This window comes from Elaeis guineensis, chromosome 14 (assembly GCF_000442705.2).
Source record: "Elaeis guineensis isolate ETL-2024a chromosome 14, EG11, whole genome shotgun sequence".
Taxonomy (NCBI): Eukaryota; Viridiplantae; Streptophyta; class Magnoliopsida; order Arecales; family Arecaceae; genus Elaeis; species Elaeis guineensis.
Genome location: NC_026006.2, coordinates 55252640 through 55324728, shown reverse-complemented (window position 1 = coordinate 55324728; position 72089 = coordinate 55252640). Strand labels below are relative to the sequence as shown.

Here is a 72089-nt window from a genome sequence, read left to right as displayed (position 1 = left end):
CGTCTGCATGAACCAAAAACCAATAAAATATCCGCTAAAGTTCTCCTAAATCGAAATTATTTTAAAATATATCCTAATACAAAAATCTACGTGCAATTTGCAAAAAAATGATATGATGATACTGTGAATTGATATCTAAGAAACAAAGGATTATTGCATACCCTTTCATGATGAAGCAGAAATGGTTTAAGGCCCTCAACTTCTCAAGGAACATCTTTGAAGGATCTCAACTCACATAGTGCAGAAAGAACCTGATCTTATAGCAATCCACAGTGCCATTTTAGAGCTCAACTCCAGAACTTGATCATTGAAGGAAGAGAAAAAGCTATTGGCTGACCTCCTCTAACTTTTCTTCCGGTTAGTTCACTTCACAAAGTGGAGAGGGTGGGGAAAGGACTGCCTGGAAAAAGGCCAGAATGCTTGCTTTGAGATGCATGTTGTGGCCATGGTGCAACTATTCAAATGACAGGTATCTCACACAACTTTTTATCCTCAACAACAAACCAAGTTGCTTTCACATAACAGCTGTTCAGAAGGCAGAGGAGGACAATGATTCAACTGGAAAATTACCCATGCACCCCTCTTCATATTTGCTAATGCTAACTGTGAGTTAAGGGGGAGATTCTTGTATGATCTCTTGTTTTATAGAAAGGTTGTCTCCAGTCTATGCGTCGATCTGAGGATGGAGTCTCTTTAAAACATATGCAGAAGGAATTAATTGAAGAGTTTATTGACCTTTTTTGAGGGTACCTATCATTTAGTCAGTAAAGTTTTGTGGTTAATGTTTAGCTAGTAAAGTTACTGGAGGTTGGGTACTAGAATTTTGCAATAAATTTCAATGAGTCTTGCCTACAGTTTTTGATGTCACTGAATTTTAATGGATCTTACCTGTCTTCTTCAGAGAGAGAGAGAGAGAGATCATTGATCTACGACAACGATGAAGAAGGGTTCTTCCTTACATTAGTGAGAAAATTTAGTTCCAAGGGGTTCAATTTGTCAAATTTGAAATTGATTTAAAGCAAAATGATACATGTATGATGAATCATGGATCATTGGAAAGTTAGATCCATTTAATGTTGTGGTTTCAATTTTCCATGAAAAATAAATATTGCCCTGCTTGGTCCGATAGAAATTAGAAACATGAATCACTCTTAGCTCAACAGTAGAGAAGATCAAAAAACCAATTAAGGGCCTAAAAGCCCCATTTCGAGGGTAATTAAGGGGACTAAGGTGACCTAAAAACCTAAGCTAATGTAGACCCAAGAAAATTACAACCAAAATTATCTAAGGGCATTTTTTTCCATCATTTACACTTAATCAAATCAGATAGGATCTGGCTGATGCAATCAATCCCTGCCTTTTTGTACCCTAACTTAAAAAACGAGCTAAATCCACATGCAGTTGTACCTAAAGTGAGGCAAGCAAACCCATATTAGGTGGGCATTGCTATGATTCACAAAGCCCCAGTAATTTTCACCCACACAGGGACTAGTGCTTCAAAGGAAGGTCTTCAAAAAATATACATGGACACAACTTTCTGGCCTGCTGCATCAAAATTTTTTTCAGATTTTTTACAAATTTTATTTTTGATTCAGTCAGATGAATTTTCACTAGATTGGTTTAATAAGTCCAATTTTACCCCCAAAAAAAAAAAAAGACATGTACACAATAACGCTCAACTTCAAATAAAATTGCAAGAATGTGTTTTGGAAGAAAAGAAATGTAGCAACTTGTGTAACTCAGTGGGGCCTCCCCCAAACTGTCTCTGAGGTGTTTACAGCCATGACTCCACATTTAAACTCACTTTATTCCATTCTGCTCTCATGCCCACATTCCCAAATCTCCAACCACTACTCATATTCCCTCCATAATTCCACTGCACCACTTGTCAACATTTATTCCACCATAGAAGAACATCAGAGCCTGTCCCTTTAAGTTCCACTCTTTGTTATTTTCACCTTGGGAAACCCAAGAACACATGCTTAATTTGATGGTCCCAAAGACATGGAGCTCATGTGAAAACATAAAAACTTTCAACCAAGAAACTATGACATGATAATGATATTGGCAAGTAAAATATAGACATATGACATGTTAGCCTAAGTATAACAGACATCGAGTATGATAACAACTCTCTCTGTAAGAATTTTGAGTATGATAACAACTCTTTTAATATTACAAGTTGGTTATATTAACATGACATATAGAGATTAACGATATTCTACTATACAATTAATTTGCATTATTTTCCCTCCTTTACTTTAAGTTAACAACTGCAAGTGTTTTCCTAACAACCTTGCCATGCTCAAACCGATCCACCATCCTTATCTAAGACTCGAGCATAAATCGATGTTTGGCCATTTGGATAATTATCGCTCCTCGCGGCCAATCTCCAATAACCACCATAGCTAGTATGGCAAGCAAAGCACAACCAAAGCTTCTTATGTGGACAGCACCAATCTAACACATGGTGGTAGCCAAAGGAGATATCTGCCTGCAAAAATGTACAGGGATAACACAAGGGTAAAGTTACTTTTTGATAGATCTACCTAAAGCACATGGATGTCCTCTTTTTCTTTGATGTAACACATGGATATCCAATTGTCACCAATAACTGCCATTTATAATGCATAAATCCATATCTGACAAAGTTGCATCCCTCGGTGATAGAGATCCAAGTGATAGAGGATGCAAACTCTTTGGAACATAAAGTAAACATTAAAGTTTTTGAAGTAAACATTAAAGTTCTTGTACCACTAACTTAATTATCCTTTACTCTAACCATTAATCTTAAATAACAAAGGCAGTTGATGATGTGTGTGTGTGTGAGAGAGAGAGAGAGAGAGAGAGATTTAATAACAAAATGAAAGCTCGTAGATGAAATTATTTGCTCGAAAAGGAATTACTGAATGTTGTGTGGTGGATCAAAGGCTAGTAATCTTTAGTGTCTGCGGCCAATGCATATAACAATGTTTATCCATGTTATCCAAGATTTTTAAGAATTAATTAGTGCTTCATAGTTAGTTGTCGATTCCACAAAGGAGAGTTGATACATTTTGGAAAAAGAGATGGAGAGATATTGACATGTCACTTTCAATTATGCTCACTAAAGATTTTTGGAGTAGACTCCAAAGGCTGGTGCACATGGACTGGATCCCAGCAAGGCCATTCACTGCCTTTACATAATTGAGGTAGATTCTTTAGACCAGGCACCATATCCATCAGTTGGTTTGGGCCATGCTTAGGTTGGACTCATCTACTAATTTTGACCTGTCAAAGAGGTTTGTGACAGAACATACACCCCAATTGTTTTGTGCTTATCCAGACCATGCCTTGTTGTTCTGATTGCAACTCAAAAAGCTACCAGGCTCATAGTGGCCAGGTGCTTTCCTACTTCTAGAAAGGTAGTTCAAAAAAGGATTGTACCTTTTAATAAAGTCAAAAAATCAAGTATTTTTTATGTCTAGTAATTTTGGTCGCATTATACTTGATACCGATGGAAAATGAAAGAGGAGGAGATACACGGATGGAGAAGAGGGAGAGATGTACGTACATTAAGACCAAAGGCGGATGGTATGTACAATATTTTTTTCTGAAGGGCCATATATTTACAGAAAAGCTAATAATGTAGCAGATTATTATTGGATCTAGAAAAATATTTTATTATATTTGTGTGCTTGGGGATGTAGTGCCGTTAGGCTGGGTATCACCCGAGTATCCATACGATTTTACTTGGGGATCACTTTCTATACTTTGCCACTTATTGAAGGTTTCTCTGAGAACTCTTCCAATTGTGGCTTTTGCTGTACGGAAAATGAAGTGGGGAAAAATGATTAGAGAACCTGGAACACGTACGGGTGCAAGGGGGAAGGGACGCATCCCTTTAGAAAGTTGCTTCGTGAGACAAAGTATAAGAGGTATAACTTTTTCCGAATTATAATTGTTGGGTAACACATATATTCCCGAACTGTAACTGTTGGGTAACTCTACGAGGGCATTTGATGCATTACATAAAGAATATTATTATGATAATAAAATTATAAAAAAAATATAATTATCTGATAAAATAATAAAAAAATTTATATTGCAGTATTTGATACATACAATATTGTTGTTGTAAAACAACAAAAAATTCTACATCACAATGTTTAACATATAATTTAAATTACATGAAATATAAATTAATTTTTTTCAAAATATCTTTATTTTTATTTATTAATTATTATCTATTTTCTACAAAAATAATTTAATTTCAAGATCCAACCATTTTTGATGACATCATCAGTCGGAGTCATCCATTATATTTTTTTTTATTTTCATCAACTAAAACTATCAATAATTTATTTAATATATATTTTAATTTATTTTAATAGAAAAATTTTAATTTTGAAGTTATTTTATTGTAAGATTGCAGGATTATAAAATTACGTATAATCACATAACCATCTTCTTTTAAATAATTAAATTATTTTTTAAATAAATAAATAATATAATTTGATAATTTATTTTAAAATTATATATAATTCTACCAAAATTATATGCTACCAAACGTTTCCTCGTAGCCTGTGATGTGTTTTCTCTTCCGCGGAGGAAAGCCGCGCACCCTTTTATTTGTTTCAAATGTATTGCCACGTGTCCCTTTCTTATGAATTCCCACTTCTCCATTTGCACATAATCGGTGAATAATATGGCCCAATGGCTTGGCTTGGATTTCAATTTATTTACCAAATTGCCATCAACTTTATGGAGAATGTGGATTTCATTTTTTTTTTTTCCACTTATTTATCATTTTGCCATTTTGGACAAAATTTGTTTATATACCAACGTCTCCCACTTGGACTAACAAATTTTGTCCATATATATTTGTCTCCCACTCGGACAAAATTATTCCAATGTTTTACCCATATAGCTGTAAAAAAAATTATCACCAATAAATTTACAATTATAATAATATTTCACCACAACTAATAATCATTAAAGTGATGATTCCGTATCCTTTAATTAATTCTAGTTTCATAGCATACGTCACTTAAATTGACCAATTATCGATTTTTATCAAGTGACGTACAAACTAAATTTTCTTAGGCGCCCATAAGACTTATTGTTAGACTTTTAATAGTTGTTTATTTCAAGCATCCCTGAAATATATTCAACTAGACTTATTTATTTTGCATGTGGGTTACACCTAGGTAATCAATTAAGCCCATCTTCTCCTCATGCTCTCTGAACCTATCCAGAGTCAATCCTTTGGTCATAGGATCAGCTACCATCTCCTCCAAAGAGATGTAATCAACCTTTACCTCCCCTCGCTCCACTATATCTTACATATAATGATAATATACATCAATATGTTTGCCTTTAAAACTATTTATTCTATTTTTTATTAGAGAGATAGTAGACTTATTATCGCAAAATACATTGATGGGCTTATTTGGTGTATCAAGCTTTAAATCTTCTATAAAGCAATGAAACCAAACCATGTATAATATTGCCATACTACACCTAATATATTCAGCCTCCACCGGCAACACATGTTTATTTTTTACTTAACCACGAAACTGCGACACTACCAAACAAAAAAACATGATCGCTAATTGATTTATGATCATCAGTATCTCCAGCCAAGTCTGCACCAGAATATCCTAGAACTTCAAAGTCACCTCACTCGAAACATAATTTTAATATTTTAGTTCCTTGAATGTATCTAAATATTCTTTTGACAGCACGCAAATGTTCCTCACCTGGGTCGGATTGGAACTGACTAACCAATCCTACTGCATAACAAATATTTGACCTAGTTGAAGTCATAGCATATATTAAACTTCCAACTGTCTAAGCATAAAGAATATTCTTCATTTTTAATCTTTCTATGTCAACTTTGGGGCACATTAACTTATCTAAGTGCTGCCCTTTGCTGACAGGTGTGGATAATGCCTTGCAATTATCCATCTTAAAGCTTTTAAGTACTTTTTTGAGATACCTAGACTGATCTAGATATAATAACCTTGCATTTCTGTTTCTAGTGATCTTGATTCCTAAGACATAAAATGCTTCTCCCATACTTTTCATCTCAAATCTTGAATTTAGATATGACTTTGTTTTATTAATTATATCCATATCATTTCTGACCAATGGTATATCATCCATATACAAGGATAATATAGCTATTTTACTCCCACTTTTCCATGTGTATACACAATGGTCAAATCTATTCATTTTGTAACCAATCTCTTGGATTGCTTTATAAAAAATGAGATACTATTGGTGCGATGATTGTTTGAGACCATACAATGATCTCTTAAGTCGATAGACTTTATCTTTTTGGTCCTCTTTTATAAAATCTTCAGGTTGCTCCATGTAAATTATTTTGGCTATCCATTTGTAACAACTCTAGATCCATTTTTGCCACTATAACCATTAAAATTCTTATGGATGTAAACTTTGATACAGCGAATATATTTCTATAAAATCAATTCTAGATTTTTGAGTATAACCTTTGGCTACAAGTCTTGCTTTATACTTATCTAAAGTACTATCTGATTTGTATTTTTTTTCTTAAAATCCATTTACATCCTATAGCCTTTCTTCTTTGTGAAAGATCAGTGAGTTCCTAGACACAATTTTTATTTATGGAGTCTATTTCTTCTTCCATCGCTTTAAGTCATTCAAATGAATCCTTTGCTTTTATAGCTTCTTATAATTCAATGGATCATCTGACTCATTTATTATGTCCCGCACAGAATAGACATAATAATCCTTAAGCTTGGAAGATGGTTTTCGAGCTCTTTTCCTCCCACTAATTCTAGGATGCATTTGAGTTTCATCTTCCTCATTTTGTTCTAGAGGCATTTGTAATTTTGGAGGTATCACATCCTTATCTATATCCATTGGAGTTGGATCTTCACTAGATTTTTCATCTTCATCTAGTAATAATATTTTCTTCAATGAATTTATTTGTTTTACCTCTTCTATAAACTTGGCATCGTGGCTTTCTATTAAGCCTTTTCTTTATGATAAAATCTATACCCGGAGCCATTCTCAATATAGCCTATGAATTTACATTCATAAGTATGATTTCCTAATATATCTCTTGAGCATTTTGAAATCAAGACATAAGCCTTGCAACTCCAAATCTTAAGATGAGAAAGGTCTGGTCTCTGACTACTCCAACACTCATAAGGGGTTAATTATCTACTTTCGGCGGTGACTCTATTAAGAATATACATAGTTGTGCACAGTGCTTTACCTCAAAACTGTTGAGGTAAGTCTGTGTGAGACAACATAGACCTAGTCATTTCCAACGGTGTCCTATTTCTACATTCAATTATACCATTCTATTGGGGTGTATATAACAAAATATTCAAATGTCTAATTCCATATTCTATACAAACATCTCTAAACTCATTAAGGTTGTATTCACCACCTCTATTATAATTTAAGGCTTTAATAAGCCTTCCTAATTATGTTTCTACCTCCTTTTTGAAGATTTTAAATTTTTCTAATGCCTCTGATTTATGCTTCATATTGGAGGAAATTCTGTATGGGCCGATTATATGAAAAGGCCCAAGACTCAAGATGTCCGCATTTAATGGGCCCGTCAATTGAAGTATTCACTGGCTCGAGGTCGACTATAACTTTCATCGAGCTAGTCCTCTGTGACTACTTGATCGGTGCTTTATTTTCTGAGCAAACGAGAGCCCGTCAACAGCTACTTGACGATCCCTGCACATTATCACTGATAATTCCTCATCGACTGACCAATTATACGTCATTAAACAAATCCTGACGATGGCACGGGTCAACCGATTGCTAGTCATCGCCGATCAACCCTCATTTCGATAACCTTTAATTGATAATTTTATTCACAATATAACACCCACTAAGCAACAACTGTCGTTGGACTGATAAGGCAACCACAACTGCCACATCCTGAAAATCTCGAACAACAATCTCGTGTCCCATGATTTATATCCTGATCTTACGAGATCACACCAACCACTTGCCAACTGAAGCTCCAACTCTTCGCTATAAAGAAGACTCAAAAAGGACCATCAAAAAAGGTACGATATTTATTCTACCTCTTATGCTCCTTATTTTTTATTGAATGAGAGTTCTGATTTGAATGTCGGAGGATCCTCATCGGAGCCATCTTCGATTAGGACTTTTATGCAAGTCACACCTCTAGGAAGCCCACCTTGCCATCAACTCCAGCATCCCGCTGCCAAACAAATTCTCGCATCAACACTTCATCGGATAAACATAATCATATCTAGAATAATCATCAATAAATATAATAAAATATTCCATTCTCCTATGAGTTTTCACTCTTAAGGGACCCTACACACCTATATGCATAATTTCTAATAATTCAGATGAATGACAATGCTTAGTAAAAGGTTTCCTAGTCATCTTTCCATAAATGCAAGGAGTACATAAATCAAAATCAATATTTTTCATATTAGGAATCAAACCCTTTTTATGCATCTTATGCATTTTATCTTTATTAACATGACCTAATCTAAGATGCCAAACATAAGAATCAAAATCTTCAGAAGCAAAAGCAAACACATAATCGGAACCCACATTATTATTATTATTACTAGAAACAACAATACAATACATATTATCAATCTTATCACCCCTAACATATACATCCTTATTTTTCCCAATTGTAACACCACCAGCCTTAAATTTAGTTTCAAAACCCTTAGAGTCAGCTCAGATACAGAAATCAGATTTCTTCTAACACCAGGAGCATACAAAACATTACTAATTATAATTTTGGCTTTGTCACTAAAAATTTTGTAGCTATCCACGCCAAATACATCACTATAAGTGTTGTTTCCCACGTAGATCCGGTGTGTTTGTGGTGCTATCTCATAAAAAGAAAGAAAGCCATCTTTTTCCTTTGCAACATGTCTTATAGCCCCAGAGCCAACCCATCAATCTTGGAATCAGTGTCCATCCTTATTGCCTCAGATACAGTGAGAGTAAGCTACTTGATACCTTTTTCGATCTTTGCGACTTTATTTGGACAATCTCTTTGGAAATGCCCGGCTTGATGACATGCAAAGCACTTCTTTCCATCCATCTTTTTCTTTCCTTTGTTCTTGTTCTTTCCTTTCCCATTAAACTTTTGCTTCTTTTGGGAAGGCTGAGAACTATCTCATGCCACCATCAAATGAGATCACTTTTTACGGTTCTTCCTTTCTTGCTCAAGTGCCAACATAGATGGTAAAGTATCCATTGTTATAGTTAATGTTTGATCAGAACAATTTAAAGATGTGATCACTGTGTCTTATAATGGAGGTATAAGCCATTGAGGATCATAAAAATCTACATCTTATCAGTCATTGGATGCCCTAAAATAAATAACTTTTTAGCCAAAAGTGCCATATAATTCACATGAGAAACTATATCGGCACCTTCTTCCATGTACGTACCATTATATTTTTCTAAAAATAGTAGTATATAGGTTTCAGAAGTAACATGATATTTAGATTTTAAAGCATCCAATAATTCCTTAGCAGTCTTATGATCCTCAAACAAAGAAACAAGATCACCTTGTACATGACTAAGAATTAATGCTCTCGCAAAATCATTGCTTTCATCCAACTGTTTAACTCGGTTTGCAAAATCTTTTGCAGACCACCACATTCTGCTTCTAGTGGCTTTTCAAAATTCAGAACAAAATGCACTTTGTTTTGAATAAGCACATATGATATTCTGCGATGCTATATATCATAATTTGTACCATTCAACTTCTCAAAATTATAAATTTTAGAGGATTTGGAAGCCATTGTTGCGGACCTGATAATTGGCAAGATTTGGATATAACACCTCAAATGCTTCATAATATTGTGCTCTATGTAGTAACCGTTGAAGTTCCCTTAACAATTTCCTCCTCTTGTTCCTTCATGGTTGTGATATCTCAGCCCAATTTGAAATCCAGCCCAATTAAAATAACGGCCCAATAGCTGAAGCACAACTCTTAAAGCATTAAAAAAAAAAAAAAAAAGGAAACAGAGATTTAACGGGAGGAAGAAGACATCTCCCAACAAGGAGATCAAATCCGAGCCAAATCTCCAACTCTCTTCTATAAAACGGAAACCCCCTCCCTTCCTCGGCCTTCCATCATGGGAAAATCCCTCTTCCACTCCCTCTTTCTCCCGATTTTTCTTCGTTTCCTTGCTCTCGGATTGAAGGCACTGCACCGGCGAAATTGTGGCCCAAAACACCACCAAGAGTAAGGTGATCCATCGAGAAACCCTCTCTTTGATTTCTTCTTAGAATTTAGTCGAGATTTTTGGGTTTTTATCTGCTGATATTTTGGAGTAAAAGATCGGATTCCGGAACCTCTATTTCTACCGTCCGCATTTATGGGTGTTCCGGCGCCGTCCGATGCCATTCATCGCCGGCGAGCTCCGACCAGGAAGCCACGGCTACGCCGCCCTGGGTTGAACCCCCCACTCGCCGTTCCAGGCGAGACTTCCATGGAATCGGGGAGGAGAAGAAGGGGGGCACGGTCCCCTGTTCTGTTCAACTGAGAAGAGAAGAAAAGAGGAAGAAAGAGAAAAAAAAAAAGAAAAAAATAAATAAAATAAATAGAGAAGGGTTTTTCTTTAATAGCTTATATTAGTTAATCAGAAATCTCAGATGCTATCGTCTCATCGACCCTTATGGAAATATTAAATTTTAGAAATTTTATTTTGAAAATAATTATGGTAGAATTTTAATTTAAATATGATCTTTTTATATTAGGCTTATTGAAGGATTTTCATGATTAATTAGATTCTATAATTGGATTAACTTTTGAGGTAAGTAGTGTTTTATCTTTACTGAATTTATCTGATAAATTATAATTTGATAAATTAATAAATTTTGAATTGTCTAAACTCATGATATGCATATGATGAAGGTATTTTGAATATTGAAAATATTTTATTTTTATTAAAATAATTATGATGATGTATGATTATGATAAATGAATTGATATGATTATTATTTATTTGGTTACTCTTGAATAAGATATAAAACTTGATGATAATATGAATTGACAATCTGACTATGTAAAAACCCAGTCAATGGAAGCAAATATGTTGGCAATTGATTTATCTTGAAGACTTATGTCGCCAGCAGACCAGCGATATGTTGCCAACAGACCAATGATTCTGAAGGACTTTACTGTCAGATGATTCGCAGATCACCGCAAGAAGATATGCGGTGTTATGATCCTATCACAGAGAAAATATAGTCATAATTCATGGTTGATAAAAAGAACTTAAGAAATTTGATAAATTTGAGATGACGAACATAAGTTGTATTTATGATGAATTAAAAATTGATATATAAATATTTGATAGTGCGATGAATTAAAATATAAATACTTGAACTTATATGTTTATTATGTTATTATCAGTAAACTGATACATGCTACATTATTGCCTGATTTATTTAATTAAAAGAATACATTGCTTATTGGGCTATTTAGCTCATGATGAGTTTTATATTTTTTTCATAATGAGATGTCTTGCATGCTTATGGAAAGAGTTTCTTATGAGTATGCGGCAGTTGCTATGACCCCTAACTCATGATCTCAGATCAGGAGCGTGACAATTAATATAGTATAAGAGTATAAGTAGATAGATAATGACATGTAAAATTTGATATAGAATGAGTGAGTGATGGATAGATATTAGGGATACTGGGACGTTAGTTTATGATGATTGTGACATGACCTACCTTAAATAAGTTTATGACTTCATTAAGGATAAGTTATCATCTCAAATTGACATAGGTCAACATACCTCCATGATGAATGAGGACTATTCAAAGATCTACTGGAGGGACATCAAACCCATAAAGTGACGACACTCTCCAATAGACTAGTGGCACCCCTCAACATGAGAGAATCATTGACCCTGTTGGAAATACTCCAATGGTGCAGCAAGAGCCGAACATGACCCAGTTCATGCAGACCCTAATCGGAATGGTGCAGACACAGCAACAGTTGCTTCAACAGCAATAAATACAATATGCGCAGCCACATCAGCATCCACCACCACCACATGGATATGGAGAATATCCAGTGCAGCGAAACAATATCATGGAGTTTAAGAGGCTGGCTCCTCCAGCTTTCAGAGGGACCACCCAACCTCTAGAAGCTAACAACTGGATCATAGAGATGGAGAAGGCATTTGTCATTCTGGAGTGTCATAATGATGAAAAGATCTACTACACAACCTATTTATTACAAGGTGAGGCATACAACTGGTGGCAGACACTTGAACAAAAATATGCACATAATAGGGTACCACTCATCTGAGAGCAATTTCGAGGTGAATTCTTCAAAAAATATTTTTCTCAAAGTGTGAGAATATAGAAAGAACAAGACTTCATTCAGTTGAAATAAAGGAACAAGTCTGCTACAGAGTATGAAGCTAAGTTCATGGAGTTAGTCAAGTTTGCTCCAAGACTAGTTGAAATTGAACAAGATCGAGTACATAAATTTGAAATGGGGCTGAAGACTAAAATTAAAAAATAGATCATACCCTATGAGTTGACTACTTATGCAGCAGTAGTAAATAAAGCTTTAGTAATTGAAAGAGAGGTTAATGAAGCTCATACTAAGAGGGAAAGGAATCAAAAGAAAAGAAACAAATCTTGATGAACCTCAAGGATGAAATCAGAATAATAAGAGTCCAGCAAAGAAGCCAGTAAATAATAAAGGTCGCGAAAGAATGAGGCTGCTAAATGTTCGAGATGTTGAAATCATGATTCTATAAATTGTCCATGGCATACTGGTTCTTGTTTTAACTATGGATATAAAGGACACAAAATTGCAGATTGTTCTCAGAGGAACGAGAATAGATCCACTCAAATAAAGGATGGAGGTCAAAAGTTGAGAGCTCAATGAAGAGTTTATGCACTTACGCAATAGGATGCTCAAGCCTCCAATGCTATGGTGATAGGTACTATCTCTGTGTCTGATATTTATGCTTATGTTTTGTTTAATTTTGGTGCTACACATTCTTTTATATCCACTATTTTTATTAAACAACGTGATATAGTATGTAAATCTATAAAAATTAAATTATATGTTGAGACACCAGTACATGATATATTGAGTACCGAAATTATGTGCAAGTCATGTAATATTGGAATAGGAGATAGAGAGTTACCGACAGATCTAATGGTTCTAGATATGCATGATTTTGATGTCATTCTAGAAATGGATTAGCTTGCTACTTATCATGCCTCCGTGGATTGTTATGGAAAGAGAGTAAACTTTCAAATATTGGATGAACTAGCATTCAGTTTTGATGGAAATACAGAAATCACCCCTCCACATATCATTTCAGTTGTGCAAGCCAGACATATGCTAAGAAAAGAATGTAGAGGTTATCTGGTTTTGATAAAAAATACAGAACAACATGAGTTGAGGTTACAGGATATTTCTATTGTGAATGAATTTTCAAATGTATTTATTGATGATTTACTCAGACTACCATCGAAAAGAGAAAATGAATTTACCATTGATCCGATACCTGCTGCGGGTCCAATTTTCAAAGCCCCTTATCGAATGGGCCCAATTGAGTTGAAGGAATTAAAAGATCAGTTGCAAGATTTGCTGAATAAGGGTTTTATAAGACTTAGTGTATCATCTTGGAGAGCTTCAATTTTATTTGTGAAAAAGAAAGATGGACTGTATTGATTATAAGGAGTTGAATAAGATTACTATAAGAAACAAGTACCCTTTGCCTCAAATCGATGATTTGTTTGATCAGTTGCAAGGTGCACAAGTGTTCTCTATGATTAATCTTCATTCAGGGTATCATCAGTTAAAACTTAAGACAGAGAATATACAAAAGACTGTATTCAGAACTCGTTATGGACACTATGAATTTTTAGTAATGTTGTTTGGATTAACAGATGTTCCTGTAGCCTTCATGGATTTAATGAACAGAATATTCAAACCCTATCTTGATAAATTTGTTGTGGTGTTATTGATGATATCTTAGTATATTCAAGAAGTAAAATGAAACATGAGGAACATTTGTGGTGTGTGCTACAAATATTAAGAAAAGAGAAGTTTTATACCAAATTAAAGAAGTATGAGTTTTGGTTGGATAAGATAGCATTTTTAGGATGCATCGTGTCTAAAGATGGAATTTCTATGGATCTAATGAAAGTAGAAGCTGTAATATAGTGAAACAGACCTATAAATATTTTTGAGATTCAAAATTTTTTAAGAATGGCAAGCTATTACAGACGATTTATGGAAGGACTCTCTCGTATAGCTGCACCCTTGACTCGTCTTACTCAAAAAGGGATAAAATTTAAGTGGATTGAGGATTGTGAACAAAGTTTTTAAGAGAGCAATGGCTAGTTTCAGCCCCTATCCTTACTATATCCATAGTAAATAAAGGATTCACGATATATAGTGATGCATCTAGAAAAGGACTTAGCTGTGTATTGATGCAACATGATAAGATAATGGTTTACGCCTCAAGATAATTAAAGTCGTATGAATAAAATTATCCGACAAATGATTTGGAGTTAGCGACAATGATTTTTGTCCTAAAAATCAGGAGACATCATCTATACGGTGTGCAATGTGAAGTATTTATGGATCATGAGAGTTTGAAGTATATTTTCACATAAAAAAAATTAAATATGAGATAGAAAAGATGGTTAAATATGTTGAAAGATTATGATTTAACAATTCATTGTCATCCTTGAAAAGCTAATGTTGTTGTTGATACCCTTAGCAGAAAATTCATGAAAAATTTGGCTGTTTTAATCACAAATCAACAACAAATATTGGAGGATATAAGAAAACTAGAATTAGATATTCGAGTATAAGACTCAACAGTACGATTAGCCAACATAAGAGTTTAACTAACACTTATAAAAAGAATTAAAGTAACCCAGAATAGTGATCCATAATTAATGAAGATAAGGAAATCAGTGAAGGCTGGTGTTCACTAAGGTTCGAAAATAGAATTTGCATACCTAATGATTCAGTACTTAAACAAGAAATACTTCAAGAAGCTCATCAGATCGGTTATACATACCATTTGGGTGGTACTAAGATGTATAGAGACTTTAAAAAAATGTACTGATGGAATAATATAAAGAGAGAGATTGCTCAATTTGTAGCTCAATATTTAGTGTGTCAATGGGTTAAAGTTGAATATCAGAGATCTGCAGGGCTACTTCAACCCCTCGATATTTCAATATGGAAGTAAGAACATATCATTATGGATTTTGTAATTGGATTACCCAAGACTCCTAGTGCTACTGATGCAGCCTGAGTGATTGTAGATCGATTGACAAAGTCTGCACATTTTCTACCGATTAGAGTTGGATTCACTTTGAAAAGACTAGTAAAATTATATATAAAAGAAATTATAAGGCTACATGAAATTTCAGTGATCATTGTATCAGATCGAGACATCAGATTTATATCACAATTTTGGAAGAGCTTACACAAAGCATTGGGAACAAAATTGAACTTTAGTATCGCCTTTTATCTGCAAACTAATGGCCAGTTAGAAAGAACTATTCAAATCTTAGAAGATATGCTGAGAACCTATATTTTAGATATGAAAGGTTCATGGGATGAACATCTACCTTTGATTGATTTTGCTTATAATAACAGTTATCAGGTTAGCATTGATATGGCATCTTATGAAGCATTATATGGTAGAAGATGCCGATCACCGATTTACTGAGATGATGTTGGTGAGCGAAGAATATTGAGTCTCGAACTTATTCAACAAGCAATTGAGAAGATTCAATTAATCAAAGAGCGACTTCGGACAACACAAAGTAGGCAAAAAAGTTATCAGACAACAGAAGATGGAAACTAGAATTTCAAATTGGTGACTATGTATTTCTCAAAGTATCTCCTTCAGAAGGGATCTTAAGATTTGGCATTCGTGGCAAATTGAATCCCAGGTATGTGGGTCCATTCGAGATTTTGGAAATAATTGGTGAGGTAGCTTATAGACTTGCCTTACCCCCTTCACTTGCTGTAGTGCACGATGTTTTTCATGTTTCTATGTTAAAAAAATATCTGCCAGACCCAATTCATGTTGTGGAACTTGAACCCTTGCAAGCTAGAAAAGATCTATCATGTGAAAAATAACTTGTATGGATAGTAGACCATAAAGAACAAGTGCTAAGACGTCATATCATTTCCTATGTCAAAATACAGTGAAGTCATCATTCAGAAAAAGAAGCCATTTTTGGAAACTAGAGGAAGAAATGAAACAGAAATATCTCCAACTTTTCGAGACCACAGGTACGAAAATTTTGAGGACGAAATTTTTTTTAGGGGAGAAGAATGTAATATCTCAGCCCAATTTGAAATCCAGCCCAACTAAAATAAAAGCCCAAAAGCTAAAGCACAACTCTTAAAGCACAAAAAAAAAAAGAAAATAGGGTATTTAACGAGAGTCTTCTTCCTATCCCAATAAGGAGATCAAATCTGAACCAAATCTCCAACTCTCCTTTATAAAACGAAAACCCCCTCCCTTCCTCGGCCTTCCATCGTCGGAAAATCCCTCTTCCACTCCCTCTTTCTTCTGATTTTTTTCCGTTTCCTTGCTCTCAAATTGAAGGCATTGCGTTGGTGAAATTGTGGTCCAAAACACCACCAAGAGTAAGGTAATCCATCGAGAAACCCTCTCTTTAATTTCTTCTTAGAATTTAGCCAAGATTTTTGGGTTGTTCGCTGATTTTTTGGAGTAAAAGTCGGATTCCGGAACCTCTGTTTCGGTTGTCCGTATTTTTGGGTGTTCCAACGTCGTCCGACGTCATCCATCACCGGCGAGTTCCGATTGGGAAGCCACGACTGCACCACCCTGAGTTGAAAACCCCCACTCACCGTTTCGAGCGAGACTTCTATGGAATTAGGGAGGAGAAGAAGGGGGGCATGGTCCCCTGTTCTGTTCAACCGAGAACAGAAGAAAAGAGGAAGAAAGAGAAAAAGAAAAAGAAAAATAAATAATTAATTAAAATAAATAGAGAAAGGTTTTTTTTTTTTTTTTTTGGTAAAGGGTCAAAATATATTAAAAGCTAAGATGAAATCAGGTACAAGTGTGAAATACAACCAAAAGATACAGGCAAAGAAGATGTAAACAACCATGAGGTAACACAGAACATGGAAAAGAAAATAAACAACCAAAGAGAATAAAAGACTGTAGACCGAAAGAGTTCCAGTGCAGCTGTTGAAATTTGTTAACCATCCAGATAGAGAAGCAGCCACAATCATGATAAAGAGCTTAGAAAGTGAAAACCCAAATGAAGTTGCATGTAATGAAAATGGCAGCAGCTGCAAGATTTTGTGGAGATCCTGAGCAAAGCAGCAAATTACAAGGAACCCTGCTATATATTTCTGAAATCCCGCTGTATATTTTTGAAACTTGAGAAAACCGAGTAGGCAACCAAGCAAAAATGATGGAACCAGGTGGGAGTGGAAAGCAGATAATAGATAATTACTTCCCCCAATGAAGTCCATGATGATGAAAATATATAAAACCATATAGCCTGGAAATAGTATTAAACTGGATAAAGTAATAGATGAAGCATGAGTGTAGGAACAGATTTAAATAAGATATCATCATTGGCACAGATACATTGTAAAACAAGCATTGGCTCCCTTTGTGAAGCAGCTGATAGATCATGAGTTTCAATAGAAGAAGCATAGGCCCATTAAGATGAATTATAGCCAGTAATGTGCTAGATGTATCAGGTATACACAAATTTCCATCAGTAATATTATTCATTATAATATCATTTGGGAACCAATAGGACCAGCAGTACTGAGTAAGCAAATAAGTTAATCCATGCCAGATATGCCCCATATATAACTCATGCCAATCATTCCCACCAGTGAATTTGATCATTGAGATATCAGTTGGGACCTCATAATACCCACAGCTCAGAGACGTCAAGTAGGAAAACCATGGCAGATATGCAAGCAATGTAGTGTATGCCCACCAACTAGCATCCGACAAAGGGACAAAAATAAGATGGCCCACATATTGAGGGTTACAAAATGTATGAACTAAGGGCCAAATCTCATTATCATCCAACAGTTGGAAGATATCATTTGGGAGGTAGATGAAGCAGCAATGAATATCCTCTAACAGGTAAGGAGAGTTAAATGAAATGTTAGATCCATCAGTAGAAACATCATCTAGGAGAAGGAAACCATATGGATCCTTGACTTCAATAAATGTCAGCATCATTTCCAAGTAAACAAGTTTGAATGTTAAATTAAAACAGAGCTGACAGCAGACACAGCAATAATTGAGCAAATGACAGAAATATTCTGAAATAGAGAGGGAGAATTTGAAGCACAGAGAAGTAATGGCATAAAAATATGCATGTAGGCCAAGTGGAATAGAGGCAACCCTTCTTCTGCAATAAAGATATGAAGTAAATATTGCAAGATAATATCGATGCCCCCAATCATAGCTGTGACGGGTTTCAAAAATGAGCAGTGGAAGCCCTCTCAATAGGTAGATTTTTAAGAAATTTCTCCTATTAATAGGAGTAGCATTTGTCTTTAGCGTGACAAAGCTCTGAGTTTGCCCAGTGTAGGCCTGTTTTCAAGATAAAAAGATGAACAACAGATCAAGCATACAAAATATACCATTGTAAAAATAATTACGAGAGGAGTGACATAACAAGTAGAAAAGCCATTCTCAAGAAACAATTGTGGTGATATAAGATGTCCGAGAAGAAAAAGGAGCATGATGATATAGAACAGTGACAGCAGGTTGTTTAGCCATGTCCGATATAATTAATTTGGAAAGCATCTGCATTCAAGATTTGAGCCAATTGGGGATGAAGAGTATCCCCAGCACAAAACAAAAAATCTCCATGGATAGTGTGGCTAGCAGCCTAATCCGCAGCTTAATTACCTTCTCTACATATGTGAGATACATTAGATATGAATCCAGATTGGATCCATGAATGGAGATCTTTCAACCAAGGGGAAACATGCATTTTATTATTGTGGAATGAGATAGCCAAGAAACAATCACGAAAGAGTCTCCTTGGAGCCAAATCCAAGGATGATTAAAAAAGGATAAGGCAAGTTTAATTCCTAGCCAGGCTCCAATAAATTCCGCAAACGGCACAGAATAAAGAGAGAGACATTTGCCTCCAACCAAGAGAATGGCATCGTGATTTCGGAGGATAAAACCAGAAGCTGCAGAATTATATCTCACAGTTCCATCGAAATTTAACAAGAATACTCTAAAAGGAGGAGGCACCCAAGTCACAATTTTAAAAAGGGAAGGCAGCTGAGAAATCAGCTGAGGGGTGCACCAGACCTTTGACTGAGTAGGATGATTAGAAGCAAAGGATGGAATATGATGAGAGATATCTTGAAGAAAGAGTAAACATTTTCTGAACAGATCTGAGGGTGATTTATGCTCTTGCCAAAAGACTCTAGAGTTACAAGAGTCCCATATTAGAGAGGCCATATAAGCAATTACAACTCTTGCCTCCATCCTTGTCGAGTTGTCTGCAAGAAAATTCAACTGATCTAACAAGGATTGAGGCTTAAAGTGGGAGATCCCTAAAGCCAGTTGGGACCAACACTGATCAATAAAGCCACAAGTTATCACAGTGTGCTGACAGTCCTCAACTTGACCAGGGCAAAGATCGCAATCTAGGGAAATATGATGAAGAATGCCTCGAATGCAAAAAAAAATGTTTACATGGGAGCCTAAGCCAACCATGTTTCCAGTAGAAATATTTGGTTTGCATAGGCAAAGGCATGCGCCAAATCCAGAAAAAGGAAGCAGATGAACCGAATTCAGCAGTATTTTGATATAGATGAAGAATATCCGAAGAAGTAACCGTTTATGAGTGAGAGTGTCCCCACCCAATCTGATCAGCCCATTGCCCCTGTGCAAGAGGCGGGGAGGCAATTAAGGATATCATGTCAGCATTAAAGTGTCTAGATAAGAACTCCCAATTCTAGCTTCTATCAGGGGTAATGAAGCCAGCAACAGTGTATGATGAAAGATCAGTAGAAACATTTATGAAGGAAGGCCAATGGCTTAATGGCGGAGGCATGAGCCAAGGATCTTTCCCAGCATTAATCAATCTACCATTCTCAATAAGCCAGATAAACTGGTTTTGAAGCTTTGTCCCTTGCAAATAGATTTTCTTCCATATTGGTGAGGAGGACTTAGGATCTTTATAATGAAGCCAGCTGTTGGAGAATCGATATTTCGAAGCAACTAATTGGGCCCATATAGATGAGGGTTGCAACACCACCTTAACAGCCATTGTAGCAAGTAAAGTTTGGTACATAAGATGAAGGGAGCGAAAATCCAACCCTCTAGCAGACTTGGGTCTGCAAATAGACTCCCAAGCAATTAAATGAAGTCCCTTTTGAGAGGGAGTGCCCCCATAAAAAGGCTCAAAGCTCCTGCTCAAAGGAGTTAATAACAGATATAGGAATGCATAAATATGACATAGAGTAAATTAGAATAGATGAAAGCACAGAATGTAGAAGGAATCAGAAATCTCAGATGCTATCGCTTCATTGATCCTTGTGAAAATATTAGATTTTAAAAATTTTATTTTAAAAATAATTATGATAGAATGTTGATTTAAGTATGGTCTTTTTATATCAGGCTTATTGAAGGATTTTCAGGATTAATTAGATTCTATAATTGGATTAGCTTTTGAGGTAAGTAGTGTTTTACCTTTACTGAATTTATCTGATAAATTATAACTTAATAAATTGATGAATTTTGAATTGTATCAACTCATGATATGCATATGATGAAGGTATTTTGAATATTGAAAATATTCTATTTTTATTGAAATAATTGTGATGATATTTGATTATAATGAATGATACGAATTAATTGATATGATTATTATTTATTTGCTTACTCTTGAGCAAGATATAAAACTTGATAATGATATGAATTGACAACCTGACTATGTAAAGGATTCCATCAAAGGTGATAAATATATTGACAATTGATTTGTCCTAAGGACTTATGTCGCCAGCAGACCAATGGTTCCAAAAGACTTTGTTATCAGATGATTCGCAGCTCACCATAAGAAGATACACGGTATTATGATCCTGTCATAGAAAAAATATGGTTATAGTTCATGATAGATAAGAAGAACTTAAGAAATTTGATGAATTTGAGATGACGAACATAAATTATATTTATGATGAATTAAAAATTGATATATGAATATTTGATAGTACGATGAATTAAAATATAAATTTTTGAACTCATATGTTTGTTATGTTATTATCAGTAAACTAATATATGTAACATTATTGCCTGATTTATTCCGCTAAAAGTATACATTGCTTATTGGGCTATTTAGCTCATGATGAGTTTTCTATTTTTTTTCATGATGAGATTATGATGAGATGCCTTACATGCTTATAGGAAGAGTTTCTTATGAGTATGCGATGGTTGCCATGATCCCTAGCTCGTGATCTCAAGTTAGGAGTGTGATAATTATTGTTCACGAACCACACTTGAAACTGATTGTTTGACTTTTGTGGGTATGAATATAATTTTTATTTGATGGTTAAACTGAAAACAAAAAATATAGCCTGGCTCTGATGGACCTAGAAAAGTTTTTTATAGTATTTGTGTGCAGATGTAGTGCCGTTAGGCTGGGTATCACCCAAATATCCATATTTTTTTTTTTGAGATCACTTTCTATACTTTATCGCCCATTGAAAGTTTCTCTAAGAATTCTTCTAATTACCACGTAAGTGGTAGCTCAGTTGGAACGGGCCTTTGCCCCCTTACCCTCACATTCGAGGTTCGAGCTACATAGAGAGTCGATTAAATGAGGATTTAATCTGATATCGGGATGCGGGCGGTGACATATCCATTCGATGTGGAGGTGATGGGGAAGGACTGAGCCGGTTTTCGTTGTCGTCCTGTATCGAATATTCTCCAGTGAAGTGGGGGGCCTCATTATCACGACCAAAGCAAATAGCTACGCTCCCCCACCCCCTCCACCTTTTTTGTACCTGAAAAAAAAAAAAAAAAACTTCTGATTGTGGTTTTATTTTCTGATTTCCATGGATGTAACTATGCTGGAATGGTGCAATGTTTTTCCAATTTACCAAAAGGGGAGAGAATTCAGTATGGATAGACACATTTCCAGAGTAGGCATCAAGCAACTTCTGGGTATCATTCTTGGGCCACTGCTGTAGATTTGTTCTCAGATATTCTAAGATTCATTTGCTTCTATGTTTATGGTTCATTTTCCCATTCCCTGCTGAAACTGAAATATGGTATTCAAGAAAAACAAGCAACAGGCTCAGCTAGATGCTGCAGGTTTTTTAGCAACCCTAATCTCAACAGAAGTTTTCATGACATGGATTAAATCCAACGGCCCCTGCACCAGCCCATTTGAATCATTCGGTCTTATATAATTTCCTAGATATCATTGTAGCTATCTTCACTGCTTCCAGATCTTATTTAGGTTGTCATTGCCATTGGTGAATATCTCCATTATTATAATGGATCTTCCAACGGTAGGATAACACCTTTACTTCCAATAAATTCCTCATCTATCCGGACTGTCCATCCAACCAGCTCGGCTAATCAATTGTTAGATCTGAATCCAAAATTATTGTTACTTTTTTTACCCAGTTGCAGGACTAGTTACTCCAAAGTAGATGACCAGATTAACCAGCTCACCAATTTAAAAAATATGTTTAAAAAATTCAGGGTTTCAAGAACTTGTTGATTCTTTCCAGACCTCTGCTACTTTCACTTCTAGATTGGTACGCAGGAGCAATAAGAAAGTAGCAAAGAAGCAATAAAAAAAGAGCTCATCACCCAGAGAAGTTGATGAACCACATCCACAGTAAAACAAGAGATGCTCTTAATGATCTCAAGCATGCCTAAGCTAGGAGATGATTTTTTTTTTATAAATCGATCACATGGACTAATTGGAGAGTCATACATCTCAAAAACTGACAGAATTGGTGCCATTAGGTTTCAAATAATATTACAACTAATATTACAAAAAAAAAAAAAATCAGAGATGCTTCTGCTAAAATTCCTGTATATCAATGACATCAGCAGGTATAATGGATGTAGTTTTAAAAAGCCTCATTTGTACCATCCAGCAAGGAAATGCCTCAACCTGAAACATAGAAGGCATGACAAAGCCTGCATAGAGGACCATTTGGATAATGTTGACATTACCAAAAACAGTGGATAGGGGTAAAACAACAACATAAATAATAAAAATAAAGAACTCAATTAAGGATGTGATTTGCAACTCTGGTACACTACACAAGGAAAACATGTCAGAGCAGCATGACTGAATGAATAAAGATAGAGATGTTGTGCATGCTCGAACATGACAACATAAGATAGGATGAACAGTGCAAATAAAAGATAAATATCTGAGGGAATATATGTCATTCAAGAAGCTGAAATCTAGTAATAATCGAATTTCAATACTTGGTGAGTTGTCGTAGGGCTGAGATGGAGATTGGGGGTTCATAAATTGGAAAACAGAATCACAAGGCTTATTTCAAGATGTAAATCTGGGACCAAGCACCTTCAATGTTGAAAGCCGTATCAGCATATCACTTGTTTTTTTGGGGAAACCAGCATATTGCCTTTTATCACAGAAAATAGAGTATTTGCACTGCTCATAATAAACAGTACCAGATCTCAGTTGTAGATTCTACACTCCACTTTGTTACACATAAAGCACAGTCCTGCATGTAAAGACCGCTAAAAAGAAAATATGATGGTGCACCAGAAACCATCTCCCAAGCCAAAATATCTCATCCATTTTCAAAGGCCGTCTATAGTTTACAGCATGTTTGTCTTGCTAGAACGAGAGGGTTCTGTAAACCAAATGGTGGTTGTTCAATTAAAATTGTTGGGATATGTGATAGCACACTGCAATGCTAAACCATTGCAAGTCACCTCACAATACAAAATATTTCATCTGTTCAGTCAAAAGGCCATTGGTGGTTTACAGGATTTTCTCTCCTTAAAATTAGAGGGTTCTATAACACCAAGTAGTGTTTTTTCTCTTAGTATCAGTATTGCTGGGATATGGGAGGATCAGAAATACTCACAAGGTGAGTTAGATCTATTTGGCTTGGAATACTTGCAATGACAGTTAGGTATCTATGTCACTATCTATGTGTTATAATTAATCAATTTATGCAATTTAAAAATTATCACTTTTTTTGCTTGAAGGGAAAAGGCTATTTCAAAGTTATCATCCATCCAAACAATGACCTTGTTTACTGAATGGTGCTTGCAGATCATTACAGCCAACATAAACAGCTACATGCAAATGGAGGTGCTGGTAGTGCATTTGCAACTTCTTATGAAACAAAACCGTTGTACAGAAAAGAGTTACCTGAAAAGTAAGAAGTCTAATACGAAGTGATTTCTCTGTGCATCGACCAAACAATCTAAGGAATAAGTTTAAATCTACAAGGGTCATATCCTTCATCCCAGTCAAAAGCCACGTTTGAGGATCAAACACGAAGAATCAATGCTTTTTTAACGTCACTGAGAGCATCTCACAGAATGCTTGCTTCTGGAGATTGAATTTAAATGAAAACCTACCTCGGCAGACGATGCCTTGGACAGGGATAGATCTTAAAAACCTGGAGAGAAAGGAGAGTAAAGAAAGAATGACAGGCCTGAGTTGTGAGAGTAGATAAATTTCAATAAGAAAAGAATATTTAGGTTTATAGAAACCTGAGGACATGATTACAGGAAATTCAGAACTGGAGGCAAGAAGAAAAGCAGGAGTGTCTCACTGCAAGTGGACATATAATGCTGGTTAGCATATAACAGACTACACATCACCAGACTATAAACACACGGCCACAACATACACATGATAAACAAAAAAGAATTGTACAAACACGCAAGTAAATTCACTCAGTCTGATAAATAGAAGTTGCAAATCACTTCCATAAAACTCTGGAAGGCTCTTCCCATCAACCATCAGTAGCTCCTATTGTACACAGGAACACTATTTACCATGCATTCAGAGATTGCATATTGTTACAGATAAACCTTTTGTTACTAGAAAGGCAGCAATCTTATTAACCAAATAAGAAAGAAAAAATGTTTTTCTTCCATGTGTTTGCAGTGACATCTAAGAATCCAACACATCATAGACGACATCAATATCATCTAAATATGAGGATTCAGTTGCGGATGCACAGGAACATGTATATACACCACGAATACAGACATGCTATGTCAAAACATGTAGACAATGCATATAGATAGAACTGAGTTAGAATCCTAACAACCTGATAAAAGCATCAATTCTATCAGTGTAAAACATATGGCAGGCCCTAAAGTTGAGGATTTACTCTGTTGATCATGATCTAATATTTTAAAATACCGATAAATAGAAGGTAAAATATTTTAAGGTTTCTTACCAATATGGCTAAACACTAAGAGGAAAAAAGAAAACAGTACCAAATAAACTAAAGATAGATTGATGAAATACTAACTGAGAATAAAAACTACTGACTATTGAACATGATCTAGACATTCTAAAACATAAACCAACAAAATTCAAAACCATATGTGAATTTAAAAAACTGTAGCATTTCATTAAAATTTTCCATGTCATGACCACTTGATGCATATGAAATGTTGGTAACATTTGATTTTCGTGCATGGAGTGAATTTTCAGGTTAGACATTCCATCATTAATTTTGCACAGATAGGATTAAGCCTTCAATCCTGCCTGCGAGGGGGGGAGAGAAGCCAAATTTCTTTCAGAAGATTTTGACCTGAATCCTATTAGTTCAAATGACATCATTGGCCATTCAATAAATTGACATTGCTAACCATGATCTACATAATTTAAAAAACAGAGGGATGCTGGGCAACCACATCTAGCTTTCCAATCCAATGCAACCATACCCTCCCCTCAACTTTTGAAAGATAGGTGTAGGAAGAACACTAACCTTTTCTCCTTTTTAATGAAACTAAAACATCATTGCAGGAATGCCCTCATAAAGTTTCTTTATTGTTCTAATGCAAGCTCCACCGAGCCCTCTTTCTCTCTCTATCATCAGTGGTTTACCTCCCTCCATTTCTCACTATCTGCATGTATGCCCTCTCTCTCATGCACACACACAGAGATACAAGCAAAAACATATGCATGTATTTTGCTCTCGCGTTGCAAATAGTTAGCCACTTTCATTTAGGATTTGAGGTCAACAACAAGTTATCCCTAGTCCTCAATGTAAACATGAGTGCTCTTCTTCTTTACTGTGCTCTTCTAGTGGAACACAACCATGTCACGATATTGATCCCAAGGTGCTTCTGTATCAGTCCATAATGAGATGATTTTATATGCTGATCACATTACTTTCATCTCCTAAACACACACAATGCATAGTGATCCAATTTATTAGTTGATCCTAGGATGGTAATTTTTATACGCCCAACACCACTGTGATATAATCTCTCAGACAGCATCGTTCCCAAGGTGGGTTTGCCATAGGGGAGGAGAATAGTGCCCGCATGGATTGCCATCTAGAGAAAAAAAACAAAAGAAAGAACATAAACGATTGCCGTAGTATGAATTTAGCAACAAAACAACCAAGATGAACCGAAGATCCAAAAGAAAAAGAAAAGAAGAATATAAAGAAGCCTATAGATAGTGTTGCCGCAAGGCTTCGAAGGTAAGGTCGGCAATGAACTGAACTGGAAAGATGAGAGTTGCGTCAACGTAAATCGCGAGCGAAACATGCAAAAGAAGTCCCAAAATCGTGAGGTGCCCTCCTATTTAAGACCCTCTGATGCTTAAGTCAACCGGAGTCTTGAGAACAGATAGTGAAAATGGAGAAGTAAAAAGTAAGAAATGAGAGTTTGAGTGGAGAAAAATGGAGAGAACTCTGATTTTTTTTGAGAAATTTAGTAGAATTTATCTCTATTCACTCAGACTTGACTTACCTTTCGGAGAGTACCTTGTCCCTCTTCTATTAAGGGAGCTCCTTTAGGCCTTAAGTTGCTAGGCCGTTAGAGATCATTAGGTTGTTAGGCTCTTGGGTTGTTATAACAAAATGGCCAGCTGTGCAGAGATCATGAGGTGACTATCCATATGGCAAATAAACTGGAACACAAGTAGAAGACAGTTACGGCTGAACTAGATGACAGCTGTCAGATAATCGTATATAGATATAGTGGTACATCGGTAAAAGATCGATGTAGGATAGCTGATATCAACAATTATCTGAACTGGAGATCATGTCTTTGGTATTGATAATCAGGGTGATCAGAAACCGACGTAAGCTAATTTGGTTGAGCAAAATCGGTAGATAACCGAGGTGAGTATCCTGCTTACTAGCAATTCTGGACAACTGACTTAGCAAATAATACTATAGGGTCAGATCGGCTAGAGATCGATGTAATATGAGAGAACAGGTACTTTAGATAACAATCTGCTGCCACCTGTTCAGAGAATGATGAGGTCGGACTTATGATGAGCTCAACTGTCAGCCTGCTGATGAGGTCGGTCTCCTGATGAGATCAGCCTTCAGCTTTTTGATGAGATCAGCCTCCTAATAAGGTCGGTCTTAAGATGAGCTCGGCCTCCTGATGAGGTCAGCAATCAAGGCTCACATCGATATACTTGTTAACTCGATAATTCCTGAGCATCAGTCCCGAGGATATCAGCTGAGGTCGTATGACACCTACAACACTTTTTCCCCACTTCTGAGTCTGAAGAAGTTACTTTGGATGAAAGAAATAGTCCATGAAAAAAGTTTTTAATTTGTCCGAGGTGGCAAATCCATGCTACTTGGTTCAAATGAACCATTGCATCCTTCCATTTGAGCTCGGAGTGGGTAGGTCGGATCTCCTGCATATCCGATAGGATTTTAATCTTTGGTGCCTCATTTTTTTTCCTTTCAAGGGCATATTGTCTGAAAATTTAAGCCAAAACTTGTCAAGTTGATATTTTATAAGGTTCAACTTTTTTTGATGAGATCCAATCCGGAGATCAGATATCTCGCTTTTTTTATTTGTCCTACCGGGACTTTGGTCCAATCGAGACTTCGAATTTTTGTGAGGTCCAATCCGGAGATTGGATATCTCATTTTTTATCTTGATCCTTTCGAGACTTATTCTCGATCTGAAAATGGATTTTTTTTTTTTTGACTCGGTGGAGCTTAAGCTCGATTCGGAGATCGACTTTTCTTTTTGACTCTTTGGGGCTTAAGCTTAATTCAGAGATCAACTTTTCTTCTTAGCCCCTTGGGGCTTAAGCTCGATCTGGAGATTGAATTTTCATCTTGGCTCTTTGGGGTTTAAGCTTGATCAGGAGATTGATTTTTTTTCTTGGCCCTTTGGGGCTTAAGCTCGATCCGAAAATCGACTTTTTTTCTTGATCCTTTGGGGCTTAAGCTCGATCTGAAGATCGACTTTTCTCTTTGGTCCTTTGGAGCTTAAGCTGGATCTAGAGATCGACTTTTTTTCTTTTGTCTTTTCAAAACTTAAGCTCAATCTGGAGATTGACTTTTCTTCTTAATCTTTTGAGACTTAAGCTCGATTCGGAGATTGACTTTTTTTCTTCTTGACCCTTCAGGACCTAAGTTCGATCCGAAGATTAGCTTTTTTTCTTAACGCTTTTGACGTTTAAGCTCGATTTGGAGATCGACTCTCAATCCAGAGATCAACTTTTATTCTTGATGCTTTTGGCACTTAAGCTTGATCCAAAGATTGACTCTCGATCTGGAGATCAACTTTTCTTCTTGGCACTTTCGGTGTTTAAGCTCGATCCAGAGATCGACTTTTCTTCTTGATCCTTTGGGGCTTAAGCTCGATCCAGAGATCGACTTCTCTTTTTAACCCTTTGGAGCTTAAGCTCGATCTAGAGATCGACTTTTCTTCTTAGTCCTTTGGAGCTTAAGCTCGATCCGAAGATCGATTTTTCTTCTTGATCCTCTGGGGCTTAAGCTCGATCCGGAGATCGACTTTTCTTCTTTGGTCCTTTCGAGACTTAAGCTCAATCCAAAGATCGACTTTTCTTCTTGGCTCTTTGGGGCTTAAGCTTGATTCAGAGATTGGCTTTTCTTCTTTTTGGCCCTTCGAAGCCTAAGTTCGATCCAAAGATTGACTTTTCTTTTTGGTGCTTTCGATGCTTAAGCTCAATTTGGAGATCGGCTCTTGATCTAGAGATTAACATTTTTTTTGACGCTTTCAGCGCTTAAGCTCATCCAGAGATCAACTCTCGATCCGGAGATTGGTATTTTGGTCCTCAAGGGGACTTAGCCCATTGGGACTTTCAATCAATCTGGAGATTGAATTTTTCATCCTATTGGGACTTATCTCGATCCGGAGATCGATATTTTGATCTTCAAGAGGACTTGGCCCATTGGGCCTTTTTCGACCTTATTTGGTCGAGTTTCACTAATCTAATTTGGATGAAGAAGGATTATTCGATGGAAACTTTGATCAAAATTTTATCTTTATCGGGACAAAAATTGAATGCTTTATTGAAAAAATTTTACTAATAGTATATTTTAATATTTTCAGCATTTCATATTCTTAGAATAATCGTACCATCCAGATTTTCAATCTGATAAGCTCCTGAGTGAATTACTTCGGTAATCCGATATAGTCCTTCCCAATTCGAAGCGAGTTTTTCTTATTTTGTTAACTTTGAGACCTCAGCTCGTCAGAGAATTAGATCACTTTTATGAAAAATTTTAAGCTTTTGGTTAGTTCGATCTCGGACATACTTGTCAAGTTGACATCGGTGTATCAGTGCTTCTATTGCATCCCTCAGTTGTTGGCACTCCTCGGTATCATGGCCGTGGTCCCGATGGTAATGACAATACTTTCTTTTATCTCTTTTTTCTGATGGAGCCCTCAAAGGATTAGATCGGCGAAGATATTCTTGACCCTCAATTTCTATTAGTATCTAAGTTTAAGGGGCGGACAGCAGAGTGTAGGAATCAAATTACCAAGGTGGGCTTCTGGATCTCAAATTTTTTTGAGGTCTGTCAGTATTATCTTGTTGCTTCCTGCAGTCTTCTTCCCAAGGCCACTTTTTTTCACTTTCTTCTTTCTTTGCCTGATGGACTATACTTTCTTCTTCTTCATCTTGTGCATACTTTCGTACTTGAACGAACATTTGCTCATAGTTATCCGAGTAATTTTTATTAAGGGAGAAGATCAGACAGCTGCTCCTAAGTCGTTGCTTCAAAGCTGCCATAGCAACGAATTTATTGAAATTTTTGACTTTCATAGTAGCTGCATTAAAGCGTGCAGCGTAGTCCCGCAGAGATTCACTTTTCTGCTGCTTCACAATGAAAATACTGTTAGTATTTTTTAGGTGAGCCATATTATTATCAAAATAAGTGACAAATAATTTAGCTAACTGTTCAAAGAAAAAGATAGATCCTGACTGAAGGCCAAAGAATCAGATTCTTGCAGATTTCTTGAGGGTGATGTGAAAGATGATACATAATAGGGTATCAGACACCCCTTGTAGCCTCATGATGGCTCTGAAACCCTCTAAGTGATCCAAAGGGTTAGTAGAGCCATCAAATAACTCCACAGCAGGCATCTTGAGCCGAATAGGAACCGATTCATCAAGAATTTACTGAAAGAAGGAAGATCGCTAGCTAAAATCTCTCCCATCCTGTGAATTGTCGATCTGAATCTCCATCAGCTTCTTTTCAAGATCTCAGATATTTTGTCCAAGACCTTCTGCCAAATTCATCTCTCTACTTGGAGCAGATGATTTTGCCCCCCAGGATTGATCAATGAGATCCAAAGCATGATTGTGAGAAGGATTCTAAGGGGCTGGCTGCTGGGAGTGGTGAAATTGAACCACTTGAAGAGTTGGTTCTCACTGCTGCTGCTCAATGGTATGCTGAAGCTATTATATTATAGCAATGAAGGCTTGAATTTACTAGACAAGGAGACTAAATTGCTGAGGATCGACACTAACTGGTGATTGGGTGACTTCTTGAGCCTCCCCAGAAGAAGATGAGGCAGGCGGAGGATGAATTGTTGCCTTTTTGTTCACCATTTTTTACTAAAAATTGTCAGAAAGCCCTTCTTCTAGTACCAATATGTTGCTACAAGACTTCAGAGGTGAGGTCAGCAATAAATCAAGCTGGAGAGCTGAGACTTGCACCGATGTGAACCGCAAGCGAAATCTGCAAAAGAAGTCACAAAATCGTATGGTGCCCTTCTATTTATGATCTTTCGATGCTTAAGTTAGCTGGGGCTTTGAGAATAAATAGTGAAAATGGAGAAGTAGAAAATAAGAAGTGAGAGTTTGAGTGGAGAAAAGTAGAGAGAACTCTGATTTTTTTTGAAAAATTTAGTAGAGTTTGTCTCTGTTCACTCAGACTTGACTTACCTTCCGGAGAACACCTTGTCCCCCTTTTATAGAAGGAGCTGGTTTATGCCTTAAGTTGTTAAGATGTTAGAGATCTGTTAGGCCATTATAGCTTTGTTAGGCTGTTAGACTATTGGAGATCTGTTAGACTGTTAGAGAGCTATTAGGCTATTGGATTATTGTAGCAGAATGGTCAGCTGTGCAAAAATCGTAGGGCGGCTGTCCATGAGACAAATAAGCTGGAATACAACTGGAAGACGGTTACGGCTAAACTGAATGACAACTGTCAGATAACCATATGTAGATGTAGTAATACATTGGTAAAAGACCGATGTGGGATAGCTGATATCAGCAATTATCTAAACTGGGCATCATGACTTTGGTGTCGATAATCAGATCAACTAGAAACTGACATAAGTTGATTTGATAGAGAGAGATCGGCAAATAACTGAAGTGAGTATCCTGCTTACTAGTAGTTCTGAGCAGCTGACTTAACAGATAATACTGAAAAGTAAGATCGGCTAGAGATCGATGTAATATGAGAGAACAGATACTTCAGATAACAGTTTGCTGGTACATGTCCAGAAGATGATGAGGTCAAACTTATGATGAGCTCAGCTGTCAGCTTGCTGATGAGGTCGATCTTCAATTTTCTGGTAAGATCGGTCTTCTGATGAAGTCGGCCTCAAGATGAGCTCGATCTCCTACTAAGGTCGACAATCAAGATTCACATTGGTATACTTGTTAACTCGATAGCTCTTGAGCATAAGTCTCAAGGACATCAACTGAGGTGGTATGACACCTACAATAAATAGGATTGGTGGTCAAGAGGAGAAGTAGGTAATAAAAGGAACCTACGAAGTTGCCTTAAGTCGGATTAATAATTTTATTAGTAGAAAAAATTAATTTTAAAATTAATTTTTTAAAATTAATATTAAAAAAAAATGACGAACTATGAAGTCCATTCCATATGATATTTAAAAAGAGTAGGATCCTACCAGCAGCCCATAAGACTTGGCCACTCCGATCTCTGATCACATACCCAGGCAGCCAAAGTCCGGAGAAGACCAGAGAACAGTCGGCGGCTGCGGCGACGAAAACCTCGGGATGCCGCCCGCAACCCCTGCCCCCGCCGCCACCCCCCGGAAGTATTACTTTTTCTACGGCCACCGCAAGCCCTCCCAGAACCGCCCCGTCGTCCGCGGCGGCTTCTTCTCCAACCGCAAAACCCTCCCCCCCTCCTCCGCCCCCGCCCCCGCCCCCGCCCCCGCCCCCGCCCTAGCCCCGGCCCCTGTTCCCGTCGACTTCCGCGACTGGGACCCCGATTACCCCTCCTCCGCCGCGGCCGCGCCACCCCCCTCCCTTGCCGCTACTGACCGCCGCCTATCCCCCCTCGCCCGCTACATCCTCGACTCCCTCCGCCGACACCGCTGCTGGTGCCCTCCAATAATCTCCGATCTCCGCAAGCTTCGCCGCGTCCCCCCCGACCTTGTAGCCGAGGTCCTCCGCGCCCGTCCCCTACTCGACCCCGCCATTTCCACCCGCTTCTTTCACTGGGCCGGCAGCCAGAAGGGCTTCCGCCACACCTTCGCCTCCTACAACGCCCTTGCCTATGCCCTCAACGCCGCCCGCCTCTTCCGCGTCGCCGACCAGATCCCGGAGCTCATGGACTCCCAGGGGAAGGCCCCCTCCGAGAAGCAGCTCGAGATCCTCGTCCGGTTGCACGCCGACGCCGGCCGCGGCCTCCGGGTCTTCCACATCTATCAGAAAATGCGAGGTAAGTTCGGCGTCAAGCCCCGAATTTTCTTGTACAATCGAATTTTGGACGCACTGATCCGCACCGGCCACCTCGACCTCGCCCTCTCTGTCTATGACGACGTCCGGGCTGATGGTCTCAAGGAGGAGGCAATTACCTTCACCATTCTCGCCAAGGGACTGTGCAGGGCCGCGAGAATTGATCAGCTTCTCGAGATTTTGGACCGAATGCGGCAGGAGCTGTGCCGGCCGGATGTTTTTGCATACACGGCGATGGTAAAGGTGCTGGCTTTGGAGGGGAATTTGGATGGATGCTTGAGGGTATGGGAGGAGATGAAAAAGGATAGGGTAGAGGCCGATGTGATGGCGTATAAGACGCTCGTTTCAGGGCTGTGCAAGGCAGGGAAGGTGGAGAAAGCTCGCGAGCTGTTTCGGGAGATGAAGAGGAAGGGGTTCTTGATTGACCAGGCAGTGTACGGGTCGTTGGTCGATGGGTATGTGACAGAGGGGAAGGTTGGGGATGGCTGTCAGCTCTTGAAGGAGATGGTGGTGGATGGGTACCGGGCTGATTTGGGGATATACAATTCGTTGATTGAGGGTTTGTGTGGCATTGGGAGGGTGGATAAGGCTTATAAGCTCTTTAGAATGGCAGTTCAGGAGGGGCTCGTCCCAGGCTTTGAGAGTGTGACTCCATTACTGGCTTCTTATGCTGACGGTAATGAGATGGATCAGTATTTTCAACTGGTTGATCAGTTGGGCAAATTAGGTTTCCCAGTTATGGATCATCTCTCTAACTTTTTCACATTCTTTGTAGAGAAGGGAGGAAGGGAATTCAAAGGTTTGGAGGTGTTTGAAGCTTTGAAAGGAAAAGGGTTTTGCAGTGTTGAAATTTACAATATTCTTATTGCATGCCTTCACAAGATTAAGGAGAGAAAGAGGGCGTTATCATTGTTTGAGGAAATGAAGAATTCAAGAGACTTTAGTCCAGATTCTTGTACATATAGTCATATAATTCCTTGTTTAGTAGAGGAAGGAGATGTTAGAGAGGCATGCTCCTGTTTTAATTCGATGAAGGAGATGTCGTGGATGCCTAGTGTTGCAGCTTATTGCTCACTCGTGGAAGGGCTCTGTAGGATTGGGGAAATCAATGCTGCCCTTACACTTGTTAAGGATTGTCTGGGAAATGTGACAAGTGGGCCTATGGAGTTCAAGTACACTCTGACTGTTCTTAACACGTGCAGATCGAAGAATCCTGAGAAAGTGATAGAAATTTTGGATGAGATGATGGAAGAAGGTTATCCTCTGGAAGATATCGTATATTGTGCTATCATCCATGGTTTCTGCAAGTACGCAAGTTCAGGAGAAGCAAGGAAGGTGTTTGCAGTTATGAGAGATCGCAAGATTCTTTCGGAGGCTAATTTTATTGTTTATGAGGAGTTACTTAATGAGCATTTGAAGAAGATCACTGCTGGCTTGGTGATCTCTGGTTTGAAGTTTTTCGGTCTCGAGTCAAAATTGAAGCTAACAAGCAATGAGGATTGACCATGTTGAAGAAATTGCCAGGTACTTCCTGCACTTCTTTGTAAATTGCAATACATTATCAAATGTAGCTATGTAAATATAATCTTTACCACTTATAGGCATCATCACCCTTTTGCTTCTGTGTGATTTATAAGTGTTACTTCTCCAAACTTTTTATATCCTCTTTGACTTGAAATCTGCACGGACGTGTGCTTTTTTATGAGAAATCACATGTAATCATCATGTGAATGAACCACGTTAAGGCTAACTGTGATACAAATGAGCTGAGCGTGTTGGATCTTCTTACTGCTCTGTCAAGACTTGAGTTTATTTTTTCAGGAGTCACCATATTTTTAAAAAAAGAATAATTTATCTTCTCCCATGATACCTTTATTTATGTCGTCCCTATGTCTAACTGAACTACTGGTGTAAATGTATATGCCAGGTCAAGGTTTTACATAATGCATATTTTACTCAAATTGGTCTTACTCTAAGTACTTATCTTTCCCTATGATCTTTGCTGATTGTCATGATTATCCATATAATATCATTACTTCAAAAGTAATCCAACAACTAATCAAGAAAATGTTTTTTAAAAAATCTGAAAATGCTGGGAACATTATTGTGCTAAGTCTAGTGAGTATATTAATGACATGAAACTACACAATATGTCTCAACGAGTTAGTGTAGTTTGGAGAAGAAACGATTGAAATCATGCAATTCTAACTATCCTCCATTTTATACTCATTAGCTTTATTCTTGGTATATCCTTTTATGTTCTGTTATTTCTTATATCATTTTATTAGGATTTGACGTCTCGAGATTCAGTCCATAATAAGCCTACAGCGAGATCGAGGACGACGAACGGAGTTCAACGAGCCCAAGAACAGCCCAAGCGGGCGCACGTGTGAGCGCGGCCAGGCCCAAGCGGGTGCGCGCAGGCGTGGCCCACGTAGAGTTCTCATGCGGTCCACGCACAGGGATCCTTTCTCCGATCTATTTGGATTTTAGGGCCCTTAAGAGGGTCTGTGGGCGAACAGAACAGAGAACACATGCAGAGAGCAGCAGCAGCAGAGACCCTATGGTGTGAAATAGAGACTGTGACAGTTGGCAGAGAGCTCTAAGAAGTTCTAGAGGGTCCTTGAGTTCTGATGAGAGGTTTGTAAGGATAGCTTCTAGTTGAGAATGATTGTGTATAAGGGTTGAAAGAGTGAGGATCTCTTCTTATACTTGTTCTTTTTCGTAATAAAGCTTTGTATGCCTCGTGGAAGTAAGCCTTGAACTGATCCATGTACTTAATTTTTTTTTCTTATCTTATATTTATTTTTTCTTATTTCTTTCTCTTGCTGATCGGATGCAACGCAAGTGGTATCGAGAAGATTTTATAGTGGTAGTGTCCTGGCCAGACATCCCCAATACATCTGTCTTTAATTACAACATAAAATCTTTTGATGTGCTTGTCGTGTACATGTTAGCTCAACAGCATGATTTTTTAGCCTGTTAAGCTATTGAAAGTAGTTCTTAAACTCAAATGTGGCAAGTTATCTTCCAGACTCAAAGAAAATGTGCTCGAAATTTTTCCAACAGGGACAGCTTAAAATTATAGTTTTATGATCATGCTAATTCTAGTCTTGTACCATTTATGACATATCACCTATAATTGAGTTGAATGTCCCTATCTATTATAAGAATAAATTAAGGGCAACTTAAGGTTTAAGTAGAAGGAAAATGGAAGAAGCAGTTATAGACATTGGCTCGAGTATATCAGCAAATGTTGTCGGACATTGCAAGAATATGGCTAGCTGAATTTCAGTAATGATCTTCTTATTGCTTTGACCACATGAAAGTTTGTTTCCCTGCAACATCCCACCTCATAATTATCCAAATAATGTATCTTCTTTTGGTAGCTTCTTTACTTTGTAAACAAACATACCAGTTCTTTTCTTTTTGATAGTGTGAATGTGTTGCATGCTATTTAGTTCCAAACCCAAAGGCAACCCTTATACTCAATGAATCTTGATGTAATATGTCCAATTTTCAATGGGACTCTACATGCTAAACTTTTTGGTCTTTTATCTCATCATGCTAGTCGGGTTATGCAAGACCTAGTCGCAGCTGGTTTGGATAGTCATGTTGAGATTTGACATCCAATATTAGTCTCAATCCATGTGCCTTGCTTTATGATTTGGATAAAAGCAAATTTGAGTAAATTTGGGGAGTCCAAGATCTATCTAGCCTACTTACACCCTATACCTAATTTTTTTAATGATCCTTATCAAGGATTCAAGTCCCAGCAGGATGTACCACGAAATACCGAGACAGAGTACCATCTCTTGTCGGGACAAAGTCGTCCTGCTAGTGTTCTAGCTTGGGACATCTTCTGTTCTAAGTTTCGGGATGGGGCACGACGGGAATGTCTTGTTCCATGAAAAAATCGGGACAGTCCCATCCCACGGAATTAAAACGTTGATTCTTATGCTGGTCAAGAAATAATAGTGGATACAAAGATGTGCACATGATCTAAATAGCATGTAGATGTGGACTAAGTTGTGAAGTGGAAAACATACTGTTGCATCTTCTTGGATTTATATAATCAAGTGTCAACTTAAGGAAACAATTAAAACAAAAAGTTGTGATGTCTTCTTGAGGGACATGCATGAACCTCAAGGAGTTTTAACTACTTGTGCAGTATTTTCTCTTGTGCCGTATATTGACTTTTATACATGCAATCATTATGAGCTGATCTTGTGCATGTAAATGTCATTTCTGGGATAATTCCTTCCCCTTCTTTACCTTGGTTCAGAACTTCCAGCTTTAAAATTTGAATATTGTTATTTTGTTCTTGAAATCTTGGCTAGATTTACAATTAGACTGTACATGAATCAAGTAACAATGAGCATGAACATCAACATCAGAAACATTAGAGAACATGAAGGGGGAGGGAGAGAGGGAGGAGGAGTGGGGTGAAGACTGAAGATGGGTGGTGGAATGAATGAGAAATTAGTGTCAACATTTGAAAGTTTTTAGAAAAAAATGATTCCATGTGTCATGACAAAATCTGTTTGATTCATATATACATTGACATACTGCTCATGATATGTTCAAGTTTTGTTCTGGGGTAACAACATAGCAGTACATCTCCAAAATGCTCCAAAAATGGCGTCAAGAACATTCTTAAGATGGGCTTCATAGAGCTTCTGAAAATGCATGGAATCCACCGATGCACTAATGTTCATGCAGTATCTTTGAGTATTAAATATTCATCATACTGAGCTTTTGATAATCAGATTACAGCAAATATCTTCTTTCTATCTTTCTTTCTTCTTTTGGTGAATGATTGGTTAATATATCTTATGTTGTTGGATTAGTTAATTGCAGATGTGCATACAAGTTTCACACCATCTAATATCAATAGGAATGCTTAACCTAACTTTGATTTGGTCAATTCAGTCATGAGAACCAAGAATTAGCCAAGAGCATGCAGCAGTCTGGAAGTCACAAAAGTAAGGAATAAAATATAGAAGGCTTGTTAATAGGACCATGGCTAGTACCAACCACTGGCTAGTATGGGGCCTGAATTACAGTTCAACTGGCACTTTATACCCTGTGTTATTTTGGGTTGGAATGGGGCTGGTATGGTTTGTACTGATAGTACTTCAATCCTTGTAAATGTGGTGAAGATTTAGTTCGAGAGAATAAATAAATTTATCAGATAAACTAGAACATAATCTTGTTTGTGATGCTGATGCAGGAAGTGAATATGAAGAACGTTTTCATTTAACATTTCTAGGATTATTTTGCTTCTTGATTTTTACGTCCTTCTATCACTTAGGAATGCTTTTCTACCATTGAAGATCAAATTGACTTTTGCTTTTGCTAGTTGCAGCTTGAATGTTCTACGAGCTGGATGAATGTTTTTCAAGTCATGATGGGAACCCATAGCTCCGGAGGAGTTTGGACACCCTCAGAGTAATTGCTGAGGAGAAAAAAATGGGCGCAAGGAACTCTTCTTTGCTGCAATGCAACTAAATTTTGAGGTAACTCTGTGTTCTTCAAGAAGAGAGCATGGTGATCTTTGTACTCTGCAGATTAGAATACTCGTTTCAATTTATATTACAGAAGCTTGATGCAACAGTTCATCATTTCCCTGTAGTTTATGAAACCTTCATAATAATCAAGGTCTGCCTGATGTGTTGCTTGCGATTATAGCTATGTCAAGTAGTGTCAAAAAGTTTGTCAAGGTTGCTTTTATTGAAAAATACTTCGTTATATTTAGCCATGATCTGATTTCTGCCTGACTTGCCTGAATTTGCATTTCTTCTGATTACAGCAACAGAGGAATTCCCGAAGCTGTGCATGTTGCTGCATTTGAAAAAGTTTCCAGATTGCTGCATCATTTCTTACATGAGAAGTGGCAAGTGCAAGTTTGATCTTGCTTAAAGGAATCTGTGCATGCTTTTTGACGCTAAGCTGTAGCTTTTTGCTTGTAGAATAAGTTGATCACGCAGTCCTTTAAATGCTTCAGTGCTCAGTCTTCAGTAGCATCTAATCAAGAAGAGGAAGATTGGGGGTATGCGGAGGCCTGAGGGCATTTTTTTGCTGGTTGGGGTTTGGCTGAAGTGGTACTGTCGCGGTGCAAGTGTTCATTAGGTCATGAACCGTCTCAGCTACCCATTTCAGCTTACATTGTTGACTAACATTGTTTCTGGAAACGAACATTCTTTATACAAATCCGTGGCAACTGATGCATTAATGGCCTGAGCTATTGCTCATATGATAATGGTTCCATTGTAACCAATGTAAGCATCGTTTATTCAAAAGATGACATTTATCATTATAAATGCTGACTTTGATTGTTTAAATTATATAGTATTGATTTTTTCTCTTCAGATGTGTCATATTATTTATATTGAATAAAGTTCAACAGCTTTTAGTTATACAGCAATCATAATTTTTCTGAAACAGGGACGCCACCTTGTCTCATATACTGATTGCATTGAAAACTTCACTTGTATATTGGCATATTATATGTGGACCAAATTTCAGATGATGTCAGCCATGGCATGTTTCTACTTTGTTTTGTTCAGCTGAATTATGCTTGCTTCTAGCGTTCACCAATGCCAGCATCTTAGAAAAAGAGGATTCTAGCATTAAGAGGGTGTTTTGTTTGTGATCAAAATCGAAATTGGAATTGATTGGAATGATCATATCGCCTGATGTATTCATTTTGTGATCGGAATTGAATACATTTTGTGATCGGAATTGAAAATGGAAGGGAATTTGAATACTAAAGGAGAGTAATGATAAGATTTTGAAAGATTCAGGTATTTCTATTCCCTTCTGGAATTGGAAAGAGAGTAGGAGTTCTTTCAACCGAATTGTTAGAATGGAAGTTACTTATTTTCATTTTAGAGTCCAACATCCTTCTACAAAACATGTTGTGCCAACTGCATTCCATGTGTAACCGGGAAACATGTCCGGTTACTATCCTTGGTCTACCTGATTCTAAATAATTGAGCACAAGAGGCTGCATATATCCTTTGAAGCTCATTTCGGTTTTCTTTGTCATGCTACTACTTGGTTGGATAAGACTTCATTTTTGCAGCTGTAAGATCACCATATTTTCCTACAAAATCGTTGCATATTCTGTACAAAAGGAAGCTATGTGGTACCATTTTCCAACATATTACAGCAAACCAAGAGACGAGGAAAAATTTAGCCTCTGTTTACACCCCGTCTGGGACGGTTGCGAGCTCGTGAAACAGCAGCCACTTCCTCCTCTTTTTGTAGCAAGATTTCCCCATCGCCATCAACCCCAGCTGCTGCTGCTGCTGTTATCGCCTTCTCTGCTACTTCTGCTTCCTTTTCATCTTCATCATCATCTTCTGCAGCTGCTTCGTTCTCTTCCAGTATTGCTTGGTTCATTGCAAGCTAATGAAGAAACAAAACAAGCAGAAAGGCAAGTAACAGAGAATTATTTCCAACACTTTATCTCGAGCTGTTTGTTAGAAAAGGGGTCAGTGAGGATACATGGCGAACATATAATGTGCTACATAGCTGTGGGTGTTTTAGCTACCTCCTCAAGGTACTTCTCATCAAGCCTGTCGGCGATCCTGATGGAGGTGAAGATGGTGCCGGCGATGAGGGAGAAAGGGAGGACGAAGGCGAGGATGAGGCTGTTGGTGGTCGGCGGCCCAGCCCTCACAACTAGCTCTCTCTCCCGCCTTCTACGACCACCGCGAAGGTTTCCAGCAAGAGCAAGAGCACGAGTACGGGAGGAAGAGGGGCGCGAGGGGAAGAAGGTAGCAGCAGCAGGGTATTTGTTGAAATGCCATGGTGAGCTCGAGGGTGCAGGACTCAGAGCGAGGATGCTTCGAGCCATTTGGAGGTGTCGCCGGGTATGGTCGTGGGAAAGGGAGAGAATCTGAGAGGCCTCGTCGTTGCAGTGCTTTTTTAGGCCACGAGAGATCACAGCGGGATATTTATCTCGGTGGGATTGGGCTGGAGTTCCTCTAAATCCGAACCCAATGCTCCGCAACGCTGCATCCAACCAAATTGGGACACTGGAAAATCATATTGACCGGACGCTAAGGGTCTGTTCTTTTATATATAAATATTAAAAAAAATTAATCAATTGATCAATTTTTTTATATTTTTATATTTTTCAAAATGAATAAATTATTTTTTTATAGGTATCATTTATGCATGAAATAAAAAAAATATCTAGGAGGTGGCTAAATCATTTTTCCATCATCTAGAAAAATAATCTTTTTAATTCATTCCTAATATACATTTAACTTAATAATAATATAATATAATATTATATCATATCATATTTATAAAATATATTATAATAATATAATACTATAATAATATAATATATTATTATATATAATAACATATATTAATATAATATAGTAAGTATAATATAATATAATATAATAATGATATATAATAATATAATATATTATATATTAATATTTTATAATATATTATACTATATTATTATATATAATAATATTACAAAATATATATCATATTATATTAATATAAGATATTATTATAATATATTTATAATATATTAAAATTTTATAATATAATATAATAAGATAATATATCATCATAAGATAATATAATATATAATAATATTATATTAGAATTATATTATATATTATATATTATTATAATATAGTACATTATAATAATATAATAATGTTATAAAATATATGTTATATTATATTAATATAAGATATTAATATATTATAATATATTATTATATATAATAATGTATAATAATATAATATAGTATAATATTATATACTATAATATATTATAATAATATATAATAATATAATAATAAAATATATTATATGTCAATATAATATGTATTATATATAATACTATAATAATAATAATATAATATTTTTATATAATAGTGCATACTAATATAATATATTATATTATATTATGCTATATTATTATGTATAACAATATTATATTATATATTATATTATACTAATATAAGATATTAATATAGTATATTATATTGATATATTATATTATAATAATATAATATATAATAATATATAATAATATTTATATAATAAAAAATATTATAAAAATTATAGATAGATCATAGCAACTTATCCAAAAAAATAGTAATATAAAAGAACATGGGTAATAAATTTTTGAGCCATTTTTCAATATACAAAAGAATATGGATAAATTATTTTACTATCTAAATATTGTCTGAAAAATACTTATCCAGAAAAATATAGTTTTTTGGATAAATCTTTTATCCGCAAAAGAACGAGTCTTAAAGAAAAAAATATAGAGTGGATTTTCTATTTTGTCACATTTCCTCTGTTATCTATCTTAAAATAGAAGTCTAGAAGTAACGAACTTCTCCTACTGTCCCAATTTGGTTGGTTTTGATGAACAAAAATCATATCATCTGCGCACTAAAGAAGAAAATATGAAGCAAACTTTCTATTTTATCATGTTTTTCTTGATGCCTATCTTCTATCTTAAAATAAAAGTCTGAAGGTCAGAAACTTCTACCGGTGAAGTCATTAGTCCCATGATTAAAAAATAATAAAAAAAAAGAGAAATCATAAGTGGCATCATTTTTCTTCATCATTTTCAAAAATATTTTTTATCGATACATACTATACGATTAGATAATACACACTAAATAAATTAGTCATCTAGCAAGTCATACATACATTTAAGTTAATCGATACGTAGTTTTTAGAATATAATATTCACGATCAAATAATATATATTTAGTAAATTAATTATCTAGTAATTTAATATACATTTTTAAGTAAACTAATACATAATTTCAGGAACATCATGTTCACTACAACACACTACGTGGCCAGATAATATATGCTCATCAACTTTCTAATGTACACCATAATTTTTTTTAATATATATCCAATAATATTTTAATACACATCTCTAGGTAAATTAATACATAAATTTTAGAATATATTTTTTATCTGAAGGTGTGTATTAAATCATTGCTATATATATATATCAAAAGAAGCTTGCAATATATATCAGAAAATTAGTATGTATTATCTAGTCATGTAGTGTGTATCAGTAAAATGAAGTTATAGAAACTATATATCAATTTGCTTAAAGATATATCAAATTACTATATGACTAATTTACTAAATATATATTAACTAGCCGTGTACTAAGTATTAGTAAATTTTATATTTTGTAAACTATATATTGATTTATTTAGAGGTATATATTGAATTATTTGATGATTAATTTGCTTGATATGTATTATCTAATCATATAGTGTGTGTATTCTAAAACTAAGAAAGAAAGAAAATGTCATTTTTTTTTTTAATCGTAGGACAAACGATTCCATTAGTAAGAAGAGTTTTTAACTTTTAGGCTTCTTCTATAAGATGGATATTAAGAGGAACATAGCAAAATTGAAAGTTCGGCCTATATACCTTTCTCTAATGCCTGTCCCATTTGCTTTTTGTTAGGTCTTGATAAGCCAAATTGGACCCCTTTTCCCCCTCTCCTGAAATCAAAATTATTTAGATATCTGCTTAAAAATCTAAATTGTCTTGAAATGTTATGAGTTGGGGCAGGGGTTGTATCTTTTGCACCAAAGGATTCATCTTCCTTCATGAGTGCAATGATTGCTTTAGAATCTGTGCATCTCGATGGATGGAGTTCAAGGTGCTTTGAGATCTGTGTGATGCACGATTCAACAATCAGCTTTGTAAAAGAAGAACAATCATCCTTTACTTTCCAAACAATGTGAGCCGAGTCCTATTGACAAATTTCCATGTCAATGGGCTGGATCGGATCAAGATTAACTATCATTGATGAAAAGCAACAATCTCTGTCATTATCTCCTATTCTTTTAATATCAAGATCTGAAAAGTTTCAGCACTCTACGAGGGACCGTCATACTCATTCCTTTTTAAATACTAGCTTAGAACCCCATGCGATACACAGCATGTAATTATTTTCTCAAATAATATTTTTATAAATTAAAAATCCAACATAATATTAAAAACATCATAGATGATATCAAATATTATAAATAAAAATATAAACTCAAACACACATATCCTTTTGCCTGGTTCAAGGTTTGTAGCATATTCAAATCCCCTCATCTTCAACACTCTATGGGAGTTAAACAATCCAAAGGGAGCTAAGCATCCTATATTTACTGATGGATAGTAGATGGATTGATGTACCATTTAGTTTAAATTTTAAAGAACTGAAGTTACGAAACAAGTATTCATACTGAGTTAAGCCATTCACTATTCACCATAAGCAGTTGCAAAGTTCATGAGAAGTCCATAATCAACTTTTACTATACCATGATAAATTTATTTAAAATCATCAAGAAATATCTTTAATTTATAAATTTCTCAATAATACATATGGACAGCAGAAGCTAAGGTCATCCATCACCAATTTCTTTTTTCACCTGAAAGCCTTCCAACAGAATGTGGACCTTAATTTGGCGACATCATAAAAATCTATAACTTTGAAATGTTCATAGTGCAGACAATGGTCCTCTAGGTTTCATTTTTAACACCAATAATAGTGTAAAAATATGAATAAAAATAAAATAAAATAAAAAAACTTTTGCATCTATGGTTCTTGGTTCATCGAAAATTGCTGGAAGAATAAAAAAGTCATGAAAAATATAATCAAACATGCAAAAAAAAATTTCTTGTTTGAGTAGAAAGAAATAAAAGACTAAAAAATTTTGACAAACAGACCAGTCAAGCTCACCTGATATCCTAATTGCTCCACTACACCAGCACATCCCTCGACACGCCATTCCCAAACACGATCAAAAACAGCTAGCCGACGTCTGAAGATGATAGCTCATCCCCAGAATCCAAACCTCTACGCTCCCCCTCCTCCACCTTTCCCTACTGTGGAGCACCATCTCGGCTTTCGCCATCGAGAGCCCCACAACCGCAGCAGCACTCTTACTCACCGCCTCCTCCCTCGCACCCATCGACCGTGCAGAGCTAGCACACTTATTCTCCAGTGCCCTGATTCGCTTCTCGATCGTGATCTGCTTCTTGACCGCCGACGTCAAAAGCTTCCTCTGCAACCTTCAGTTCCACTCCTCCACCAACTCCTCCCTGCTCTCTCTCGGCTTGCTCCACTTCACCTCCGGCAGTGAGCTTTGGAGGCTCATCCATAGTGCCATTTGAAGCTCCAAACTCCGTTGAGCCTCTCCTATGGCTCTATGCCAGCAGCTTCTTCCGCAACCTCTCAAATGCCTGTATGGCTCCAATCTTTTCATGATTTCACTCTACATAATTTCTTGAATGCGTGGCATCTAAAAAGCCCAACCACATGTCAAACGAGACAACCTGTCTGGTTGCTCCGTTCTAATATATATATATATATATATATATATATATATATATATATATATATATATATATATATATATATATATATATATATATAATTTCATATGCGAAGGGAACACAGCTGATGTTACTTTCATCTCCATCCATTGGTTCGGTTCGGAGAAACGTTGTGCTGCCTTCTCTTTAACATGCCTCCTGGCCTCATCACACACGGTCAAAAGCAAGCACAAAAGCCATAGACACCAAAATTAGAGGACAAGCCCAGCATCCATCTGGGCTCCTATAAATTCTTCAAAAGTGTTAAAAAAAATTAGGAAATTCTTTGGCAAACTGTGCCATGGAAGAATAGAAGGGAAAAAAAAAAAAAATGAAAGGAGCCTTTTCCACCCATAATTCGGCGAGCAAGCGACTATTACCTTAAGTCCGACGAGGAATCAAATTTAGTGTATACGAATATAAAATCATGCATTGGTCCTTTTGCTGCAGGCTTTTGACGAATCCTTATTCCAGAAATATCTACATCTGGAACTATCAACCATAGGCACGTAACTGGTTCCCAATAAGTACATGCATTCAGCCCTAAAAATAAGTTATTGAACAAATGTGTTATGGTTTGGATAGTTCAAAATATTGGTCTGCTGATTGAACCTTACATCTTTTGACCTATGAATAATTAATCCTTATCATCATTATGCCGGAATCCATGCCAACTAACTAATTTGTATTAATTAGATTAAATATCATACTGATTACAAACTAATCATGATCAAATGTATCACAGAAAAGAGATTGCTGTTGATAATAGTTAACTTTGATGTCTATTATTTTATTTCATGTTTTAGTAATCAGAAGAAATGAATTCAAATCTAAGACTGCAAATGGGTTGGGTTGATCCATGACTTGATCCGATTCGAATCGTTTAAAAAGACTCACGGATTCAAGTCGGATTCTAAAATTGGATCTGTTCTATTTTTCGAATCGAATCTAGATTTACTAAATTTTGATCCAATCGGACCCACTTAAATTTTGGATTTATATGAATATTATGCTCAATGATCCAATTTGACTCGAACCCGTTATATGACTCAAATCCATTATATGCTAGCATGGGTTAAACATAAATTATGGTGGATTGCCCACCTAGACGATATTATCTTCTTCACTTTTCACCCTCACAATTGAGTGGCACCCACTGATTCAAGCTAATAGAGTCTCTAACAAATATTATCTTCTTCTCTTTTCGCCTCCACAAAAAATCCTTCGCATCAAATCTGCACAACTTTTCCAACTCAAAAAATTTAGAGGATTAGTAGGAAATAAATATTTGTTGTATCTCACGATCGGCTTTTATATATACATGAGATACATCTTAATAGTTTTTTGGGATGTAATTGTCACATGTTAACGATCACTCCAAAAATCATTGTTGTGAGTGTCATTGGATGGTAAACTTGTAAGATCATCTTCAACTTCAATCATAGGAATCAATTGAATAGCTATAATTGATGCCTATTGGTTAATTTGACCCATGATCTAACCCAGATCTAATCCGGATCCGAGCCTGACCTGATCTTTTGTTAAGTTGGATCCGGATCTAATATCAAGATCTGATCAAAAAATTGAATCAGATCGAAGTCACTCATGACCCGATCCGACCCAACTTATTTGCACCTCTATTCAAATCTCTTCATGAGAGGGAGTGGTGCATAACATTTCGACTTACTTCTTATGTAGAAGTATGAGATTTGGTACTTTATTGCATGATATTAAAACTGGATAAGTTGGATATAGTAGATTTGGCGGTCTATAACTAATATAGGAGAATGATTGAGGCTTTAGAAAAATGTAGGATTTTGATCGTATTTCATGAGTAATTTCTACTGTTGCTTTGAAGTCAACAATCCAATTTCTTTCCTCTTTTTTTTTTTTGAAAAGACCCAATTTCTTCCTCCCGATACTTCTAAGTTTAATACTGTGAATTTATATGTTAGAACTGTCAAGATAAAATTCAAAAAAACATAGCTTTCCTCTTTATATCAAACAACTTATATTTTATTTTTACACTTCTAGAATGTATTCTACAAACCTATTTTATAAAGAATAAAAAAAATATTATTATTATTATTCTCAATTAAATCTCCGTGATGCGGGGGTTAAGTGCTAAGTTGCAAAAGAAGATCAATCATCCTTTACTTTCCAAACGCCGTGACTTGAGTCCTATTGTCAAATTTCCATGTCAATGGACTGGGTCGGACCCATTTCGCACATCAAAAGTGGGCTGGGTCGGACCGATTTCTCACATCACAGATTGGCTGGGCCGGCCCGAACGGCCTGAAGACCGGATCAGGGACAAACGGGGCCCGGGCTTACGTTGCACACGCCTCGCAAACCCTACTTTTTTTTATCTCGCCGCACCTCCTCCGATTTACGTAAGCGTCAATACCTTGGTGCGCTCCGCCTCAGCTCTACTGCGGTCGATGCTCCGCTCTGGCGGCGGTGACCTGATCCAGGCGGGCCGGAGAGAGGAAGGCCTCTTTCTTAAACGGTGTTCGCCCTCCTCCCATCTCGCCCTCTCCTCGCCTCGCCTCCTTTCATGTCTTCCCTCGGCTTCCCCTTCTCTGCTGGCCTCCTTTGGACCGGGTTCCAAGTACTGATTTCCTCTCCATACCATTCTTCCCCTATACGGCTCGCTGCCTCCTCTGATCGACGAAGAAAAGAAGCTCTTTTTGAAAATTTTCCGTTGTTTAGTGGTGGTTCTTTGGCTCTGCGGTGAGAATGAGTGATCACAAGGTATTTTTGCGAAACCCTAGTTTTTTTAATATTGCCTTATCTGTCTCTGGATAGCTGGAATCATGTTTCGATATTTGGACCGTCTATGGTTTTGGTGTTTGATTTTGAGATTGGGTATCCATTGGTTTGTTGACAAAGCAAGGATTTTGATTACGTTATCGTGAATATTAGAGCTTGGTGTATTGATTTAATGGAGGTTTTGTTGCTTTTTGAACAATGACGCATGCAAAAATTTGGTTTTATGTGGGCTGATAACAATGTAGATATATATTGCTGTGTTGCTTTATTTTAGGTGCAAGAGGTAAACGTGTCACTTTCGGATCTGCTCCAATGATTTGTTGTGCCTGTTTTGGTGGATGCGTAGGAATCGACAAGATTCCTAATAAAGTTAGTTATTTCTTTTCTGCGTATGCAAATCCAATATTTATTAATGAATGCAGTACATCGAGTTTTGTTTATGACAGCACAATCTAATGCAACAATCGGTTTTTCCATGTTGAGCACTATTTGGATTGGAATTTGTCCATGGGATATTGGACTGACCTAGGCTTTTTTTTTTTTTTAACTTCAGATGGGCTGTTGTCGCGTCTCTTTTCACTAATTATAGTGACTACAGTATAGCATAATCAATTTGACAGTTGTTATGGACATATAGATTACTTGTGCTTATTTATTATTGTGGATTGGTTCACTCTTATACTGATCACATTACCAACCTATTCTTCTTGTTAATTGGCTACGTACCAGTCCCATGTGTTCCATATAGATGATATCTGGTATTTGCATATACCCACATCGATGGTAACAGATGCACTTTCAATTTCAACTGTAAGCATGAAGAGGTGAGGTACAAGCTAGGTGCAGATTATGACATCGGCATTGAGAGTCGGGGTCGGTGTGATGGGGTTTGCTTAGGCTGATTTTTGAGGTCCAATTATGCATGAGACAATTTTCTGTGTCATTTTGTGCATCATTTGGCCTTAAATATATTTTGTGGAAGATATGCTGGGCAACAAATTTAGGAAATATTTGCCAATGCTTGCAGAACTTGGACAGATGTGGTATGTAAATTAAAGTTTCTGGTAGATTATATGTCCACTGAGTTAATTACAGGAAAATTTTAAACTCTCTGGATATTCTTCTTTCATGTAATTATTATAGCCCATGGCGCTGCATGCTGGCAACTTTTGATTTGTTTGTTTTAATATGTGATGTTACATTATTTTTTTCACCTTTTATCTTTCAACTGATCACAGCTCTTGCCTGTCCGCTAGAGGCCATACTTCTATCTTGCTGGAAATTTAAAGTTGTCAAAACTCCTTACTTCTACATTCTAGTATGTCTTTTCTCAACTTTATTCTTGGCTGCATTTGCTTTAGCAGGTCCTATTATTTGGGTCATTCACTGAGGATGAGACTAGGTTCTTTCAAAGTCAGTTAGTTGAAAACAATGTGCGTCCTTTGGAGAAGGCAAGATCGCAGTTTGGATCTTTAAATTCTGCTTCTCTAAATTCATCTGATGGTTCCAGTGCTGAACCCAAACAAACTGATTCATCTGTAAGTTCAAAGAATGTCCAAGGTTCAAAGCTGGATTCGAAGGACGAAAGGACCAAGAATGAAAAGGCCAAAATAAGTAATAATTTCGAAAGGGATACTGGGGCTCAAGCAAATGGAAGCCCTAACTCTTGTCTTTCCCATGATAATGGGATTACTGAAAATGGGAGCGATACTCTAGATTTAGCTTCTTTGCCAATATCTGAAACTGAAGCTGCCAATACAGAGTTGCTATCAAGCCCAAAGGTGCATCAGAATGGAATTCAAACACCTAAACACAACAGCATTTTAGTTGATTCCTCAGCAGTTGTGAACTCTGTGTTGGATGTTCCAAAAATATCGAGTGAGAAAACAAAATCGTCTGACGGAATACTTCCACGAGGCTTAATAAATTCAGGAAATCTATGCTTCCTTAATGCAACCCTGCAAGCACTTCTCTCCTGTTCACCATTTGTCCAGCTTTTGCAAGACCTAAGAAATCAAAATATTCCTAAGGTTTTGATAATTCATAACACTACTTACATTCTTTTTTTTTGTGTTTTTTCTCTTTGATCCTCATTTAGATTACTTGTTTCTATTTTAGATTGGCTATCCAACGTTAAATGCATTTGTGGAGTTTATCTCTGACTTCGACATGCCTGATGATTCAAGTGCAAAGAATAATGAGAGAGAAGTTCTTGAAACTGGGAAGCCTTTCAGCCCCATTGTGTTTGATCCTGTTCTGAAAAAGTTTACCCCTGACTTGCCAACTGGAATATCAAGCAGGCCAAGGTGTGTGCTTGTACGGTACTCTTGTTGTGTTTTCCTTCCATAACATAGTAATTTACTTTTTGAGTTGTGTTTATTTATGGATTTCCCAGAAAATTGTAGAGGTTTCTCTAAATCAACAAAGGAAAATAAATCTTGATACTTTATGAATTTAACCTGTTGATCCTATATTTTTGTTCTTTCTTATTTTGGGTTTTGTCACTTAAAGGTCCAGAATTAATAGTCCTCATAATTGATATAAAGAAACATTGGATCTTATGATTCTTTTAGTCAAATGGATAAGTGGCAGATGAGGAAGTCAAGCTTGATTTATAGGAATTTTCTTCTAGTCCTCTAGCTATATTTGCCATGTGGAATTTGCTATTACAACATCTATGGAAATACATTGGTGTGCCAGTTTCTTTTTTTTTTTTTTTTATGGTATATATGTGCATGGGAAAGGGGTGTTAAATGAAACAGCTGGACATTAAGTTAAAGCTAGGTGAATCATTTATGTCACTTATCTAGAAATGCAATGGTTTTTTCAGGTTCTAAGGGTTTATTTGCAAACAGCCAGTGCAAATGTACCTAATTAGATGTCTGTGGTGTTGAAGTCTTATTTTTTACTCGACATGTTGTTATGCTGTAGTTTGTAGTACCACAGAAAATCTGAACTAGTTCTGCCTAAAACAAAAGGTCATATAATATGTTTATAATTTACAATTTCGGTTGGTAGAAAACATGGATTTCTTTAGTTGTCGCCTGCTATTAATTGGAGAGAGATATGTTTCAAAACTACAATTTAATAGTTAAGATTTTTTTGTCATGCAGTACATCAAGGTTTTAAATCCCGTGGGATGAGACTGTTCCGATTTTTTCATGGAACGGGATGCATCGCCGTCCCGCTCCGTCCTGACACTTGGGACAAAGGATGTCCCAAGGTATCCCGATCGGGACGCTGGGACACTAGCGGGACAGTCTGTCCCAACACATGGGATGGTACCCCATCCCGAAATCCCACGGGATGTCCTACTGGGATCTGAATCCCTACAGTATATAGCTTCATGCAACTGTCAGTGCATGCACCATTTCAATAGTAAAATAACATTGTACTATTATCGCTAATAAATTCTATGTTGCTTCCATGTCATATGACATGATAATGAGCCCAGTTATTTGTCAATCCACTGAGTTCTTAAACATGCATGTGGAATTTTATGGTGTATCTGGAGACCACTGACTTATGCTGAACCAACTAAAAGTTCAATCTTTGAACCTATCATGTGGATGCTGTAGAAAGTGAACTTTACCCCACTTTTCTCTGTAAAACACCATTAACCTTAAAAACTTTTGCAATTATGAGAGAGCCTGTATGTAGATTTTTATATGCATGGTGCCTTGTTTATAGTAAAAAAAACTTAAAAAAAAAAAACTCTTAAGATAATGGTGTATCATTTAAATTGTTGGGATCACGCATAGATATGTATACATACTAGGGGTAATTGGGGGTGGGCGTGCATGCATGCCATTGATTGGGCATATCTGTGTGTAAGCTTTCTGCATTGGGAAGGGGAAAATTTTCATTCCAAGCCTGTTAATTCTTCCTCAAGGTTTTTGATATATTTTTCATGGAGCCCAAGAAATATGAATTTGTTCAAGGCTATCTAGGTAGATGATGCTATATCATATGTCTTAGTGAATTCTAATTAGTAATCCAATGATGCAAATTTAAAGAGCAATTATCTCATTTGATAGAATTCCGTCTTAAGTATTGTTAATCCTGAGATACATTATTGACCCTCTCCATATTAGGCTTTTGGGGTCAAATGGTTAATATTGTATCATAGCTTGGGTTGGTTGGAGGCCATGAGTTTGGATCCCCTCCATGCTAATTAGTTATTTAATTACCCGGTTATTATCTTGACTCATGCCAGTCACTGCATTTAATACCTTGACTTATTTCAGTCAATATGGTCCCACCACATGCATGGTCTGGCCTGCACATGAGAGGGATTGTTGAGCCATTAAGCTTTTGGGATCCATTGGTTAGTTAACAAATATTCAATCACTTTTATGAGATGCATTTTATCTTCATTTTGTAGTAACATTTTTCTCTCTATCAAAAGACAAACAATTGACAAACGCCTTCAATGCTTTGTTTAAGTGACTTATCAGTAAGATGGAGTATTTTCTTAGGCTGCTATCTATTACCTAAACATCAATTTTTTGCAGACAAGAAGATGCCCAGGAGTTTTTGAGTTTTGTCATGGATCAAATGCACAATGAACTGCTGAAGCTTGATGGCCATTTCTCTGGTTCAAATGGAGGAAAATTGCCTCTGGTTTCTTATGCTGAAGATGATGGTTGGGAAACTGTTGGACCAAAAAACAAGTCTGCAGTGACCAGAACCCAGAGCTTTGTGCCATCTGAGTTAAGTGCAATTTTTGGGGGTCAATTAAGGAGTGTTGTGAAGGCCACAGGTACCCTGACTGTGTTGCATTATAGATATTAGAATGCAAATAGTGCTAAGTATCTGTATATGCTCTGCTTGATTTGTTCAATAAATCTCAAATCTAGCAGTTTTCTTTATTATAGGTTCCTCTGATTGCGAGCATGGACATTGAACTCCTCTTTTCTCCAGTGCTAGCTGTTTTTACTATTTTTTTAGTCGTGCTATTGTAGCTTCGTGCATGTGTATTCATTAAGATGCTCCCAAACAACATGGCTTTCTATTTGATTGAGAGTATTATTTGTTCTGACCATAGACACTTGTCCATGCAATGAACTCAATCTTGGCTAGCTTTCCTACAAGCCTTGTGATGGTGTTGCTGTATCACCTTGACAAGTTAATTTCAAATGTCTTAATGTTGCTATTGCTTCCCATACTTATAATGCTTCATTGCTTTAGTTATAATAACAAAAATCTGTTATGTGGTGGCAATATTTGTTATTCATTTAAAATGACTATTGGCATTCAGGGTCCTTGAAGAAGCATGCTTATTAACTTATGGTGCTTTTCTTTTGCTTAATCTCTGTTTGCTAAGGGAAGTGCTCAAGGGGCTCATATGGGTAGCAGGAATTTTTAGTGGCAGATAGAATAGCATTGATTGGGCCATGGCGAGTTCACCAAGAACATGAAATTTGATTTTTTTCGTAATATTACTTCTCTCTAGTTGAATGGTGCTAGTTAAAAAGCCTTATTTGGAAGAGGCTTGGTCATGTTAAGTTTGTAGCTTACTTGGAAATGTGAATAATCCTTCCTGTTACCCTATTTAGGTGCCTATAGAAAATTTTGGAATTTAACACTGAAGTTTGTATAAATATTTAAATGATGATGTAACAATTTAAAATCATGTTTCTGGCCGGTAATATCAAATTTATGTATTAGCTGGATATCTCGTACTGTTGATGCCCTTCTCCTGTTACTAATACTGTAAGGATTTGTATTAGTATCTCTGAGTAAGATGGTGGTTAATACTGATAACTATGATAAGAAGTCATACCTCATTATTTGGATTGACTTTTGACTAAAGCATCACCTCTTTTCATATCCAGTACCATGCTAAGCATTTATCTTAGCTTCAATGGCCAGGTTTGCCTTCAAAAACAAAGTATCAGAGCATCTTACATTTTTTGTCATGTTGACAGATAATTAATATTAGCTAATTTTATATATGATTTTAATCTTGATGTCGATACTGAAATGCTAATTTTATAACCTTAAGTTAAAACTAACAAGTGCCGTTCCATATTATATATCCCATATATGCTACGTAGTGAAACACACCTTAGCAAACAAACCTTGTCTCAGTTATTTGGGACCACTTGTGTGACAATAAATCTTTACCATGTCTCTTTTATTCTGCTATCAGCTTACAGGTTCATTTCGGCGCTTTGAGTCTGCATGTCCACGAATCCTAACTGTTGCCACTCTTTGAAATTCAAAATACTGTGAGTTGTCTCCGATTGAAATGTCAGGTCCTAGTTGTATGAATTTCTTCACACAGCTTTTGTATTGTGTTACACTTGCATTGTATCTGCTATTTGAGATTTCTTTCCTTCAGTACAATTGGTTATGTCGTTTGGTAGTTTTGCGGCCATGTCTTTAGATCCTTCAGTTTGAGAATCAGGGACTTGATACCTTGTATTGGCACGGATATGTGCCTTGAATTCCCCCATTTATTGAGATGCTGTAAGCTGATACTTTGTTTTTGTCCAGCAATGGATGACATAGTTTATTCAAAACTTAAAAACTGACACTGATTCTAATGTCAATGCAAGAGTTATGTGATGAATAATTCCAGATGATGCTTGCATCTTCATTGCAATTTATGTAGTTGGATTTATTATAATGCTTTGTGATGCAGGCAACAAGGCTTCAGCTACAGTTCAGCCCTTCCTTCTGCTCCATCTTGATATTTTTTCTGAAGCTGTTCATACTATTGAAGATGCACTTCATTTGTTTTCTGCTCCCGAAACTGTTGAAGGATACAGAACTTCAGCTGGCAAGGTATCCACCCGTTGCTTTATTGTCTAGTATGATTCATTGTGAAGAGCCATTTGGCAGGCATCTTATTTTCAAATTCATATTCTCTGTTACCTTTGACTAGAGTTATGGAAACCAAGGATTTATGTACCACATTGTATTGGTATAATGTATGATATGTCCTATGCCAGACGGGGACAGGAGTGGTACAAAGGCACATGACTGGTAGGGTAGGTTATTGTACCTTGCCAGCTCCTGAATGGCACATGGTAGTTTAATCCTTTGGGGAAACCTGTGAATGGTTTATGCTTTAGCATGTACATCTAAATACGAACTTTTTAGCAAGGATCATCTTAGCACTGTTATTAAAAAAATACTATGATTCACAATTCGGATCTTATAATGTGGATCAAGAATGTCCTTAACAATCTGAATCTCATACTTGGGTAAGAATTGGTTAGGAACGTAGGATATAGATCTGTATTATGAATTGTACAGTCTCTTGGATTATTAGATCCAACTTGACTATGCTATTTACTTATTAAATAATGTAAGCCTATGTTTGATGGTTTATTCGTTTATATTAGCGTTAAACTTGCTTATCACTGATAAGGCTCAAGTGTAAAATCAGCAAGCCTGTCATTGGAATTCGTTAAATGAAGAATGTGAAGCAAAATTTTATATTTTTACGACTGCAGGAAAAAATCTTATCTCTTCACCACTCCTCCCCCCCCACCCCCCCAAAATAAAAATAAAAAATAAAAAATATACCTGAGAGGATAATCAAATTGATAGGTTAACTAATGTGTATGGACTTTTATTTTTCATTCAACCGTTTCATTGTTGGCTTATATTTTAATTTTGTATATTTGTTTCATATTTTGAGAATTCTGAAACAAATCAGGAAAAAATTAGAATCTGCTATCTAATCAATCCAATATAACCTCCTCTATGATTAGTCACTCGATCCTGATCTTAACGATACTACAAGCATTAAATATATGAACCAATTAAACTGCTCTTCCTTATTTCTTTCTTTATGAAATAATGCATCCAAGTGTCAGTTATCTCATGAAGCTACTAGTGGTATAATGTTCTTCATGCCTGAGGAAGGAGGGCAGGCCTGGCGTGGTGGTAAGGTTGCTCCATTTTGACCTGGATATCATGGATTCAAAATGCAGAAACAACCTCTATATATACAGGAGTAATGCTTTGTACAGCCAACTCTCACCAGACCCTGCAATAGTGGGAGCGTTGCACTCTGGGATGCCCTTTTCTGTCATGTTTGAGGAGCATTTTTGGTGATCACAACATTATTGCATTTGAGCATCCTCAAAACATTGATTTGTGTGCTTGAAGGACATATAAATTTTGGACAGTTAGTGCTACCTGAACATCTGATGTTGTTGCCTGATGTTAATTGTCACAAAGTGTGTGACACTTAAAATCTCAAAAGAAACTGAAACAAGGACAATTTAGTGCCATCCAAATACGTAAACTGTATAAAATTCTGCTAATTTTAATTAGGTTGGCTACTAGATGGTTTTTCTTGTTGAAATATTGTTTATGCTATGTGTCATTCAAGAAGAGAAGAAGAGGTATGATAATCAAAAGCATTCAAACACACTATCTTAATGAAGTTTCGCGTTTTAGGTGATTGAGTGTGAAGTATGTTTATAGTTGCATTGAAGTGTCAAACACCCATGTGGAATGCTGACACTTCAGGCTAATGTAAGTAGAAAGGTTTATTCTTTATACGTAGAGTGCCAGGACCTCTTAGTGTCCGAAAGTGTTCATACTCTGAAATTCTAAAAATTATTGTGTTTGGCCAACATATTAGAGAATTTGGGACAATTCAGAAAACAATCTGATGACAGATGTACTATTATTTTGGCCATATTTTTTCCTTGCAAAGTTGTTTTTTATATATAGTATCAAAATCTGATGCAATTCCTCAATACCTCCCTCATGTGGAGGTTCCTTCTCCCAACAAATTGTGTTTTGTCATGGTGCACAAGTCTTTAGCCAAGAAGGCTCCATAATAAGACCAAGCAGATGTTTACAATCAGCTGCCACCTTAGATCAAAATCTTCCAGCTTGTGCCTACTCGTTTGGCTTATGCCACTAGGATCTTCCACAAATTAGTTTATGTTCAGAATGCAGAGTACTTTGTTCTTGGCTGAACTTGGTTAGTAGGAAGATGTACCTTTTTTTGCAGCAGGAAGTTACACATGCACACACATTGTTTGGGAATGAAGAAGGGGCGAGGGGGATGCCTATAGAACTCTAGAGCATAGGCAAGTAGAATTCAAGAAAGCAGAAGGCATGATATTATTCTCAATCCCACATTAGTTCACATTGCCACTCTAGTTCTGGATTTTGCATTTCAATGACCAGATGAGTATGCTGCTATTGGCAAACTTCTTAAAATCTTCCATCGTACCTTCATTCAAGTCTTCTTAGGTAAACATTTCCTCTTTAACTTCTCTTCCTTCAAAGCCTGTGTGCCCCTCAGCTTTTTCCACCATCGTGTATTTCAACAACTTATTTCAATATGCTTGCTATGGATGCATGTCCAGAGCTTTAATTTAATTTCCTTCCATCAGACATTTTCCATCATGCTTTTTCTATACATCCACTTCAGCATCCTTACTGCTGTTATATTGAACCCTCATCTGAGCACCTTATTTTCTGCCCAACATTTTTGTAAATAATATATGGGCTTTATGGTATACAACACTTTTTAGCATACATTTATTACACCATTATAATCGCACTTCTTCATCCAACCCATCTGTTCTCATACTGATAGAAACATCTTAATTGATGTCCTCATAAGTAAATATTCAGGTATTTACTTATGGGTGGTTGTAGTTCATTGCTTGTTACCAAGATTTGTATCTGGTTAATTATCAAGATTTATATCTGGTTAATCATCCATAAAAGTTGTTCTGTAAAACTATTACAACCTTTTTCTTTTGGCCTCTTATGCTCCCAACTCATCCTCTGCAAATCCTTCTATGAATTGCTTAAGGGGGATGATTTAAAAAAAAAAAAAAATCATCAATGGGAAATTACAATCAATTTTGACATCAGTTTTTTTTTTCTTTTTTTCATTGTACCAGATCTTAATGTTTATTCACGGACAGACATTAGTCATTGCTTGAAGTTTCCTTTGTGGTTGAAAATTGTTCAAATGTTGAATTATCTTAATACCTTTTTTGAAGACCAGGAATAAGAGTATCATGCTTAGGTTAGTAGTATCCAGTGCAGAAACAGCAAAGCAAACTTCTTTTCCTGCAAATATAATGTGGATCACATCAGTTATTATTCATGCATACCTTTTCTATAATACCAATCCATGCAATAACTTAAAGTTTTGTCTTGAACCATGTCAAAGTACTGAACCTATACTTCATGCTGAGTTTAAGTCCAGATCATTACCACTTGGTCATGATTTCATTGAATGCACCTTTATGCATTGTCTTTTTATGATCGGCTATCCATTAGCAAATTATTCTTGGGTTCTCTTTTAATATTTTGTTATTGACCTCCTGAAAGAAATCAAGAATTAAAAATGTCCTTAAGCATTGCATCCCTACCCATTTCAAAAAACTGCTTGGTTTTGATGGATAGGAACACTATTTTGTGTGTAGGCTGCGGTGGTCAGTGCTAGCAAGTCTGTAAAAATACAGACGCTTTCCAAGATATTGATACTTCATTTGATGAGGTTTAGCTATGGAAGCAAAGGAAGCACAAAATTGCATAAGCCTGTCCGGTTCCCCCTTGAGCTGGTACTTGGCCGTGAGTTACTTGTCTCTTCATCATCAGAGGTGAGATTTTCTTCCATGCATTTCTGTTTGTGCTATTCTCAAGCTCTTTTTCCTTGATGTTTCATGATTTTGATCCTAAATCCATGCCTCTTTACAATTTTTAAGTCCTTGCAATTTTATTCATACTGCATCGACCTCTACTAACACGTCGCTTGAATCCCTTCAATGCGAAACTTACATATGGAGGAAATAGAAAAGATAGGAAAGTGAGAAAAGTCCACATCGGGAAACTAAACATCAAATGATTTTTTTAGTGGCACTTCCAGGTGCCTGAATTGCCAAGTCGTTGACATTTTGACATGTTCCATTTTATTTCTGCAGAGCCGGAAATATGAGCTGGTGGCCACTATCACACACCATGGTAGAGAACCCTCTAAAGGTCATTATACTGCTGATGCCAGGTATTCCAATGGTCAGTGGCTTCGGTTTGATGATGCGTCTGTCACTTCTGTTGGTGCGAAGAAAGTCCTGCACGACCAGGCATATGTTCTCTTTTACAGACAAGTATAGGTGGTTGATGTATTCTTTTTGTCTTGTTGGTTTAGCTAACCTCCATGTTAATACAATTGTGGAATTTGTGGGCTGAAAGAAACAAATGCTGGGAATATATGTAAAGCTAAGTAAACTGGATTTTCCGGGTATATCTTCTTGTTTCTTACTCACATGGTGGAAAAACGAACCTTTTGTAACATTTTTAAGTGCTTATTTATTGTGCTGATACATATAGGAGTGCATCTTTTTGTCCCTGCAAAGCCCCTAATCAGCCATATCTGAGTTATTTCTTTTAGTATTTAGATGATTATAACCATATGTGAGTTATTTGTTTAGTATTTAGATGATTATGTTTGTTTTTCTTGGTCTACAGGGCTGCAAATGAATTAAGCTGCTCGGGTTCTGGTCGGTAAATAAGCCAGTTCACAAAATTGTGGGAAAGCTCAGCTTGATAAAAACTCGACTCAGAGCTTATATGAGCTGAAGTTTTGAATAATGGAAGTCAAGCTTCACTCGGGCTCGGACAATACTGGTTTTATGCAGAAGGGAGCTCGAGCAACGCTAGATTATATCAAGCTAAGCTTGAGCAGCCTGAAACTCTGCTACTTGGTTCATTTGTACCCCTAGGTCTCTTACCCCAAATCCTTTTTCTTGTTTGGCCACCTCTGTGTGTTGCAAAGTTGATATATATATATATATTTGGTAGAAAGTTGATAAAAATTATTTGCTGTGGTTGTCGATGCATCAAGTTGTTGACTTGAGGCAAAATCTTTATCCATGAATTAAGGCTTGTTTCAATGATCATGCTTAGCACAGTTCTGGTTTCCATCTTGGATAATCTATACCCAAATACTTATCTTGGATTATTAAAGTGGAAGTGGATCTCCCCCACCCTCTCAAACAATAAAAAATAAAAAGGCTTCGGATGTTTACCATTTTCTTGGAACATATTGTGCAAGTTCTACTAGCTCTACCTCTTTTCCTTGAATTCATGTGGAGATGAAGTTGCCCAATTAAATATAGGGGCTCCAGCATATTAATTTGGTGTATGTTTGTTATTGTGTGGGAGTGGGTTACCCAATTGCTCCCCTATTGGAAGCCAATAATTAGTGGGTTGTGGACTAGGACCAAATTGAAGTCAGATTGTTTGTTGGATTGGTGGTTAGCTTTTTAATCATGTATTTAGATGGTATAGATGTAATCATTGGCAATACTAAGTTTAGGAATGCGCAAGAATTGAGATTATTGGCCATCGATTTTCTTAGATTACATGAGAGATCTACTCATGCCTATCTCATGTCATTGCCACTAGAAAGGATTAGAGCTGTCAACGGATGGGGTCCAGACTTGAGATCCATGGGTATTTATCCGACGGATCCAGATCTGGTATTAGTATTGGACTCATTTATCCGGATTCGATAAACCATCATGTAAACGAATAAGATCTAGATATTTAATATCCAGACCCGATAGATTCGGAACCCGAATAATATATATATATATATATATATATATATATATATATATTATAAATATATGTTGTTATTATAATTGTATGTTGTTATGTTTTTGGATGTTTTAATTGAAGTTTTACTTGTTGAATTTGAACAACTTTTATACTTTTATTTGTATGATTATATGATTGTATAATTTTTAGGTATTTTTCTAGATTATTATATAATTTTTAGATTTTTTTTTGAGACTTTAAATATGAATTTCAGGTCTCGGAATCGGATCCGGATATCCGAGATCCATCGGGATCCGGATCTGGTACTTCAAGGCTAGATCCATCGGGTATTCGGGTCCGGATCTGGTACCAATAATTAAGATCGGGTCTGGATCTGAATATTCAGATTTCGATCCGAATCGGATGCTTCCTACCTACCTCGTAAGCAAGCTTTGAAAGAGCTAAGCAATGAACTGATGGTGAAAACTTTGAATACTTTTTTTCCACCCCAAATTGATGGCTATTATTTAAATCATCATGGCCAACACTTGTGACAAACCGTCATCATATACCAATTTGTTCTTTTGAGTAAAGCAAAATAATGGATGCTTTTTCTTTGTTTTTGATTTCAAAATAATTACACCTTTCGATTTCAATTGCTTCAAGACCTGCAGCATTTTTTGAGGCAGTCAACAGCCAAAACTTACACATATTTCCAGGCCTTGTGCTCTAACCGAACTTCTTTGTTCTTGAGCCACACATGAACTCAGCTAAAATAGGACATTGTGAACTGTAATAATTTTATTTGTGCAGTTTTACCTCCTGTTTTGGACGAAAGTTGACATAAAAATTCTATAATCTCAGAAGGCATATGTGATAATTAAATGGTCTCAATTTAGATTGGAGATGATTCTTACCAAAAATGTCCCAATGACTTGTGATGATATATACAAGTAAGTTCTCTCTGATGAACTTGAATGGTAATGGACTAACCATCTCTCTTTTATTATATATATATATATATGTATGTATGTATGTGTCGGTGTGTAGGTATGTATATGTATATATGTATGTATGTATGTGTAACCCTTTTTATTAACTTATATCAAACTAGACCTTAGTATCCATCTTGCTGATGATCAACAAAACAATTATGTAAAAGAAGCATGGGTGGTCAGGAAAGGTTGGACACATCTTGGCCCTGAAATGTATGTAGGTCCATAGAGTTGATTGGTGCTGAAGACCATATCAACAGGCCACGTAAGACCAGTCAAAAAGAAACAAAGTGCTACTTCTTTGGTCGACAATGGTTCCAAATCACTATTGTCGTCTTGCGATCTAACGAATCACGGAGAGAGAGAGAGAGAGAGAGGAGGGGGTGTTGGGGGTGGGGTAGGGGTGGTAGGAGTAGAATATCGAATGGTGCCTTCTAAAGGTGCTGGCGGCTATCCAACCTATTCCCATTCAAGACTTCAATGATTGGGCCCTGCCAAACCTATACAAGTGTGAATGTGTTCCCCACATGTTCTTGATGCGTACACGAGAAATTATTGCCTACACTACGTGCATCAGTATGACCGTGCATGTAACCAATCACAATCATTGGTTCCTATGATGGTCATCGAGATGCACGCTTGATCAATAGGACCTACAGAAATCATAAGCTGAGTGCATGGCGACATGGTGCACAGTGTAGATAATAATTTCTCATACATACATACATAGATTTGATATAAAATTATTTTGAACTTTCTTAATACTATCTATAAGAACATGTGTGCAACTATAAACATTTCTTGTCTTATATTTTATCACATGCATGATACTTTAATAATAACTAACCTCATCTGAAGGAAAGTATATTTCAAATCTTATCTATCTATAGAAGCTATAGAAGTATTCTGAATGTGTGTGTGTGTGTGTGTGTGTGTGTGTGTGTGTGTGTGTGTATATATATATATATATATATATATATATATATATATATATATATATATACGGTTATGCTAAGATGTAACTTTACTCTTAAATATAATAAAGTATAATTCTTTCAAATGATAATATACATGTTGTGGTTATCTTCTTTTATATGCATTGCATCTATCCACCTAGCATGTTTGTAGAAAGCACACTTGCTGAAGTGTTGCATCTGATGACCATATGTAATTTCCAATTTAAAATAATAAAGGAATATGTATTTCTGTGGAGGGGGTAGAAAGAAGAGGAAGTTACCATCAGGTGATGGCAACCCTTCCAAGTCAAACCAACACCATGCTGGTGCTTTTCTTTTCTTATGTAAGAAAAGATACATAACCCATATCACTTACCAAGCACTGCTCCCTTTTAGTGACTTGAGCTCTCCAATCATGTGTCATCCAATGGAAATGAACAAAGGGGGAGGAAAAAAGAAGAAGGAGAAGAAGAGTGTGAGTTTGGGTGTACATAAGTAGGTGCACTAGTTGAAATTTTCCTATTATAATCAAAAAGACTCCAAAGATAAGGACAGATATGCCTACAGGTTAGCGTGTATCTGCTGAGATTTTCTTGGGTACATGCATGTCCCATTGAGAGCGACTGTTTACATGCACCAAAAGATTTGAACCCACAAAGTAAACGATCTCATCTCTGTTGAGATTTCCTTGTTTAATGCTAAAACTTATTTTTTGCAACAAGAAAGAGGATTCCCATCAAATATTCATTAAAAGAATGAACTGTACATAGCCTTACATGTGAATCTTGTTCAAATATCAATCACCAAAAAGATGCATGTGAAATGTTATAGGACAGACATACTATAATGGATTACTCATGTGAAGGGCTGCGATGAGCGCAAGATGGATTAATTAACAAAATGATGCAATTAAGTCTTTATTAAAGTAAGATTCACCTCTCCCTTTCTAGCATCGCACCTTGATGTGGGCCGGTTAATAGAGATGCTAATTCGTCATGAGATCTCTTGAATTAGGTAAATTGGATGACTTGTATACCGATTAGTTGTAATCAAGTGATCGGCTCATCTTGAAGGTGTTACATTCATATACAATTTTTATGTGGGCTCCAAATTTATCCTTTGCTTAGCTCATGAAAACCATCATATTTGTTTTATTTATTACGCCATGCTTGAAGTGTCCATTTGCATGAGACCACGCAGAGATAAAAAGGATGCGTTTGGAGGACAGAGTGGAAGGCAGGTGGAGAATTTATTCGCAAATGTCTGGAAGATAGAGACTTCTAACTTTGTTGTAATTCCAAGCTATTAACATGTGTACAACATTTGCACCTAAACCAAAAAACAAAAACAAAGTGATGTTTGAACAGAGAAATATGTTCAAGGGGCAGTTTGAGTAAGCATCTGCACAGCAACTCAAATATGCATGACAAAAAAATAGTTTGATGGTTAGCTCCTCCCTTTTCTCAAAAATATAAGAAAATAGTTCAGTGTGTATGAAATTGCTTATCATGTATTTAAGCATTAGAACAACCGAAATAGAGTTATTAACCATATATTCTCTAGTCTAATGGGTTGCACCAACTCCAAGGAACACAAATCCATGATGAAATTAAGACTCATGTTGGAAACTTAGGAATGCCCCCATGAAAAGTAAAATCTAGAACTACCCTCCTCATGAGTCATGGTAGCAGAAACCAAGTTATCAATCCCATTGCTGGGGTTATCCACCTGCTTGTTGCTGTCTATTTGGATGCTTGCAACTTGCAACACCAGACTCATGTTTGTGACAAAAAGCCTTCAATGTAAAGCATTTTGATTGTGCAAGTTAAGCAACATTATAAGGATCATTTTGTGAAGATTATAAATAGATGTGAAGAGTCCAAATAGACTAACAACATCTATATAATTGCTTTTGGGGTTGTAGTGATCATCACTATTTGTATCATGGAAAGAAGCAGTCTCCACCTTTGCTTACCTTCTTAAAACTGACATTTGGATGATCAGAGGAAAAGGTCATCTACGGTCAGTTAATGCTTTAGAGCTTGACATTTTCTTCATATGTTATAACAAGGGTACCAATGTGCTACTAAGAAGTACCTATTTGAGAAAAAAGGTGAGGACTTCTACTGCATAAGTAATATATATGTACTGGAGGAACATTATAACAAGAAGAAATCTGTTACTAACAAGATATGAAAATGAAGTTAGAATAGTTTACCATAAGCTTGTATGATTAGTCCTTGTCAAAGAGGGATTCACATCTCATTTTTTGTCTCCTCTCCTTGTCTTCTTACATCAGACCAAGATTTTGAGTTGGTTCATAGACTAATGCTAACGAGTCATGTCATGCGATCTCATGGTTAGGTAACTTGGATTACTTGCCCACTGATCAGGCTTATCAAAGTATACTAAATTCTCGAAATAGTTTTGCATGCCATTAAGACAACAATAGTTAACTAGGAAGCTTCTCCATCCAAGTGATACACATACACACACACACACACACACATCCAAGTGATATACATACACACACACACACATATACATACATACATACATATATATATATATACATATATATATATATGAAAGGTTTTGTTTTTTGGTTATTTATCACAACTTGGGTTTGAAAATGCGACCTCTCACTTGGCGAGGTAAGTGCCGACTTATTGAGAAAACTTTCCAAATCTTTTATTGCCCATTTTTTTTTGTTTTTTTTAAGAAAATCACCCATAACCTTTATGAACCATTTTGCTGCTTTTAGCTCGATTTAATGTAGATATAAGAGATGACTAGTATGCTTGAATATGCAAATGAAAAGGGATGTGCATAGAGGGCCCATAAGATAAATAATGGGATTTCTATTATGTAAATATTAATGCCTAGGAGATAGGATTTGCCATGTAGACTCTGTAACACAAGCTTGTGTTTTACATAGAAAAGGAACACACTAGCTATATCATATATAATCGGATGAGATGTGTTTAATGGATGGTTGAAACATGTTAACAGATAATGATAAAAATAGTCTTTCTCTGACAAAATTTGTCATATCAAGAATTTAGATTCGTGATTTTATAGTAAATAGTGAAGCAAAAAAGACATGATTTATGTAGTTCAATGTATAGTCTATATTCATAGGTGCAGATGATTAGGAAATGCTACACTGGTTATATAGGAGTACAAAGATGTGAAGAAATTTCCCAGAAAATCTTTGTGTTTGTATATCATATAAATATAAGATGTAAAATAACATGACTAATTTAAGTGTATTACAATTTATATTTTTTGAAAAATGCCTAATGTTTTAAGGATTAATTAGATGAAAGGCTTTGTAGTAAGACAAAGGTATGTTTGGTTACTCAGAAAATTACTTAGAAAATTTATTTTGTTAGAAAATCTAGTTTTTCTTTGTTTTGTTCTCTTAGAAATTTAATGGATTTTTAAAAATTAAAAATAATTTATGCATGATGGGTTTTGGGTTATTCTTAGTTATTTATTGGATTATTTTGGATTTTGCTTTAGCTTAAGATGAGGTGAGATGAAAGGACCAAACTAGGGGTAGATCAACAAGGACATGAATGTGAAAGCTCATTACTGGTTGTCATTGTATCATGAGCAAGGCTATCACTAATTTTAACACTAAAGAAGGAAGAAGTATCCAAAATGTGCTCTACAAAAGAAAAGAGTGGCATCAATTGTTTTTCAACGGACGTGAGAAAATGACTCTCCTCAAAAATGACATGACAATACGATAAGACAAATATTCAACAGATTCCATTTGAAGATATAAATATACCATAGGATCAAGTGGATTTTTGGTTTAATACCTATTACGGTCAGAGGTTGGATTGCTAGGTCGGTCTCTTCTCCTGCATGCGTGAGATGTTATCCACTTCGGCTTAGGTTGTCGTGAGCCACTCAAGCCTTGGTCATTTTGAGCCTCACAGTTTTATCCTTTAAAAAGAGCTTCACGGGAAAGAAATGGTCCCATTCCATATAAATCAGAGTCTCCCTGTCTCACAACTGATGTAGGATTAAAAGTGCCCTCCTTCCGCAACAGTAGCTCCCGCAGTCAAGGGGACTCTGTGTGCGTGGATAAGAGGCGAATCCTTTCTTTAACGTCGATCTGTTGCCATAAGACTCTGGAGAGGTACTGATGTGACTGAAGTTGGATGTCGCCCAAGATCCATGACGCCAAAGAGTGCCTACAAAAAAAATCTACACTCGTCAAGGGTGTTTCAACATGAGACTCTCCAATATTTAAGTCAGTTAGAGCTTTGGAAACAGCAGAGAGAAAAGATAGCGAGAGCCAAAAAAGTAGAGAGAGTTCTCCTTCCTCTTTCTTAAGGGCTTGCCTTTCTCTCGAGTGCTTGAGTTTACTTGCTTGCTTACTTAAAGGTCTTCTTCATACCTCTTTTGTATGGAGGTTAAGCCCATAAACCGCTAACCGAAATATGTGAGTTTATTAGACCTAACTCTATAGGCTATTAGACCATATTTTGATCTTTTATTGAGGAAAAAATTTCTTCCACCTCCTTTGAACCGAGATTATTAGTCGTAGATGTCATGTGCAGGCTTCACCCATATGGCTGGCTGAATTGGTGGTCTTAGGTCCACAACTAATGTGACCTCACCACGTCATCTTAGATGTACCTCAATAAAGGATTAGTCCTGATCGTCTAGTCTCTCCAGCAACAATACCTAAACTTTAACCATCATGATTTCAAGTCTAATTTTGTGATCCATATGTAAGGACCGAGTAAGCATACATCGATTATGCACTAGATAAATCTTCAGTGCTTATATAAGATTCATAAACTTAAATAATATTTTTCGACTAATTTTTTTTGATGAGGTCCTGAGTTGTTACACTATTAGCCGATCTAATAATTAATTGGAGTTGCTTATCAAATCAAAACTCGATAATATGATAAACTTTAGGTCAAGTTAGCAAAGCAATCAATCCCAGTTTTCATTGCTATAGGCAACTTCATTAATGAAAAGTCAAAATACATACATCAAACTTTATGTGTAACTAGCATACATATTAGTGCAGCCAATATGAAATTTAACAAGCAAGTTGGACATCACTTAAAGCCAATGAAAACACATTATTGTTGCTACCTAGCAAAATTAACTCATGTCCCTAACCTAAATGCTATGAACCTAAAACTATAAAAGATTGAACATATCTAAAAAGTAGGTAGACTAAATGTTGGCTATCAAGTTGCACCTTACTGCCTAACCCATTATTGTTGCAATCTAAAAAAATTAACTCATGTCCACAACCTAAATGCTATGAATCCAAAATTACAAAAGATAAACATGTCTTAAAAATAGGTAGACTAAATGTTGTCTATCGAGTTACACCTTACTGTCCAACCCATTATTGTTGTTAGCTACAAAAATTAACTCATGTCGGTGACCTAAATGCTATGAACCCAAAATTACAAAAGACTACACGTGTCAAGGAAAATGGGTGGAACTTAAATGTAGGAGCGCCCACCTATCTATGTTGGCCTGCTCTCGTGGTTCTTATAATTTACAGAGGATACATCCACATTCCATGTGACCACCTTTGTAGTCCATTAGTTGGTGGCTTAACCATCTTTATACCAATCGATACTCTTTTATTTGGTCCCCTCCCCCTTCAATAATGCAGAGAATAGTCCCATAAACAAATCCTCCTCCAATCTCCTTCTCCTCCTCCGATCCGGTGTGACGCCAATACAGACAAAATACTTTTGTTGGCCACGGGACAAATTGCTAGCCTGTACTTCATCCCGACATCAACCAACGGGTAGAGACAAAAGCCGTGTGGGGCCACCCAGGACCGTAGCGTGTCCCCACTCCTCTCCATGACTCGTGGCCGTACGATCTCCGTACATGCCTTAAATTGGACCGTCCTGATTGCTCCAATTCCGAAGGAGTCGTTGTCCCACCCATTACCCGCTTACAATTAATATATAAAAGCAACCTTGTCATTCTTCTATACAAGCTGCCGCATAGAAATATCTATGCATATGTCAAGATGTAATATTAGATTAAAAATAAATGACTTTTTTTTTAAATATATATGGACTGTAGTTTCACCCGAGTTTCTAAGGTAACTACTCCATCATAAAATTAAAAATTCTGCGATATCATTGTAGCCGTTATAACAGTTATGCAGGCTTGTTTTTGGTGTAATACAAACCTTCTCTGTATTGATGATGACACAAGTTGATATTAAATTAAAATATTCATCATATTTATTATATTTAATAAGTCTTCAATGTTGGTTCCTTATTTGTTGCTTCGTTATTTTGATCAATATATAATTAAAATAATAATCATTATTTGCTCTTTTTGTTGTCCATCTAAATGAAATCGACAACTTTGAAATTCATCTATCCATGTTAATTTAATATTTTTTGTTTTTGACCGATGCTAATGTCTAAAATAGCTAGATAAAAATAGTTCAACTAATAGATGGTGGCCAATTTTTGTCAATAATGATAAAAAACTGTATCATAATTGCAAAGCCACGAAAACCTTGATTTTGATGTTGTTAACGTTCCACTACAAGACTCCTCACAGGTTATCGGTCCTTATCATTATTAAGGTAAAAAACATTGCAATTGGTTCATCCTTGCTAACGAGTCAATAACATCATAGTAGCCATATTCGAAACATCTAAAGATCTCTCATTTAACAGCAAGATAAGTAATTTGGTATGAACTCGCTTAACGTGGAGGCTTTTGTTTAGGGCTGCATAATCTAACATACTTTATTTTGATGAGATCATCACGAGCTCGAGCCAAGCATAGCCAACTTATAGCAATATACAACAATTCACCGGCTCATTACACCAATCTTCTTCCAACAGGAACAAATGTCATTGCAAGAGCTACTCCACCAAAAAGCCATAGAATAAATTTAACAGAATTATTCAAAACAATCATGTATGGTATCAATTCCTCCACATAATCATATGAATATTAATAAACAAACACTAGTTTATCATATCCATCTAATATATAAAATATGACACAAATGTACATATTCATATGATATTAATTAAAAAAAAAATACTAGTTTATCATATCTATCTGCTGTTCAAAATATGATGCAGGTGTGTATTTGTTTATTGTAACCAATGAGGCCAATGTTTTGGACCAGGCTGGAATGAACTGGACTCGAGCCCCGGGCTTTGATGAGCTCGGGGCGTGGTCTGCTCGCCCTCAGCAATGACGAGGGCAAGATGCGAGCAATTGTTATTAAATGCCAACAACTTTTTTTTTTTTTTTTTTTAATTTATTTCTCTGTTGTTTGTTTAAAAAAATTATTAAAATTCTTTTTTTTTGGGAACTGACTTTAGATCGTACGGCTCTGAGCGGGGATTAGCTGGAATTAGCGGAGGACAGCTGGCTCGTACGGCGGATGATACGCTGCTCCCGTCGCCGTTCGCCTGTCCAGAACTGTAGCCGCGCTGTCCCCACCCTCCCTTCGTCCTTCCCTCCCCCCCGCCCCACCCCCACCACCTTTTTTTTCTATTTCTCCTCAATTCTAATTCTATAAACCCCCTCCCCTCTTTAGTACCATCTCTCTCCCTTTACCCCCATGGGCCAGGGGAACCTTGGTTGCCCTTGTGCTCCCAATCATTCCTGAAAATGCCCTGCTACTCCCACTACTGAACCTTTTTATCATTCATTGTCCTGCCAATTAAACACAAGCGTGTCTCTGTTTTTTATTTTTTATTTTTGGATTTGGGCTCTGGCTTTCCTAGTTGGATTTAATGTAGATTTGGAAATGTGATGAATGTTCATGGACTTTTAAAAATAATATTATATGCCACTATTCACTGGATTTAGTGCTCAATTGGTTAAGTGATAGTCCCTTTTGAATGTTTGTTTAGTATTATATGTTGAAAGGAAAAGTCATTGCTTGCTAGCTCAATCCCTAATTGGTCAAGCTTGTTGGAGATTAAAATAATGAATGCAATAACGACGGCTACTTGTTGTTGCAAACAAAGTAAACCAAAAAAAATAAAAATTAAATTTTAATTTGAGAATTTATATGGATATGTGTTTAGTTCTATATTGATTACATAATGAACAGATCTTGGATATTTATATAGAATCAAGAAACTCAAATAACTTCTTCTGATTAGTTTTTATGAGTGAGATTCTATATTATTATAAATAGTATCAGAATGGATCTAGTTCATGGTCCATATGGACTAGAAAATACTATAGCATAGGCTCATTTATGACGATCATAAACTGATCATAGTATATGTGAGTAGATTTGAATAGATTTCAATATTTAATCTATCAAGGATATTAGGTCTTAAATAGAAGGAGTGGGTGTCTATTTAATCTCCTATCGGCGATGCATTGGATAGATCTTGGATATTTATACAACCTAAATAATATCTTCTGATTTATTTTTTTAGGTGAGGTCTCAGGATGTTATATTTAATTTTATAGTTTATTTACACAATAAATGTTGAGTTACTTTTCCCAATTGACATTGTATTTTTATGTTAAAATATCATTTTGTTATTAGGAACAAGCAAGTTTTTTTTTTTTTTTTTTCAAAAAACTAAGTTAGGGTTGTCTTCATTGTTGCACCTATCTCTTCAACAATCTCAGGTTGTAAATCCGGTATGTATGGGCTGATACATATCAAAAGTCTGGATTTCAATAATTCCAATGTCAATGTCTCTCTTGTATAATACAATAGTTATAATAGCATAATATTCTAATAACAATCATTATTTGATATTTTTTAAGTATATAGTGATGTAGGATATTATTTGAATCTATTATAATGACAATCATCCAAATCATTATTGTTTACTGATTTTTTTTATTATATTTTCTAATATTATATTTCACTGTTGTCTGTTGATGCATGACATCTACTGCAGCGAGCTATAGTTATATTGTGCAGGGAATAAATAATGACAGCAAAACAAACAACAAATGGTGTAAAGGACCAAAAGTAAAATGCCAAAACAAGCATGACAAAGAATATATTTGCAAATCAAGCATATGCAAACCATCAATCTTACCAACACAAAGTTTTATAAGCAGTGCAAATTATACCATCATCCAGTTACCACATCAACATCACCAATCCCAACAACAAGTTTAGGACCCATCTATTTATCAAATATTTTAACTTTCAAAATTACTTTACCAACTCAAATATGTCATCCAAAAAGTCACTCTAAATTTCCA

The 72089-nt window shown here is 36.3% G+C and overlaps 4 protein-coding genes and 1 long non-coding RNA gene across 10 annotated transcripts in view; 3 read left to right on the top strand and 2 right to left on the bottom strand.

The window, feature by feature from the left end:
* LOC105057673 (protein IQ-DOMAIN 3) overlaps positions 1-477 on the bottom strand; it is a 6447-nt gene extending 5970 nt beyond the window's left edge. For 2 of the 4 annotated variants that reach the window (XM_019854925.3, XM_073248571.1), the window contains exons 1-2: positions 338-477; positions 162-251 (exon numbers count right to left, since the gene is read on the bottom strand). The gene's annotated coding sequence lies outside the window, so the exon portion shown is untranslated. Of the gene's footprint in view, positions 1-161 lie in introns of all 4 variants that reach the window. The other 2 variants (XM_010940352.4, XM_073248570.1) reach the window with 2 other exon arrangements.
* Positions 478-15691: 15214 nt separating this feature from the next.
* On the top strand, positions 15692-22274 carry LOC114914780 (uncharacterized). The gene is made up of 2 exons (XR_003802569.2): positions 15692-16674; positions 20670-22274. It is a non-coding gene; the product is annotated as an uncharacterized lncRNA (long non-coding RNA).
* A 10120-nt stretch (positions 22275-32394) lies between these two features.
* LOC105057738 (pentatricopeptide repeat-containing protein At4g20740) lies at positions 32395-39566 on the top strand. Of its 2 annotated transcripts, XR_012136721.1 has the most exons (3): positions 32395-34719; positions 38564-38714; positions 39008-39566. XR_012136721.1 is itself a non-coding variant. In XM_029268339.2 (2 exons), the coding sequence occupies exon 1, from the start codon at positions 32509-32511 to the stop codon at positions 34696-34698; it is 2190 nt and encodes a 729-aa protein (XP_029124172.2). In that variant the 5' UTR covers positions 32397-32508; the 3' UTR covers positions 34699-34719; positions 35484-36010. The 2 variants fall into 2 exon arrangements, 1 of the variants encoding a protein (XP_029124172.2); XM_029268339.2 differs by lacking the exons at positions 38564-38714; positions 39008-39566 and adding an exon at positions 35484-36010 and having other exon boundaries at positions 32397-34719.
* Positions 39567-40273: 707 nt separating this feature from the next.
* LOC105057672 (uncharacterized) lies at positions 40274-41193 on the bottom strand. The gene is made up of 2 exons (XM_010940350.4): positions 40754-41193; positions 40274-40608 (listed from the first exon to the last, which is right to left on the bottom strand). Exons 1-2 carry the CDS (start codon positions 41057-41059, stop codon positions 40393-40395), a joined length of 522 nt encoding a protein of 173 aa, XP_010938652.1. The 5' UTR covers positions 41060-41193; the 3' UTR covers positions 40274-40392.
* Positions 41194-48012: 6819 nt separating this feature from the next.
* On the top strand, positions 48013-59713 carry LOC105057670 (ubiquitin carboxyl-terminal hydrolase 24). 2 transcript variants are annotated; one of them, XM_010940349.2, is made up of 7 exons: positions 48013-48350; positions 49733-50398; positions 50487-50674; positions 52883-53130; positions 55018-55160; positions 58793-58969; positions 59291-59713. In XM_010940349.2, the coding sequence occupies exons 1-7, from the start codon at positions 48336-48338 to the stop codon at positions 59477-59479; spliced, it is 1626 nt and encodes a 541-aa protein (XP_010938651.1). In that variant the 5' UTR covers positions 48013-48335; the 3' UTR covers positions 59480-59713. The 2 variants fall into 2 exon arrangements, with proteins under 2 accessions (XP_010938651.1, XP_010938650.1); XM_010940348.4 differs by having other exon boundaries at positions 48097-48350; positions 49730-50398.
* Positions 59714-72089: the final 12376 nt, after the last annotated feature.

Bases quoted from the DNA above. Each gene is read 5' to 3' on its own strand.
- LOC105057672 (XM_010940350.4), bottom strand. From the start codon at position 41,059: ATGGCTCGAAGCATCCTCGCTCTGAGTCCTGCACCCTCGAGCTCACCA. The intron at 40,609-40,753 runs GTAGCTAAAACA...TTTCTTCATTAG, and splicing joins ATGAGAAGTACCTTGAGGAG to CTTGCAATGAACCAAGCAAT.
- LOC105057670 (XM_010940348.4), top strand. The intron at 50,675-52,882 runs GTGTGTGCTTGT...AATTTTTTGCAG, and splicing joins GGAATATCAAGCAGGCCAAG to ACAAGAAGATGCCCAGGAGT. The intron at 53,131-55,017 runs GTACCCTGACTG...TTTGTGATGCAG, and splicing joins GAGTGTTGTGAAGGCCACAG to GCAACAAGGCTTCAGCTACA.
- LOC105057738 (XM_029268339.2), top strand. From the start codon at position 32,509: ATGCCGCCCGCAACCCCTGCCCCCGCCGCCACCCCCCGGAAGTATTAC.